A 66,819-nucleotide genomic window follows, 5' to 3' on the forward strand; every position below is an offset into this window, starting at 1 on the left:
CCCAGCAGTGCTTCAATGTGGCCCACTGCAGGACGAGAGCTCGGGTGGAGATGACCATAGGCCTGTTGAAAGCCCGTTTCCAGTGCCTACGTCACCTCAGGGTAACCCCTGAGAGGGCCTGCGACATCATTGTGGCATGTGTTGTTCTCCATAATATTGCCACAATTAGAGGAGAGCAACACCCTGCCCTACAAATAGAGGCTGATGAAGACCCCATCCCTGCAGCTGACATGCAGGATGGAAGTGCAGTCAGAGATGTCGTCTGCCACAATCATTTCTCTGTCTAAGACACGTTTTTTTCTTTTAGTTCTTTAACATGTCTTACCTTATTTAGATCATACATACTTTAAAGTCTAAGTTATACTTCTTAACTTCCAACCGCTTAGCCATTGTTCATATGTTTGACCTTTGACCCATTTACACAGTGCCCCTCAGATGAGGCCTGGGTAGTTTTCTACTTTCTGAAGCCCAAGGACACTGAGTACTCCTATCTCTATAAAATGCCTGTGTATTCACTCCTTTCTTCATCATTCTTATTCGGCTCTCTTTGGTTGCCTCTCTGTTATGCTCTGACTCTTTGCAAAAGTCTTTTATAGTTATAATAAAATAATCAAAAGATAAATCTGTGTCAAAGTCATGTTTTGTAGATTTTCCACCACCACTGCAGAGAGTGAGTCACATTTTATTTGGTCCTCTTTATTTCCTACAAATACAAAAGCAGACGTTAATTACTGGAACAATATTTAAAAAATAAAATAACACAATTCACCTGTGACTATGCACCCACCTCTTACTTGTGTTACATTATTTCACTGCGCTGTCTTTTTATTCTGGAGGTCCAGGAACACCAAAGATGTCTCCTGTACAGTTCCTTTACAGGTAACTGGGAATACATAAGGATGACATTAAATCCTGCAGTTCATGCAGAATTAACCTCATTTAGTGACTCACTGTGTTCACCTGTGCTGTTGACTCTGATGGCCCCTCCTCCTGCTGCCCAGCCATGCTCTGTTTAAAAGGATAAGAATGTCTGTTCATACTTCAGTGTAGGCTACATGCCACAATATTCCACACAAGAAGTTAAAGAGCAGTGAATGGGAAGATAACGCCAGATATCAGTAACATATCATTTTAAAATGTTACCTCTGTAGGCCTCTCTGTGTCAGCAGAGGGTCTCTTCATCTTCTTCCTGAGGTTCTTCCTGTTTAGATGAGCGTTAGGTTTTAGAACACTTTACACTATTATTTGGTATCATCTCTGGAGTATTGAGTAGCCTACTTACAGCTGCAAGGTGTTCTGTCATTGGATGGGGCTCGACAAGGCAGAGGGCCCCATCACAATCTGTTAGGACAAATGGCCATGGCTATTACATCAATCAATTCATTTTTATTTGCATAGTGACAAATCACAACGAAAATAATGTCATAACACTTAACATGCAGCGCAGGTTTAGACCGTGCTCTTTATTTCTTACATCTTATGAAGGCACTTGTGTCCTGGGGGGTGACAGGCTCAGATGAGCTCCCCCCAGGGATTCCCTCTGCCACTGGCCTCCCCGTGTTCTGGCTCAGGGCCAGCTCCTCTGCTGCAGTCAGAGGTGGTGGTGCTGGTCCTCCACCCGTTTTGCGGGCCTCTGCCTTCTTTCTGTTGGGTGAGCAGAATTTAAATGTATTGAGGCCTAATAAATGAAATGTATTGAAATCAGCATTATGTTAGGGATAAAGCGGCACAAAAATATTTACTTTAATATTTTAAATATGATTGAAGTGAGGTTCAGACATGAGCCCATTTTTCCTAAAGCTTACCTGTTTGAATGATGTTCTTGTACTTCATTTTAGCTGCTTCCATGTGCGTTTAGGTCCGGCTGGATTGCTCCTAAATTAATATAAATTTTAGTGATTAAATATTTAATTAATACACCAATTCAAACTTACGCGCTCACTCGAGCAGCGATTTCTTCCCACGCCGCTTCTCTCTCTCTTGCAGCTGCAGTCGTGTTACTTCTCTTGTGAAATACATGTTCGTGTTCGCCATTTGCCACATGAGTATTTCGAGCTCCGCTGGTGTGACGTAGGAGGACCTCTAATTGTGTACCGCTGCCATGGTGAATCGTGGTGTCGGGGCTCCATTAATGCTGGCTTTTTATAGTCAGTAGAGTAGATCAACTCAGAGTTCAGGGTTAGACTCAGTTTGTTGAACCTGCTTGTGAAACGGACCCCAGAACAGAGGACATGTTTGGCGTAAACCAAATACAGCATTCCAGGAAAAGAACCTCATACCAACTGTGAAGCATGGAGGTGGAAGTGTCATGGTTTGGGGATGCTTTGCTGCAGCAGGACCTGGCCAGCTCACCATCATAGAATCCACCATGAAATCTTCCGTATATCAGAGGGTGCTTGAGGAACATGTGAGACCATCTGTAAAAAAATTAAAGCTGAAGAGGAACTGGACCCTGCAACATGACAATGACCCAAAACATACCAGTAAATCCACCAGGGACTGGCTGAAAACTAAGAAATGGAGAGTCCTGGAATGGCCGAGTCAAAGCCCAGATCTTAATCCCATTGAGATGCTGAGGGGTGACTTGAAACGGGCTGTACATGCAAGAAACCCCTCAAACATCTCACAGCTGAAAGAATTCTGCGTTGAAGAGTGGGGCAAACTTTCCTCAGACCGATGTCAGAGACGGGTAGACGGCTACAAGAAGCGTCTCACTGAAGTTATTTCAGCCAAAGGGGGTAATACTAGCTATTAGGGGGTAGGGTGTCCTAACTTTTTCCTCAGTTAGAATATGCTTTTTTGTTGTTATCTTTTGTTTAATGAGTCAATCAAGGTTCATTTTTGTTGTTTAGCTGCAATTAAATAACTTTCTTTCCCAGAGATAAATAAAAACAAGATTAGACATCGGTATGTGAACATTTCTTAATAAAGAACTGAATATTTAATGGGGTGTCCTAATTTTTTCACATGACTGTATATACATCCAGGAATTCTAACAATATCTCACAACAGCATTTCACTTCTCACATAACTAAAGTGCTGTTTCCAAAAGTGTTTGACTTTTCTCAAATAACAGAAGTGCTGTTTCACAGAAGTATTTAAAGCCCCTGTAGACCCACAGAGGTGTTTTAATTACTCTGGCTGATAAGATCAGGACAGGTTGAAAGTTGGTGGCGCTATGGTACACAAGCATCACCGTTTGAATGAATTGGAGTCTATTTGACATGCATTTTGGCTCATGCAAAGCATATGTAAGCCCAAGTAACAGGCAAACTGCCCGAGGCAAGTCCGTCATATTGTCCATGACAATACCTCCCTCAAGAACGATGGCATTAGAGATGGTTTGGAGGTATGCTGAGCGTGACCCCTGCTGAGGACCATCTTCACTGAGAACCATCAGCACACCAACTGTGAGGGATGCCAGGGCCTGACCTTTTGTTGTATCCTGCAAAGAAACACACGTTATTTAAAAACAAGTCACAGTCAAGATGGTTGGTATTTGGACAGTGACACATTTTTTGTTCTCGCTGAACTTCAGCACATTCGATTTGACATACAATAAGGGATACTGTGTTAAAGGGCCAAGTCTCTGCTTTAATTTGAGTAGGTTTACATCAATATAGAAAACTGTGTGGGTGATACAGCCCTTTAAACATGCCCACATTTTAGGGGTTCAATAATAATTTGACACTTGGCAACTAAATGTTTCTTTGTGTGTCATTTAAATGTTGGTTCATGCACAAGAGTTCATACGGGGCTCAGAGTCGACTGAAAGTTGCGAGGCGAGGCGGAGGCGTCTGTCAAGTTAAGGGATGACCATGAAAGTGAAGAAGATAATAGTGTGGCTGAAAAAAAGCAAAGATCTATCAGAGACGCCAAAAGCAGTTTTGTTTGAAAAAAATCAGCAGGTGTGAAAAGGAAAACTAGGACATGGCAAACAAGCCGGCAGACCGAGGAGCACAAGTATTGCTGAAGAACAGAAAATCATTTGCAGAGGAGGAATATATTGCACCGGCCCAGTCGGTCTACTAATTTGTCTAAGCGTCATTCCAAATGCTAAAGAGCAGACTAAAGATTTAAAGACTCCAAAACAAGGAAGAGCTGAAGAAGGCTGCTGTGAAGGCCTGGAAGAGCAGCACAAGTGAACATACAAAGAGACCGCTGATATCTGTGCGTCCAAGACTTTCAGCAGACTGACGGCAAAGGATTTCCCAGGAAATAGAAAGTATGATTCATTTGGTTCACTGTGCATCTGTCCAGTTACTTTTGTATTCAAAAGGACTTTAAAACACAGTTTTGTCTGCATCGATGTACTCCTGCTCAAATCAGAGCAGAGATTAGGCACTTCGATTTGGTGTCTTTTATTTTGATAGGATGTGCTGAAACCTGAAGTACAACAAAATGTGTTTGCAAGCCACAGGACTGGCTCCTCTTACTGATACATTAACTTTGGGTGTTGGATTATTTGCTAGAGAATAGAGCTCTAAATATACATTCATGCTGAATGTTTAAACTGTAGCCAAAGAAATATGTGATATCATTAAACCAAAGCTATGGAAGACGGGCGCATACTTTTTGGAACAGTGGCACTGACTCTTCACCCCAGACTCCTGCTCCTGAGATAAGAAATGAATTGGTGACTTTAAACTGAAAATCTCAGTTTGGTTCTATTTGGCGACACCGTGCGGCGATAAAAGGCAAGGATGAAGTGGCACTGTTTGTATTTAATTACAAGTCGTTTACATACCTGTCATGAACAGTGGAGGAACTGGAGCACAGGTCACTATACAAAAACATCTTTGTTCTCTGTGTGAGCACTGGGTTAGATTTTTCAACAAATGCAGACCAAACTTCTTGCATAGAAGTACAGTACTTACATAGCACCCGTCGTAGAATTCACTGGAGTCGTCACCGACCACAATGGGAATGCCTCTGAGGACAACAGAGCAAAGTGCAGTCACGTCTTGTGTCTAATGATACAGAGACACGAAAGATCAATTTTGGGGTGGGGGATTCCACACAGGGCTTTGACGTGGTCTTAATTTGCAAAATGAAATTACTCAGAACCCAGTTTATGTCCTGCATTAACTGGGTCACTCTCTGTCCAGGTACACCTCACTTTCCTTCCTGCAAAGGTGTGGTTACCTGGTTCAGACTGCCCAACATGTGTTTGGAAATAGGTTAAGGTGAATTAGACATTTGCTCATTTCAGTGAGAAGATGTCTGAACTGAAATGTGCAAATCAATTTGCTAACAGTAAAAAGGCAGGGATCAATGAATTTGTTTGGTAATCCAATTGTAGTGATGTACATCGGAACAGCGAGGCCCATTCCTTTATTTTTGCTGTACACTGAAAACATTTAGGTTTGACATCAAAAGATGAATATGAGACAAGAGATCAACATTTCAGCTTTTATTTCCAGGTATTTGTTTTGTTTTGATATCTGTTGATGGGTATAATTAGTCACTAGGGGATATGTAGATGGTAGGGGTGTGAATCTATCCATATCTCACAATTCAAGTCGACTTGGATTCGACTCTGATTCTTAAGGTGATCATTTGATCCGGAATCGATTGTCGATTCACGATCAATTCCCTATTTGTTACAAAGGGGTGCTTACTTCAGGATTTACTCCAGTCTGTTGTGTGCTAAGAAAACTGCAGTGGGAAATTATTATATGACATTAAAGCACAGTAAAACGTTTTCAAGACTCAAGATGTTTAGTACGTGGTTTTTTTATGATTCAACTGTAACATTTTAAGAACTGTTCAAGTTATACAAAATGCAATTACTTTAACTTCAATAAAATTGAAATACCTCTGTATTCATCAGAAACTTGTCTTTTCAAACATAATTTGACACAAATAACACTGTAAAACTCATATTTTGTATGCATTTCAAAACAATCACACAATAATGCTCGACAGCTGTTTGAGACTCGCGTTTGTATACGAGACTCCAGCTGCCAGGCATCCGTGATGCTGTGAGCGGTTAATATCACGAAGGACTGGGTGGCTCGAGAGGTGGAAGCATGGCAGGCAAGAGCTATTCTGTGGGTGTTGGTCAAGGCTTCCACCATACATTGTACATTACTAACGCCACGAGCTAGCTAGCTAACGTTAGCAGCTCGAGTGACTAGCCAGGACCGACACACGAAGCATGCAACCTAAACGAAGGTGGAATAAGCACGACTTGCAATTTTGTGTTCTCTGACTGCTGCTCTCTGCCACACAACACAGCACGTCTGGTGTTGTCACTTTCGCCCATTTCCACCGTGCCATCTTATGAAAAACACTGCGCCAGCTAAATAACGACCCGAGCCCCAACCCCCAACCAACCTAGCTCAGATCCACACTAATGTCGTGTATAACTAACTATAATATACTAACTGTTATAACTATATAACAGTGACCAGTAGATATAATAGTATTAAGATAGAGCAGTAAAATATGGAGTCTAAGTATTAAGTACAGTAGTATATGAAGATATAACCACCGCGTTTATATTTCCTGACTTCATTGAATGCATCATTAAATAATGGATCCACCCTCCGTTCAACAAACTTGTCATGTTAAAGTAGTTTTCTTCTCGTCACAAAGCTTCATGTTGACTTGTTATTAATCTGCATCATGATGTTGTTATTTCAGCAAACTGAAGAGCCGTTAAAGTCAATCACAAGTAAATCTGTTTCTTTTCCAGGAGAATGCAGCACGCAGAACTGAAGTCTTGACCGGAAGTCGTTCATCGATAACCACTGGCTACACGCCCGGCATGTCCATCGTCGTCCTCAGAGGCTAAATCGTCGTCAGACTATAGAAGATTGCCATTTGATTAGCATTAAAACACACACAAAATAAAACACAATCAAATGATCATAGTAAGAATATTTCTGATGTTTCATATCATTATTCTTAAACATATAAACTAGAAAATCACAGTTCAAACGAAAACAAATTAAAGGTGAGTAATTTTAACTCTTAAAGCTTCTACTGGCAGTAAAGAGGCGAGCGGTGAAGCTGAGGGAGAGCAGGGCTGGCAGAACAGGCGTAGGTGACCCTGAGGCAGAAGACAAAAACAAGTTAGGAACTGATAAGGCAAAAATAAGGCAAGATCACTTCTTAGCAAATACTAAATGATTTGGCCAAGAGCGTGGCTGCCACTGCTGGTTGAACGACAATCTGGCGATGAATGACTGAAGAACCAGGGTTGAAATACTGCAGGCTTGATGAATTGATGAGAGGAAGGTGTGCTGACTGGGAGGAGGGAGGAGCCGATTGAGAGCAGGTGTGCAGGAGCAGCAGAGCCGGGAGTCAGGGAAGTGAGCCACGCCCATGACAGGTCCACACACAACCAGACACAGAGACAATGAGGGACGGACAGGGGAACACAAGGAGAGGTAAAACACAAAGACACTCTAGGAGATAAGCTGTGTCCCTGTCACAGCCATAACATATTACAGTGCTTGGCTCCTTTCCAACAGTCACAGTAAAAGAATAAGAACAAGGACAAAGTACAGATGTTTTTATTGGGCTGTAAAACTTTGATCATAAAAGGACTGAAAAAGAAACTAAAGTCACTCCTGCAGTAATCCTCCGCGTAACAAGGCGCTTATCCGTCTTTTTCTTAAACATTGTCTCTAAAGAAATATAGAGCCAACCATCCTACAGTACTTCCTGTATATTTAGAGTCTGATGTCAGGAGCGGATGTTCACAGCGGCTCAGCTCTGAGGACTCTGGATCTTCTGCAGAGGGTAAGAGCTGAAACTCTGGGTTAATCCTGAGGGCTGCTTTCCACCTGTCTGATGATAGAGAGGTATTTGAACTCCTCTAATGTTCTATGAGTCTGTTTCAGCTGAGCACACCTGTTCCATGTTCTACCTGACAGTCTCTCTGAGTGGCTCAATATTAAACTGAACCTCTGCTCAAACACTGTCAACATCCTGGTTACAGTTGATAAGAGACGTCAGTGTAACAGGCCTCAAGTCATTGTTTGCACTCGACCTGCAAACATGAACATGTGTTTTAGAGAAACAGAGCCGGCACTATGCTGTGGAGAGTTTAGCATGTCGCTCTGATATCTGTAGTGATGACCTGCCTGAGGAGATCGGGCTGCAGAATCAGATGAGACACATTTTATTGTGTTTTTGATTATTTATATTCCTATTATTGTATTTGTTTTAATTGTTTTAATTAATTGTATTAATATTTAGCTCTTTTTATCAAACAACAGGCCGTCATCCGTCCTCTCACTTTGTTCCCTCATCTGACTCCTTGTTGACTTCCTTCCCGTGTAGTGACGTCTGTGACCTGAGGTAAGAACTGTGAAGCGAGATTAGAGGGTTAACTGGGTCTGTTGAGTCTAAACTCAGAGTTTTCTGTGTCATGAAGCTGGCTCTCTTTTAACCTGATAGATCACCATGGTAACTTACTCTGCAAAGCTCACCTGGTCGGGAGCAGGTTATGTTCAGTTTGGGATTTAGGGCTACATTTGCTGTGAAGCTCCGTCCTGTCATTATTAATGATCTGACGATGTTCTCCGTGGGGAAAATAGATCCTCAGCTGAGGTTTTATTTAACTGTAAACTTCTGGAACAGAACGTTACGCATGTGAAGACACAGAACGAAGCCGTGCAGGTACAGTAGCTCATACTGAAGGACTCGCATCACAGAGCCGATGCACTCAGTCTTCCTCTTCTCTTATTACCTGCTTGCTTCAGGTGAAATAAACAGAGAGAAAACATTTTGACTAAAAGTCACTTAAATATGACTTTATCGACTAAAACTATAAAGGGTAAAAATGACTACAATGTGTCTAAAAATAAAACACATTAGTCTAAGGTCTAAATCTAAAATAGCTGCTGAAGTTCACACTGGTGACCAGTTAATAAACTGTTTCCTTGTTCAAACCTCTGAGAGCCTCTTTAAGTGATTCATCATCTCTTAAGGCGGATTGAGTTAATATTAAACTTTATTCAAACTGATAACAGAACTTAAATCTGTTTTTACGATGTAGCTTTGGATCAAAGGTCACCAGGTTTGTCATCATGATGCAGAGAGCTGATAATAATCTGTGTCCTGTGATCTCTGCATGAATATTTTCTCTCTCTGTTCCCAGGTGGTGTCCTGATCAACGTCTCCCTCCATCTCAGATCTCAGTGAGAAGACGTCTTCATGAAAACTGTGATCCTGACGTTACAACGATGTTCAGAGGGACTCTTTGGTCAGCTACATCACTGCTGGTAAAAGAGTTTATTATTACAGAGATTTTTTTATCTTTTTCTTTTCCATCTAAAGTTCAAAGAAAGTTAAACACAGAAATAAACTGAAGAACTGAAGGTGTTTTTCATCAACACACTGAGGGATGATGTTCGTGTTTCACTGACACCAAACTCTCTCTTCTCTCCTCTCCTCTCCTCTTCTCTCCTCTCCTCTCCTCTCCTCTCCTCTCCTCTTCTCTTCTCTTCCCTTCATAGATACTCGTGCTGAATGTCTTCAGAGGTCATGCTCTCACATGTGATCAATCTGAGTATAAAATAGGAAATAGATGCTGTCTCAAGTGTCCTCCTGGTAAGATCCACCTGAAAATTAAAGGGATATATGTATATATGTGTATATATATATATATATATATAGATATATCTATATCTATATATATATATGCTTTTGACTTAAAAAATAAATGTATATCTGTTTTCTTTAAACAGGAAGTCGAGTTCAAACTGATTGTAGCTCAGAGTCCAGTCACACCTCCTGTCTGCCCTGCATTGAGGGAACCTTCATGAACCAGCCTACTGACCGTATGCAGTGCTTCTTCTGTAGAGACTGTGATGCAGGTACATTTCTGATAATATAACATAATATAATATAATATAATATAGTATAATATGATAATAATATTTTCCAAACCTGAGTGGAACACTAAGCGACACCAAACAAAGCAGGTTAAACAGACAGAGAGCTAAAGAGCAGCTGCTGAGCTAAACGCTGTGACTGCCTGAATCAAAGATCCGTGTTCTCTGTCCAACGAGTGTTCAGATACGAGAGGAGCTGTTTTTTGGGTCAATATTCTGAAACATTTGAGCCTGTTTTGGTTCCACAACTAAATGTGAATGATCTGAGTTATAGCTCAGATGTTTGCTGCATTCACAGCAGCTCAGTTTGTCTCCGTCTGTTTGACTTTGTAGGAACTTTTTGTCCTGTGAGAAACTATTTGAGTTGAGCTAAAGCATCCCTGCTCTACATCCTTACCTTCCTTATAGATGTAGCCTTACCTTATATAGAAGAGAAGATATCTGCCAGGTGTGTTTGGCTGATGGGTCGAGTAGGTCCATATTAACCTCTGTGTGTGTGCTGACAGGTTCTGGTGTGAGGATAAAGACGTCATGTACCCAAACATCAGACACAGTTTGTGAACCACTGGAAGGATTTTACTGCACAGACTCTGCAGAGGACAGCTGTGCAGCAGCACGGAGTTACACACGCTGCAGACCAGGACAATACATCAGACAGAGAGGTGAGTTTTATTTCTAATGATAAAATTATGAGACAAAATCACGTCTAAAATCTCATTTGAAATGGTTTTAATAAATGTGCTGTGTGCAGGAACGTCACAGAGAGACGCTGAGTGCTCTGACTGCGGAGGTGGAACATTTTCAGATGGGACGTTTACATCTTGTCAGCCACACACACGGTGAGTGAAGCTTCACATCAGACAGGGACACACCTTCATGAGTTCATGAGCTCGTACAGGTGTTCCTCGAATAAATGTCCCTCTGTCATTACAGGTGTGGATCAAAGTTACTACAGATGCTGGAACCAGGAACTGTTTCAACTGATGCTCAATGTGGAGGACTGAATACAGCCGGGATATTAGTGACAGTCTGTGTTGTTGGGACTTTGTTGTTCATTGCAGTTGTCGTGGCTCTCATAAAAAGACTTCAAATCAAAAGTAAGATTTTCTTTGTGTCAATAAAAACTTGATCATGTTTTGATAGATAATACTGTCTGTGACATCATCAAGTTTTTATTCATTGTTTATGTTTTATTACAGGGAGAGAAAGAAAAGAAGAAATTCATGATCTGGTATGTTTTCTTCTCTCTTTACTCTCAATCCATTTAACAGTGAAATAATTAAATGATGTCACTCACTCATTAATATTTCTCTTAAAGGAACAGATGTTTCTCACACGTATCAGAAGAGACCAGGTGAGACAGCAGAGTGTTCCTCTGACATGTTCACTGACTGAATCCATTTGACAGTGAAATAATTAAATGATGTCACTCACTCATTAATATTTCTCTTAAATGAACAGAGGTATCTCGCACGTATCAGAAGATGAGCAGGTGAGACAGCAGAGTGTTCCTCTGACATGTTCACTGACTGACTCTTTCAGGTTTTATAAAATGTTCCTGTTATAATTAAATCTCTTCTCTCCTCAGGAGCTGACAGAACAAACCTGAACATGCAGACAGTTTACCGACACACAGTGATTGGTCCATCAGAGAGGTCAAGCAGAGGTCGTGCAGCAGACTCAGTGTTCAGCTCTCGTGTTTGTGAAGCAGAGAATTGTTTCATTTCTCTCCATGAAGCTGAGCTGACGTCAGCTGAGGTTGTCACTCATGCTACAAACACACACACTATAAACACAAACACAAAGTGGGTCCTTCAACAGTCTGTTATAAACACAAAGTCTTATTTTATATTCATCTGTTTATTTTCTTGTTCTTTTGCTTTCTTGTTTTTCACCTTCTGCAGCAGCTTTAATGTGTCAGCAGCACATGAACCACAGTCACGTCTCACACAGACGATGACGAGTCATTTCAGTTGTTTGCTGAAGATCTCGACTTCTTTATCTGGTTATCTCCAGAGAACAAAGCTGGTTCTCTCGTGATAACGGATCATTTAGTGTCGATGTAGAAAACAGACCAACAGGCTGCTCGCTGTGATATTAAATCAGATTCAAATCAAATGTTATTTGTATAGCGCCAAATCATAACCAGAGTTATCTCAAGACACTTTACAGCAGGTCAGCAGAAGAACCTACGAGACAAGGGAGCGCAAGAACTCCCGGGAAGATATATGGTTAGTAACGTTAATGGGACAAGAAGACACAGAGTTAATGAGCTGCATTAATATAAGAGAGAGAGAGAGAGAGAGAGAGAGAGAGAGAGAGAGGCAGACAGACAGAGAGAGAGAGAGAGAGAGAGAGAGAGAGAGAGAGAGAGAGACTTGGTGTGTCAGATCCCCCCGGCAGTCTAAACCTATAGCAGCATAACTCTGGGCTGGTCCCAGCCTGAGCCAGCCCTAACTATAAGCTTTGTCAAAGAGGAAAGTTTGAACTCTTAAAAGAAGAGAGGGTGTCTGCCTCCCGGACCCTGACTGGTAGATTGTTCCAGAGGAGGGGGGCCTGGTAATTGAAGGCTCTACCTCCAACACTACTCTTAGAGACTTTAGGTACCACAAGCAGGCCTGCATCCTGGGAGCGCAATGTTCTAGAGGGGTAATATGGCACTATGAGCTCTTTCAGATATGATGGTGCCTGACCATTAAGAGCTTTGTAAGTAAGAAGAAGGATTTTAAATTCTATTCTAGATTTCACAGGAAGCCAGTGCAGAGAGGCTAATACAGGAGAGATGTGATCTCTCTTCCTCGTTCTTGTCAGCACACGTGCTGCAGCATTTTGTACCAGCTGCAGAGTTTTTAGTGACTTATTAGGGCAGCCTGATAGTAACGAGTTACAATAATCCAACCTGGAAGTAACGAATGCATGGACGAGTTTTTCTGCATCGTGTTGAGACAGGATGTGTCTGATGTTTGTTGTGACGGTGAAAGAAGGCTGTCCTTGATATTTGTTTTCTGTGGGAGATGAAGGACATATCCTGATCAAACAGAACTCCCAGATTCCTAACAGTAGTGCTGGAGGCCAGGATGATGCCATCTAGGGCAGAGGTTTCATTACAGCTAGTTTAAAAGACTGGGGTACATCGCCTGTCGATAAAGACATATTGATCATATCTAGTAAAGAGGTGCTGATTGAGGGAAAGACTTCCTTCAGCAGCTTGGTTGGAATCGGGTCTAAAAGACAGGTCGATGGTTTAGACGGAGTGATTAGAGAATTTAGCTCAGGAAGGTCAATTGGAGACAAACAGTGTAAACATCAGGTTTTTGAGCAGTTTCCAAAGATACATCTGCACCAGTTAAGGGCAGCAGGTTACAGAGTCTCTAATCTTTAGGATTTTGTCATTAAAGAAGCTCATGAAATCATCACTGCTGAGGGCTATAGGAAAACATGGCTCAATGGAGCTGTGACTCTCTGTCAGCCTGGCTACAGCGCTGAAAAGGTACCTGGGATTGTTTTTATTTTCTTCTATAATTACAGAGCAGGACATGCCATGCTGCCATCGCCCACACTGATGAGGGAAGTTCAGCCTGTTTCTATGTTCGATTGGTGATACGAGTTATGATCATCTGACGTTACGGTGACCTCCAGGAAACAACTGAAATGAGTCGTTATCACGGGAAAACAGAGTAAATGAAATGTAGGAGGCATGTTCGCTCAGGGCTTCTGTAAATAGCAGCTTTAAAATCCAGCCTTAAGAGCCGTCCACACCAAGAACAGCATCTATAAATATATCCTCTCTGCTGCTGTGGTTTACAAGTTATTACAATCTTATATGATGTAATATTATGCTGCAAATATCATCAACCAGTCGAGTTGAAGTTTATATCATTTTTGAGAGGTCACAGCAATCTTTGACCTTTGACCCCAAATTCAAATCAGTTCAAACCTGAGTCCGAGTGCACATTTGTACAGAGGCCGACACGGGCAAACGTGCTCCAGCGGCCTGAAGCTCTTCCATCAGAGGAAAACAGCAGCAGAAACAGAAACCATGCAGAAACCAAAACACATAAAGTCTGAAGGGAAACGTGCTGCAAGAAAAGAGAAACAAAGGCATGAACAGCAAACACAGACGACATAAACACTGAAGCATGATCAGAAACACAGCGCGGAGGAAGAGAGGACGTTAAATTAAATGTCTTATTTGAAATGAAGGATTTTTACCTGTTGTGTAACAGAGCAGCGAGCCGTCACTGAGTTCTTGTGAGGAACAGACTTTAATATCACTTTGTTTTTGTTGTTCTGAATGTTTTTCTGATGCTTCTCTTCACTCTGTGTTTCTCTCTCTGAGTCCACTCTGTGTTTAAATATCACTGCATCAATAAAAGTCTCTTTCTTGAATCTTAAAAGTGTCTGATGTGGATCTATCGTGTGTTTGACTGCAGACTGAAAGGTAACAAGTCCTCGTGTTAAACAGTATGGTGCAGGGAAAAGGACAAAATTAAGACTATTGAGAGGCCGAAGGAGGCTATGTCCTTGCCCAAGCCAGCTATTGATCTGGCCAGTGATAAGTCAGCGCAGTGCAGGCCGTTAACTGGCCGCCTGTTCATTCGACCAGGGTGGCAAGTCATGCGTTTAACATAGCAACCCATTGGCTTGGCGACTGGCTAGGCTGGTCATGAGCTTCCGAATTACCAGCCTGTCCAGTAACAGATCCAGTGGGTTGTTAGCTTCGGCGTGCTAGTCGCCAGCCTCGGAAGCGTAGTGAGTTGCTAAAACTGGGCTATACTTAGTGAAAATACGTATTATTAAGCTATATTTGAGCCATCAACCTGCTGCAGTGTTCATCAGACACGTCAGGATACTGAGGAACAAAAAAATAATAATGTTTCCATAAAATTTGCCATATTTACCATATTTTTCACTTGTGCTGTAAAACACATAGGTCTATGTATTGATCCACACGGGCTGATAATTAAATAGCAAGACATAAAAAAATCATTTAATTCAATTCATTATTACGTTTTTTACATATCAGAGCACAATTTTATAATCATGTTATTATACTAATTTAATTATTATGTTTTGTTATAACGAAAGTCCACTTTAAAAAACAAATGAAGCCCATTTAATTATTAATTATTAATCCAGGCCTATTGGTCTGTGAGTGACTGTAATCGATTTGGTCCTAATATAATCGGGCTTTAATTTATTTTAGTTTTATATAACAAAGTTTTTATTGGTCGTAGCCTAGAAAATTGATTTTTGATTTCCCAGTTTGGGACCAATAAAGTACATCCATCTGTCTGTCTGTCTATTCATCCAACTATACATCCATCTATACATCCAACTATACATCCATCCATCTATACATCCAACTATACATCCATCCATCTATACATCCATCTATACATCTAACTATACATCCATCCATCTATACATCTAACTATACATCCATCCATCCATCCATCTATACATCCATCCATCTATACATCCAACTATACTTCCAACTATACATCCATCCATCTATACATACATCCAACTATACATCCATCCATCTATACATCCAACTATACATCCATCTATACATCCATCTATACATCCAACTATACATCCATCCATCTATACATCTAACTATACTTCCATCCATCCATCCATCTATACATCCATCCATCTATACATCCAACTATACATCCAACTATACATCTAACTATACATCCATCCAACTATACTTCCAACTATACATCTAACTATACATACATCCATCTATACATCCAACTATACATCTAACTATACATCCATCCATCTATACATCTAACTATACATCCATCCATCTATACATCTATACATCCATCCATCTATACATCCAACTATACATCCAACTATACATCTAACTATACATCCATCCAACTATACTTCCAACTATACATCTAACTATACATACATCCATCTATACATCCAACTATACATCTAACTATACATCCATCCATCTATACATCTAACTATACATCCATCCATCTATACATCTATACATCCATCCATCTATACATCCAACTATACATCCAACTATACATCTAACTATACATCCATCCAACTATACTTCCAACTATACATCTAACTATACATACATCCATCTATACATCCAACTATACATCTAACTATACATCCATCCATCTATACATCTAACTATACATCCATCCAACTATACATCTAACTATACATCTAACTATACATCCATCCATCCATCCATCTATACATCCATCCATCTATACATCCAACTATACATCCAACTATACATCTAACTATACATCCATCCAACTATACTTCCAACTATACATCTAACTATACATACATCCATCCATCCATCTATACATCCATCCATCTATACATCCAACTATACATCCAACTATACATCTAACTATACATCCATCCAACTATACTTCCAACTATACATCTAACTATACATACATCCATCTATACATCCAACTATACATCTAACTATACATCCATCCATCTATACATCTAACTATACATCCATCCATCCATCCATCTATACATCCATCCATCTATACATCCAACTATACATCCAACTATACATCTAACTATACATCCATCCAACTATACTTCCAACTATACATCTAACTATACATACATCCATCTATACATCTAACTATACATCCATCCATCCATCCATCTATACATCCATCCATCTATACATCCAACTATACATCCAACTATACATCTAACTATACATCCATCCAACTATACTTCCAACTATACATCTAACTATACATACATCCATCTATACATCCAACTATACATCTAACTATACATCCATCCATCTATACATCTAACTATACATCCATCCATCTATACATCTAACTATACATCCATCCAACTATACTTCCAACTATACATCTAACTATACATCCATCCATCTATACATCTAACTATACATCCATCCAACTATACATCTAACTATACATCTAACTATACATCCATCCATCTATACATCTAACTATACATCCATCCATCTATACATCTAACTATACATACATCCATCTATACATCCAACTATACATCTAACTATACATCCATCCATCTATACATCTAACTATACATCCATCCATCTATACATCTAACTATACATCCATCCAACTATACATCTAACTATACATCCATCCAACTATACTTCCAACTATACATCTAACTATACATACATCCATCTATACATCCAACTATACATCTAACTATACATCCATCCATCTATACATCTAACTATACATCCATCCATCTATACATCTAACTATACTTCCATCCATCCATCCATCTATACATCCATCCATCTATACATCCAACTATACATCCAACTATACTTCCAACTATACATCCATCCATCTATACATCTAACTATACATCCATCCAACTATACTTCCAACTATACATACATCCATCTATACATCCAACTATACATCCATCCATCCATCCATCTATACATCCATCCAACTATACATCCAACTATACATCCATCCAACTATACATCCATCCATCCATCTATACAGCCATCCAACTATAAATTCATCCAACTATACATCCATCTATACATCCATCCAACTATACATCCATCCATCCAACTATACATCCATCCATCGTCCCAGCCGCTTCCTTACTGCTACTCTCTGGCTCTCTGGCTCTCTGGCTCAGCGGTCTGACCTGCATGGTGGAGTGGCCTATCGTCCCAGCCGAATTAGCCGAAAACATTAGAAGGGCCGTTTTGGCTTCAATTCAGGGTTTGAGCAATGCAACTGTTTTAAAGCAAACATTTAAACATCGACTGCACCATTGCAACCACGCACCCACCTTCAGCTCATGAGATTCTTCCTTTGCTGAGGTAAGTACTGTTCACAGTACAACACGGAGCCCTACCCATGCAGTTGCGCTTTTGATCCACCAGGTGGCGACAGAGCAACATCAACAATACAGTCACATCAATGTTGCAGAAATTCCACAATAAAGGTTATTCCTAACTCTGTTACATTGAGGATGGATTTGTTTGGGGTTTTTTTTATTGTTTTATTGTTTTATTGTTTTATTGTCGCTTCACCAGCGAGTCCAGTGAGTGTGCGAAGAGGCCGAGAAAGAGGAGGAGGGACACGGAGGGCAGCAGTCTGCCTCCAGCAGGGAAACGCCTCCGCCTGTGAATGACTGTTTGGTCATCACAGCTGGCCCATGCGTATTGCAGGGCTGCTGAGGCCCCTGCTGGTTGCAGAAGTTGTTGATTAACTGTCTAATTTTATCTGTTATTTGTTTTTCAGAGAGAGGAGAGGAACAACTCCAGACCAGACCGGACGGGACCAGACCAGACCAGGAGGGACCAGATGAGACCAGAGAGGAGCAGAGGAGACCAGAGAGGAGCAGAGGAGACCAGAGAGGAGCAGAGGAGACCACAGAGGAGCAGAGGAGACCAGAGAGGAGCAGGGGAGACTAGAGAGGGGCAGGGGAGACCAGAGAGGAGCAGGGAAGACCACAGAGGAGCAGAGGAGACCAGGAGGGACCAGATGAGACCAGAGAGGAGCAGAGGAGACCACAGAGGAGCAGGGGAGACCACAGAGAAGCAGAGGAGACCACAGAGGAGCAGAGGAGACCAGAGAGGAGCAGAGGAGACCAGGAGGGACCAGAGGAGACCAGGAGGGACCAGATGAGACCAGAGAGGAGCAGGGAAGACCAGAGAGGAGCAGAGGAGACCACAGAGGAGCAGAGGAGAGAGTATCCACTGTCAACCATCTTACAAAAAAAGAGTAATATACTTTTTTATTTCTATCTGTAAATTTCTTACACAGTGAAGTTCTTCTTTTGTTTGCTGAAGTTCTTTGTTACCTAATGTCTCTTGTTATCCATCATTTGAATTTTAGAGAGAAGAAAGGAAACAAGACCAGGAGAGACCAGACGAGCCCAGACCAGGAGAACCAGACCAGACCAGAAGAGACGGGACCAGACCAGGAGGGACCAGAGAGGAGCTGAGGGGACAGCATACACTGTGAACCATCTTTAAAAAAAGATAAGTCTACGTTATTCTAATTCATGTCAGACATTCCCACAAAGTTAAAGTATTCTTCTGTTGTCTGAAGTTTTTTTTATTAACTGTTGTCTCTTCTATGAATAATTTGTCTTTTATAGAGAGGAGAGGAAACGAGTCCGGACCAGATGAGACCAGAAAGGTGACCAGAGAGGAGCAGAGGAGGCAGCCTGCACCGTCTGCGCTCTCATTTCAAAAGGTAAATACTCATTGATTTGTTATTATCAGAAACTTTAGTTTCTCAGTGCTGAAGTTATTCACTGTTGTTCCTCTTGTTTGTGTTTTAGAGAGCGAGAAGAGGAGCTGAGACGAGAGGAGGAGACATTACACACTGTCAGCCATCTTACAAAAAAAGGTAAATCTACTTTATTCTAACTCATCAGATTTCTTACACTGTGATTTTTGTCTCCTCATTACTGAAGTGGTTAATTAATTAATGTCTCGCCTTGTCCATCATTTGTCTTTTATAGAGAGGAAAGGAAACGAGGAGGAAACGAGTCCAGAGCCAAGGAGGCAGCGTGCGCTGTGAAGGAGACGACCTCCCTGCCTGTAGGATGAGTGAACTGTTCTTCTGATGGAGCTGAACAAACGGAGCCTGATGCTCCGGCCTCAGCCTCCTCCAGCCGCACTCACAAAGAGAATATTCTTACTCTCTTACAAAATGAATAAAATGTAATAATTGTACTTAAATACAAGGCCAACGACGTTCATTACTTGCTACAAAGTGAACTGAAAATCAGTTATATTATTAAGAGAGTGGGGTTTGATTCCGTGACAGAAAATGTTCCAACCTTCAGTTAATATCTGGACCAGACATGGGCTAAACATGAGCGCGTCATTAAGGAAAAGGCTCTGCTGGGCTTTAAAAGTGAATCACTCGCTGAAGATCAACTTGACTTTGAAGAAATATCAAAAGCAAAATATATATTAAATCTATTTACACAATGACAAATAGGTTAAAAGGTATTTTGACATATGTCTTAAGTTTTTTGATGTTTCATTATCTTAGATATATTTTTGAGAAATCTAAAATTGTAAAAATAATAATAATAATAATAACTTCAAAGAGGGACGTCTGTTAAAATCCCTTATATATCATGAACCTTTGATTTACTGTCAAATAATCCAGAAAACCAAAGAATTATCCCTTTTTTAAAATCAGTTTTTAGAGGTAAACAAACAAAACAGAAACAACACGACACATAAATAACATGGACATGTAACGTAAGGTGAAATAAAGAAATACAAAATACAAATACGGCCGAGAATAATTAAAATGTTGAAAAGTACAACAGATGTATCAAGAGCAGCAAATATAAAAGACAACAGAGTTCATGAGAGATGTAATTATTATATTTAAATACGTTTAATTATTTATCATTTAATATGATAACAATAAAGAATAAAACCAAACATTTCAAGGATTTTATAACTTATGAATCATTGGTTATTTCTTTTAAGATTAATACACAGTTTAATTATGATTAATGTGTTTGTCCACTAGATGGTGCTAAACATGAGCGAGTCATTAAAGACTCCAATCACTTGCTGAAGATCAACTTGACAGTTAAACAGACACAAAAAAATATCTGAAGTAAAATATATAATAAATCTTCTTACACAATGACAATTAAGTTACAAGGTATTTTCACATATTGGTATTCAGTTTTTGTAATATTATCTAAGATATATTTTTGATAATTGGAAAACTGTAAACAAAATATATAACATAACTTTAAAGAGAGACGTCTGTTAAATCCCTAATGTATGTAACATAGAAACAACAGAGTTTTTTCACTGTTTTCTTCGTGTCTGTGGGTAAAAAAACAGAAATAACATGAAACATAAACAACATGGACATTTAGTAACATACGGTGAAATAAAGAAAAAAAACAACAGATGTATCAAGAGCAGCAAATATAACAGAATCCTTCAAGTGAGACAAAAGAGTAAATAATAGATGTAATTCTAATACTAACATCAAATAATCAAATAATAATGATAAAGAATAAAACAAAATACATCAGCATATTACAGAATGTTGACCGCTAACCTCTCCTTCTTCTCTCTGCCTGTCATGGGTGCGTGTGAGTGTCCCTGCAGGCTGCCGTACCACAGCTTTATGAAAATAATCAGTTGCACAGTTAGTTTACTATTTGTATCTATTATTATAGAGCAAGGCATCACAATAAATTATTAATTTTGTGTTATAAAAAAAATGTGTCTGCATTTTTGTCTACGGCCACTGGGGTGTTAAGTGAACCCCACTGCATTCCTGTTGCCGTTTATATACTCTGTGCCTTCTTTCTAAACACAACATCAGCTCGGGCCAAAGAAGAGACTGACAGCACAGAGACTGAGTCAAGCTGGTACGGTGAGAATTTTACAATAACTGCTGTTGGCCTTGTCATTGCTAATGGCAACAGCGCTGAACCGCATTGCTTCCTTTCAGCCAGAAAGTGGGGAAGAAATACTAACGAAGAGAGGTGTGCGGTACTAGAGTAAATTGTCTGAGAGGCTCACAAACAATGGAGCCTCATAGGCTGGGTTATAAATGCCCAGCGATCCCGCAACACTACAGACCTCTCTGTGTGTTAACATATAATAAATGGGGTCGGTCCATGAACGAGCCTGCGAGGCTCATCTCTGCAGAAACGCAATCAGCTGAGGATCTGTATCTGCTTTACTATCACGTTTTCCGGTTTGTGTGAGTTCGGTTTCTGTGGTCGGCCTGTTGTTAGCATTTCATTTCCTCTATTTTCTGTGAACCCCTGACCTTTAAGTTCAAACTCCACCTATGCCCCCCGCATAAGACAGTGCCCTAGTTCTGCCACCCCAAAATGTTGGACACGCCCCTGAATGTGGGTCACACCTGTTTTCGGTTTGTTGTCTGTTATTGTGAGCTGTAAAAGCTTCTTCTTCTTTTTTTAAAGGCAAGGATAAGAAATATTCCTTCATCACTCTCCAACTTCTCTGATGTTTTGTTCACTCAGCTGACTCCCGCTCTCATCCTGACCTCTGTCCTCCTGCAGGATCTTTAAAGCACTCAAGTAATCAACATTTTCTGCAACATGTGCACATTCCAGTCTTTTGATAGCTGAGGACATTTACTTCAGCAGACCGCTGTGATCCGCTTCCCACTTCCTCTCCAGCAGGAGGAGGGGGAGCGGGTCACATGACGGCTAGTCCATAAACACACAACCCGCAGGCTGAACGCTGCTACCGGGGAGGCTGTCTGCTGGTGCACGGTCTGCGGTGAACCGGGAGCAGAAGGTAAACACTGTTTTATCTGCAGCATCTGTCTGCTCTGTTTTCTCACTGCTTTAAATCCTGCTGAAGGACATTTAGGAGTCCGTTACACACGAACAAAATGCTCCGACAGCAGGATTAATGCTTTTGTCGCTGTTTCAGAACATGAAGAAACAGACACCCTGTGCGGGTTACAGTTTAAAACAAGTTGATTGATAGCCTGACTGGGATTTTTGATGGTAAAAGATGCACCAAGTTAACGCAGCTACATGAAGACAATCCGGTTTGTGCTTTCAGCCTTCAACATTGAAGTTTTAACGGTTCTCATCAATAAACAACTAAATAAATCAGTAAATATGAGGCTACTTGGTGGAGGAGGTGTGCTTTGTGACATCTTTGACATAGTGAAAGTAGTATTCCTTGAAGTCTTGTATTAAATTATCGATCGAAAAATGCAGAAGTGATGTCAACAAAATTTGGGCTCCCTTTAAAGCACCAGATTGTGCGGGAGGGTCAGCATAGGCCTGGATTACGTGATCAATTAATGTACATACAGATGTAAGAACAATGTTATGGCTGCTTTTGTGCCGTGTTTATGTGTGTGGCATGTTATACAGTCATCATATGTTGTGTGTGAAAGATTCATCTGCTGATAAAGAAATGCAGTGAGGTCGAAGAGTACAATAAAGGTCAATGTTAATAAAGTAATAATAAATGTTACCGTTGGCATTGGTGCTTCTAAACATGCAGATAGTTTTGGTTTAAACGTCCAGACTTCCCGTCTGTTTTCCCTCCTCCCAAAGGAATGGTGGGTTTTTAATTCAGTGACAAAAATGTTGGCGGAACTTTAAAAAATATTTCCAACATGCTGTCTTTTCTACGGAAGCCCTAAGTGGACATGCATCCATACATTTTATCTACTCTGGAGATCTGGACTTATTTATCTCATTATCTCGAGATAACAACGCTGGTTTTCTCGTGATAACCGGGATAATCTTCTGTCGATCTAGAAAACAGAACAACAGGCTGCTCACTGTGATGTTACAGAGCAGGACATGCTGTGCTGCCATCGCCCACACTGATGAGGGAAGTTAAGCCTGTGCTCTTGGAGATACGAGTTATGATCATCTGATGTTATCGCGGGAAAAAGGAGTAAATAACATTTATGGATGAATGTGTGTCCCTGTGACACCTCATCCTTCTTCCACATCTGCATCTGCCTAAAATAACAGCTGATAACAGTGTTTGACCCTAAAGAAACTTAAGAGGTGGATTCATTTTTCAGCAGCATAGATTTTCTCTTTTTTGCCAGTGTTGTTGTCTGTCTCTGTCTGTCTCTCTGTCTGTCTCTCTGTCTGTCTCTCTGTCTCTGTCTGTCTCTCTGTCTGTCTCTCTGTCTGTCTGTCTGTCTGTCCGTCCTTCTCGATTAAAAAAGATAAATTATCTGTTGCAAACTATAAATTAAAAAACATTCAGGTTTTTTTTATCGATACAGTTTCACTAACATAATATCACTAAACCGATCTGTATCTGTATCAGTGTGTTCCTCCATCCCTTAAATTTACCAGCTGTTTTCCGGTGTAGCCAGCGGTCAGCGATAAAGGACTTCATGCCAAGACTTCCTTTTCTGTGCCCTGCATCTCCAGGCTGTTGTTCCTGCATGTAACCAAATCCTGCTGATTGGTCTACATACTCGGACTACAACATCAAATGAAAACCAGATCACTTCCTGTATTAAATCCGGCCCCGTGCCTGCAGATTCTACATTTAAAGTAGATTCTTTTTACGGCTAATGAAGGTTTATTTTCTTCTTGAAGGAAAATGTCTGTGCTGGAGCTGGAGGAGTGTCGGGAGAGGATTCGCACTGAGCTGGACAACGTGGTTGACTTCTGGCTGAAATACTCTCACGACACCGTACATGGGTAATGTAGTCACTCTTGAGTGCTGATACTCTCACAGTTAGTCTGTATACGCGCAGCCTGTGTCATTGTGACCAACCTCTGCTTCCTGTTTCAGAGGCTTCTTCACCTGCATCGGGAGGGACGGGACGGTGTATGATGAGCTGAAGTACGTGTGGCTGCAGGGGCGACAGGTTTGACTGTTTTGTATTTAAGACTAAAACCAAAGTTCGTCCAGCTCTCTCCTGTAACTTAAAAATACATCATGCAATGTTATGTGAATGTTTGTGCTTGTGTGACTCTCAGGTGTGGATGTATTGTCGCCTGTACCGAACCATGGATCGCTTCCGCAGGCCTGACATCCTGGAAGCTGCAAAAGCCGGTGAGTGTGAATCTAAAGCAGGACAGGACGTTTACTGAATGAGCTGCAGGCGGGTACACGGATACACTGCACAGCTGCTGTGAGGGGGAACAGAGAGCACAGTGTTTGGTTAAAGAAACACTGCCTGTGTTTAGTCACAGCGCTTTCTCGACTGAAGTCAAATAGACTTGCAGTGAAAAAAACATGCGGTTAATGGTGCCACAGATTTACCAGAGCATCTCTTCATGTGTGTTCAGAACAAGTTGAAGTTGATGGCAAGTTCAGATTTCCCGTCTTCCTTGAATGCATCATAAATGATGGCTCCGCCCTCCATCTCATGTTACAGTAGTGTTCTTCTCCTCCTGAGGACAGACCTGACAAAGCTTCATGTTGTTCCTAATCTGCATCATGATGTTGTTCTTTCAGCAAACTGAAGAGCCGTTAATTAAAGTCGATCACAAGAAATTCTGTTTCTGTTTGGGCTTCATCCCGCTGCAGTAAGCCAGAGTGCAGCCTCTGTGTAACTTCCTGTTTACAGTGAGACTGAGACTCAGCACAGACAGATGAACGGGCGCTCCTCCGGGGGATGGGACGAACCGAGAGATGACAGCGTTTATTTAGCAGACACATCTGGAGGGAGAATTTTGGCTTTGTGTTTAATCTGAACACACTTAAATGATCCAGCGCTCAAACATTTGCAGTTGTTTCATTGAAAGTTTATCTGTTCAGCGACACTAAGTGGTTAGAAAACACGCCGGTGCAGGTAAACTGTCCATGTGAGGAGCAAGTGGAGCGCATGGAAAGAAACAATATCCCAAAACTCAGATTAGAAAAGTAGCTCTTAGTTTGAGTAGTTATGTGTTTCTCTCTTCTCTCTCACGTCCATTAGAAGATGAACCCTACACTGGTAATATGTTTTTTAGCCTCAGTTTTGATGAGCCACGAGGAAAGCAGCGTTTGTTCAGCCTTGACGGCAGGCACATCGTTTTATATTTGGACAACCTACCCTCCTTTTAGTCATCAGAAATCCTCCACTTAAAACATCTGAAAATAAAAATAATCTAAATTCAACATTAAAAACAAAACTTTGAATAATTCTGACTTGTGGACCTCAGTATATTTTCACCTTTCTGCATGCTCAGATGTTGTGTAGCCCGAGTGTTACATTAGCTTAATGTGACGTCAGAGTTTCTCTCATCCACGTGTCAGCCTGTGCAACAGATGGTGCAGCGCAGGTTCTTTTTGTAGATCTACGTGATTAATGACAGAGAGGAGAGTGTTTGTCTGTACTTTCTGCTGATCATCATCGAGCCACAGTAAAGTGCATGTGGTCACTGATCTGCAAAATGAAAAAAGGAAATAAAAGCATTCTGTTAGCCTGACTGGTGTTTATTTTGTGGTGTTAGCCTGGGAGCTTTTAAAAGGGTTTTCAGTACGAGGCAGACAAAGGAAGAACAAACCCTCATTTATTCTTTTTTTCAAGGTTCAAAACATGAACTCAGATTTGGTGTTTCATCTTTAATTTAGTCACTAAAGTATAGAAAAGTAGAGTCCATATAGTAAATAGTATAGTATAGAAAATTTGCACTTTGTAGCATTTATAAACCCAAGCTGTTGATGAGGCTTGTGAACGAACATATCGTTACCTCAAATATCACCTCCTTTATTAGTCCATGAGGCTGTCATTGTTCTGTATCTAACAGAACCCGGCTTTTTACTCATTGCAAACATCAATCGTTTGAAGCTGACGTTGTTGTTTGTATCTCAGGAGGATCCTTCCTCAGAAAGTTTGCCCGCGTGTCCGGCAGCAGCAGCGGCGGCGGCGGCGGCAGCGGGTCAGCTCAGTGGAAATGTGCCTTCTGTTTAACCAGAGACGGTAAAGCCGTGAAAATTCAGAGGACGATATTCAGCGAGTGTTTTTACATCATGGCCATGGACGAGCTGAGCAGGGTCACCGGGGACAAGGACATGCAGGTACGGAGACATTATTCAAACTTTACTGTCGATTTCAAGAGGAGACAGTTTAATAACTGTTGGTCCTTTAAAAACGTGTCCGAACCTGAAAAGAAACTACACATATATGTGCATTAGATATGTGCTTTTGTTTTATTTCATACTTATTTATTTAAATTGTTTCTTTTATTACAGTTATCACTTTGTATTTTTATGTTTTCATTTATTATTATCATTATTTTTACCATTATGACTATTAATTGAGTTTTTTATAAGTCTAATTTGTTACAACTCATTATCTTTAACCATGGTTCTCAACTGTTGGGTCGGGACCCAAAAGTGGGTCTTGGATGTGTGCTTGAAAAAAAAAGTTCTGTCAAAAAGTCAATGCTGCGCTTTTATTTTGAAGGGCATGGGTTTCCTATGACTTGCAATGCAGTAGAAGTGTAGTTCATTCACACCTGATGTATCCACTGATCGCGTCATGAGCCCGACAGTAGCTGCATTTACGTTGAACTTTTCTAGTTTATTTCTGTGGACAAAAGGCGGCTCATTGAGTGAACAGTAAAGTGAATATATACCTGATGGTCATATTGGCTGACTAATATACTGTTGTGTTTTGTGAAGCTGACATGCTGTCATGTTTCGTTCCATCTCAGGTCCAAACTGCATCTTTTTTATTAAATTACTGGTCGAGTGGTTGAAACATTTGTGTTGCTATTTGTCACTAAGGAGGTGGTGGTGGGTCCTGAGGCAGACCAGTTGAGAACCACTGATCTATAACGTATCATTACCACATTTTTCTCCCAAATATGATTTTAAGAGGTGGATGTAACATTATCTAATCTTGATATACATATTTAATCTTTTCATTACAAGTGTATTTGCATATGTCTGTCATATGTTCCTTTTCTGACTGGTGTAAGTATCTGTTATAAATCCAACAAAAACTAACTTTGGAATTTCATCGTAAAAACAAGCGTCCTGCGATCAGAAATAAAAACAAATCTTCAAAAGGAAAAAGATTTCTTAAAAAGTAACTTAATGAAAAACACTGCAGTACAACAGAGTTCCTGCTGATGGTGCATGAAGAGTAAAAAATGTCGAAATTTATCGAGTAACGGGAAAAACTAGTTCCCTCTTTTGGTAAATTTAAATCACGCTTCCCCAAAATGATCTCAAGTCTCCTTCAGACATTGTTGTGACAGCGTGTCAGATCTCAGTCATCGTCAACCAGAGAAGCTTGCTGTTTTTTTCCTTCGAGCTGAATAGACCTTTAGTCTACATTCATAAATGCTTTCATGATCCTAAAAATATTTGAACTTTTCTTTTACAAAATGGAGCCTTTAAAATCCATAAATTAATTTCCTTTTATTTACTAACCGCACTGCAAAAAGTCGGTCATCTAAGAGCGTAACTAGCTCTACTTTAAATCAGTGCTCATACATCAGCCATGCTAGCAACTCGGGAGGCTAAAGCAGGGAAATGCTTTGAGCTAAATGCTAACATGCATCTTATGTCAGCATTTAGCTATTGGCCATCTTACAATCCTAAAATTCTCCTGGGAATGTCATGAATCTTGAAGTATTGTGCAGCAGAGAGAGTGACTTTCTGCCGCAGCTTGTTTATAATTTAAAATGTCATGGTAATCGATCCGATTGTTACTGTTGTTGTAATGTGTGGACCAGATGTTGATCTGCAGCATCAGCACTGATTTGTTTAAACAAAAGGCTTTAAGTGGCTGGAGTTAGGTGTTAGCTTGATGCATTGCTAGCTAACATGCTGTGTGTTTTGCGGACACACATAAAGTGCTTCAGCTTTCATCAGGCCGTGTTATTCTGAAGGTTTCAACAGACAGACAGACTCGATCCCTCTGCTCTGTGTTGCTAGCTGGAGGCCGAACAGATGATGGAGCAGCTGATCTACTGGGTTCGGGAGGACTCGTCAGGTCTGGGACGGCCGCAGCTTCCCGGAGACGTTCCCACCAACAGCATGGCGGTTCCCATGATGCTCCTGTGTCTGGTGCAGCAGCTGACTGAAGGCCGGGGGGAGGAGGTGGCTCAGAGGTACAGAGAGCTGGGCAGCTGGTGTGTGAAACAGATTCTACAACATGTACAGGTATGGACACAGAAAACATGCCTCCCTTTACTCTCACTCTGTATTAGACGTTTCTCTGGCAGGTGGTTGTTTAAGATGCTGAATATAACTCTTTCTATTTCTTCTTCTGTAACTCGACACAGAGAGACGGCACGGCTATTTTAGAGAACGTGTCATTGGAGGGAGCAGAGCTGCCGGGCTGCCAGGGCCGACTGCAGAACCCAGGTAAACACTGACCTCAGTGAGTGCACGAGGAAGCTCAGGTCGAGATGTACTTCCTGTTCATCCTTGCTTCCCTCAACATTTTCCATTTTTCCTCTGGCCTTGCCCACGTGCTGTCTCAGGCCACGCACTGGAAGCTGGCTGGTTCCTGCTGCAGTTCAGTGCAGAGCGGGGGGACGAGGAGCTCCAGAAGACCGCCATTAACAAGTTTGTGGAGCTGCCTTTTCAGTACGGCTGGGACAAAGAGCATGGTGGCCTCCTCTACTTCCTGGATGTAGACGGTCACTGCCCCACTCAGGTGAATCCATGATGGTTTCTTTTTAAGCTGTAGCTGCTGATGAAAAAAGCTTTGTCTGCATTTGGCTGCTCTGTGAGTTGTATAAAAAGCATCAAAGCAGGCCGTCTGATTCTGCTCGTGTGTTTGAGCAGCTGGAGTGGAGCATGAAGCTGTGGTGGCCTCACTGCGAGGCTCTCATCGCCTTCCTGATGGCCTACAGCCAAACCAAGAGGCCGGAGCTGCTGGAAAAATTCTCTCAAGTTTATGAATACACCTTTAAACATGTGAGTTTTTATTTTGGGAAATAGTAGTGAGATATTCAGGTGGGTTTCAGTCTCATTCTGAGTGCTCAGTGCAGTCAGGACGTGATTAGCCTCCCTAAAGCCTGCCAAGGGGCATGGAGCCGATAGCGGGAAGTCTAGTTAATGCTTCTGATTCCACCAGAGCTACCAGCGCCTTTAGTAGCTTCACAGATCTGCTCCACTAAAAATACTTACCTGGACTATTTTGATGGGACCTCTCTATGGCCACATTATGCTGCGTGGAGCAGATGAGCTGGCGGGAAGCCAGACACAGGAACAGCATAGCGAACACCCTGTGCAGATCCCCCGTGGTATATTCAAACACTATTAGCCAGTGGTAAAAGCATGGAAAATGACCGATAAAACAAGTCTGAGAAAGGGAATTGCATCGAACAGGCAAGGCAGTCGGCTTCTGAAACTGTTTGAGGGTACGTATACACAGAAAAAGAGGAAGCATGGGGAAACAGTTAGCCGTCAAAGGTTCGAAATGACTCCTACTTACACCTCCAAGGCTCCCTTATGAATGTGTTTTATCTTAATGGTTTAATCTGCACTCAAACAGAGAGGGAGTTACATGCTGCAGCTATTTACCGACTAATGACATTAGGCATCGTAGAGTTAGGGTTGGCAACATCGTATTCTCACTCTTTTTCAGTACTTGAACTTCACAAAACTTACATTTTTAAGAACCTCTAAGGTCGTGGTTTTTGTGGCTGGTGTGTTTTACACACTAGAAGTCTTTTGGATGATTACTTCAGAGAAAGGGTGAAGTTACTTTGCATATTTGCCATTCAAATAGATACAAAGCTCCTTGCAGTGCTGAATTAAGTTTCATCTTTACACCTACTCTCAACATTCAGCAAGCAAGTTTGAATATTGTCCAGATATGATCCGAGGATGCGGCAGCACAAGAGAAGATGAGACTGTATTTTAGCAGTAATTTCTCCCTCGGAAATTCAAATAGTTAAAATGATTTTTGTCTAACAAGCGACTCACCGCGCACGCAGAGCAGGTTACAACATCTTCACTGGTTTAAGACCTAAAATGTCTGGTTGGCATCACTTGCAGTCAGGAATCGGTGTAAAACAGGTGCAAAGCAGACGCCTTGTTAACAGCTACTGAAGTTATGGGTCGGTTCGATCCTGCAGCCTAAATTAGATTCTCATGTTGTTTTTTTTTCTTTTTATTGTGAGAAAATGTGACGGCAGGACAAGTGAAGCCCAGTACAACACATACAAAACACAAGACAATTAGTTACCAAAGCAGAAACAAAATAAAACAGAAAGAACAGAAAAGAAAGAACAAATAAAAAGAAGGAAGAAGAAAACGTGGCATCGAGAAAGGAGAGAGTGAAATGAGAGGCTTTCTGTGTGGAGGCACATTTTGTAATGTATGGGTGTTTGTGGTGAGGAAGGTGATTTGTAATGGGGTTGGGTGAGGTTGGGATGGGTTGCTGGCTGTAGCTACACTGCCGATGATATGAGGGAGATTTAGTCGTGTTTAGTATTGTTGTGCCTGTACTGCCCCTGAATGCACAAATTATTCTATTCAGAGAATAAACACACCAGTTTGGATGGAGCAAGGCTAGCTGTTTCCCTCTGCTTCCAGTCTTTGTGCTAAGCTAGGCTAACCACGTCCTGACTCTAGTATCATACTTAACATCATCACACTGTCATAAAGAAAATGTTGAATTATTACTTTAATTGTCATCTACTAGACAACTGCTTTATGCACATGGTGAAGATTACTTTCAATTATACAGAATACATGTGTATATTTCACCGTACATGTTCCTGTCTCTGAGCAGTTTCCTGATGCTGATGGGGGCGAGTGGTTTGGCTACTTAACACGAGAAGGGAAAGTAGCTCTGGATATTAAAGGAGGCCCCTTTAAAGGTAAGAACTTAGCTCAGAAGAGACTGGCTGAATGCTAGAGAAACTTGAGGCCTTAATGGACATGCTAATGGAACACAGATGAGCTTAAAAATGATGAGCAATGTAGTTTTCAGCTGTTTTTTTCTCTCGGCTGTAATTTGCCAAACAAACCACCAGAAACTAATGACGACAGTGAACTCAGAGCCCTCTGGTGAACAGGACAACTGTGTGTTTTTTCTTCAGGTCTCTTCCATGTGCCTCGCTGCCTGTACATGTGTGAGCGTCTGCTGGATGATTTGCTGGCATAAAGGGACAGAGCACTCTGATACAGATGTTATGAAGTTTGGATTAAATCTGATCTGTGGGTCTGTTTCCTGCATCAAAGTGGAGTTCCATGATAACAAAAATGTGCAGTCACATAGAGGCTCCTTAAAGCAATACAACATCGATCGGTATTCTTCTTCATGTTTCTTCTGGCTGAATCACATGTTTGATATCAATCTGTGCCTTCTACATGCAGACTGAACCTTTTAAAGAGCCTGTATCTTTACGTCCATTTCATTCCAGTTTATACTGCTAATTCATTCGTTTAAATGTCTGTTTTCTTTAACAAGTATACCAAGTGTTATACTAACATACTGATGAACTATATTGATATCAGGGAAAAATCAAAGCTACAGTATCTTTGTGCTTGTGACATGCGTGGCATCTATAGATGCACAGGCCAGTGTAATGTGTAATTATATATTTTCATATTACAGCTGATGATTAAATGTGTATTTTGTTGTGTGCAAATCTTTTCATTACATTTATTTGTTGTTTAACAGAAAATGACACTGAAGTATTAATGTCAGGTGATTGAACCTGTTTTGACTTTATGTGACGCCTGTTTGTGTGTTTTTTTCTTGGTTCATGTAAGGAAGCTTTAATTTTCTTTTTGTTGTTTAAATCAAGTTAAGATGTTTCGTTCTGTTTCTTTTTATTGTATATGATTCGAAATATTTTAAGACATACTGCCTCAAACGTGTCTGATTTTCAGTAGGTTTTCAACTAAGCACATATCAAATGTGTGCATTGAAAATGACTAAACAATTATTGGATGATAAGTTGATTTATTTATCAAAGGAGATTTTAGAGCCAGATTGCTCCAAAATTACAGCACAGAATAAGAGTAAAATGAAAACATCAAATATAAGTTAATAGAAAAGAACCTCAACAGAAGTTATTCGTAGTATTGGCAGCAGTATTAGTAACATTTCCTCCTGATGCAAAAAAAATGTCCTAAAAGTAAACAGCCAAATGAATGAAACAACCACTCTTTATTAACATCACCATGCAACAATGAAATATTAAGAAGGAAGTTTAAAATCTTGAGCCAACATAGTTAACTATTTATGTTTCATGTTAGCCATTTCAGAGCTGCTTTTTTGACAGTAAAAAAAATCCCTTAATGATACTATCATGCACAGTTCCATCTACATTTAATGGAATTACTAGCAAAAAAATGTAACACAATGGTTTCTTGGGCGTATATTATATTTCCAACGTTTAGTGGTGCTTCAGAACCATCATTATGCAGGGCTGCGATATGATTTACACGCCACCAGATGTCGCTGTTAATGTTGATTTTGAAGGTCCTCAGCCTTGGAGCTTTAAAGACAAAAATGGAGATTAAGCCCTTAAACTTTACACTGCTTCAACTGCTCATTGTTACAATGGCAAAAAAACCCGATATTGAATTTGTTATTCAGTCAGATGGCCTCTGGTGGGACAAAGGAAAAAACAGACAGAAATGGACTTTAGAACCGGAACCGGAAGTTGAAGTGTTTGGGCGGAAGTTAGCAGAAAAGGAGAGTTCAATCACTACCACGGTTTGTTAACACTTCTGTTCGCATTTCGTATTGCGTCAATAAAAAGAGACAGCCGTTTAAAAAAACGCACAAGATCTATAAACAACATTTACCAAGAGTGGGTGCTTTAAAGAAGCACGTCTTTGTCAAAGTTTATATTAATACGAAACTGGAAGTAATAGCTATATTGAACACAACCTGTGTAACAGACCGGAAGTTCACTGTAACAGACGCGGTAAAGAGCGGAAGCATAGAGTACAAGCGCCAGGAGAAAAATACAGAGCAGGTTTTTTATGATAGTGCGAATAAAACAGTTTATTTAACCGACGAAGGACCTTGGCAATGCATCCAACCGTTATATTTTAAAGACGTAATGAAGACGACAAAACTAGCGTATTTTGACGTTACCAGTAACTCTTCATGGCCATTTTTCATGCATAGAGTTGGCATATTCAAGAATTATTCTATTTCACGTTTCATTAAAGCTGCTTTCGTCTGAATGGGAGCGTGACATAAAAGTTTCACATGTTTCTACAACAGATGAATCCAGCAACGAAACACGTGGACGCAGTTCCCAGGTACAGTTAAAGAAAACGTGACAAATGTCAATGTGCTGCATAACGTTATCGAAGTTAAATTAAGCATATGAACTTTTTAGCCCTAGACTGTAGTATGTTTTTTGTAGTTACAGTTTGTTAAACAGTTACTCCCACACACACTTAGATTTTTTATTGTTTATCATTTATAGTGTTCCTAAATTGTATTAAACACAGATTAATTTAGGAATATTTATGAGAATTTAATAAAATATTTAACAAAACTGAAGACAGTTTCTTATATTATATCTAAACAATACGATTTATCAAGCAAAAGTTATTATATAATCAAACCAGAATGTAGTCACTGGATACACTCACTCACTGAGTGTAGGCTAAAGGTATAATGTGGGTACTTTTGTTATTATTATGGATATTAGTATTTAAATCCATTTAAATATATTTTTTGTTTGTTTTTTGCATTTCTCCTGTTGTTTGGTTTTATTTTAAATAAATGTATTATCATTTTTAAAAGATCTATTTTTAATAGTATAATTATTGTTCATCTTTATGTTTTCATGTGTGAACACAAGAATAGTACTTGCTACCTTACTTGTTGGGATCCTAATAAATAGGATGTTTATTTTCTTATGTTTGATATTGCTTGAAAAATGGCTGTGGCTATTTGCCATGTTATTACGGCATTGTTATAGATTGTAATTTGTTACTTTGGACAAAAGCTTCTGCCAGATGAATACATAGTGATGTAAAAATGTAAATACTGGTTTTAACTGACATGTCTAATCTTTTCCGCAGTCGGTCTGGTATCTTCTACCAGGCAATGCCTGCTGTCGGAGCCGATGGACAGAACATCATGACGCTGATTCCTGGAGAGATGATTGAAGAAAAGTTTGTCCCAACTCAAGTGAGGAAACCTAAAACGATGACGGCACAGAAAGCTGTAACCGTGAATATCACCCAAGCTCCTGCTCAGATGGTAAGAAGAGCAACGCCGAGTCCTTCTGTCACGCAATTTGTCCGGAAGCAGGTTTCCCTTGGGAATGTAAAAAGTTTGGATATTAGTAACTCCCAAGAAAAACATCCACGACAGAAACAGTCTGTAAACTTAAAGGCAAAAGTACATATGATTTCAACAAACGGTGAGAAGTCAGTGACGTCTCCACCCCGCAGAGGACAGCACATTCAGATTCCTGCTAATAAACAAGTCCTCACACTCCCAGCGTCTGAGCTCCCCACACCCATCAAGAAGCAGATTTTCACTTCATCAGCCAACTCCTCTACAGGTTCCGGTTTAAGAAATTTGGTGTATGTGTCACCTATCAAGCCTGTGAATCAAGCCGGCACTCCAACGTGTGATTCTGCTCCGGCCTCGCTCAAACTGCTCTCCAACACATCCAGTAAAACACAACGTGAAGCCCCGTCTGCAGGACCGAAAGCACACTTAAAGCTGATTCCAAAGGTTCCACAGAGGCCCAACAGCCCCATCAGGTGGATGATTGAAGAAGAAGAACACTCGACTGCTCCGGCTCTTCCTTCTCCTTATGTTGCATCAGAGATTCTCCGTGCTGTGGCAGAGAGAGAAAAGGCCTGCAAGCACCCGGACGTCATAAAACAGACCGTTTCTCCATCGAGTCAGGACAAAACCGGACAAGAAGATGAAAATGCCCTGGTCATGTACAACGGGAAGGTGTTCAGTGTGTTCAAAAAGGAGAGTCCAACACTTAATGTAAGAAACAGTCACTCACCCACAGCAGCAGAGAAAACGTACTTTTTCAACAAAACAAAAGCCCCTTCCTCCAGAAAGTCCCCGGAGTCAGCTGCGCCTCCAAGACAGCAGGACTTCAAATTGATCATTCCACGTAGTTCACACAAAGTGATCGACCTTTGTGATGATGATGATGCTCGGGACGACAAGTCTCAACAAGCAGCTTCTCTGGATGAAGACAGCGTAATATTTATGTCGTATATTCCACCCAAATCTGAGTCTGGAACAACAGAGGATGTGACTCTTCAAACCCAAACAGCACAGAAGGAAACAGACGGGACGAGGACAAGCAGCTCGAACAGTCAGACGGAACAAAGGATGGATGGTTTGTCTGATATTGGTGGGAGGGATGAGATAAAACCTGGCAAGAACGTGTTGGACAGTCCAGGTGTTTGTGTGTCATCAGTGATGGACATGCTCGATAATAAAGGCTCAAACATCAGAAGTCGCCAAAGCACCACCACCCAACAGGTGGAGTTCATGGAGGTTGATGTAAAAGCAGAAGGTCCAGAAGAATGCAGCACCTCTGACAGCAGCAGCACGTGGTCTGTAGCAGAGATGCACATCTGGGACATGGAGGTGAGGACACTTCTCTGACTTTATTACTTCTGAACAGTTTTCTTGATATAAGAAATATTCTATACAGGATATTTTCCATCATTCAGCTGTACAGTCACTATAGAAAGGGAAAGGCATATGCCAAAGCCGCTGAGCAGGAAACGTGTATCAAAAGAAGGGCTGAGTTATTTCTCTGATTTATGATTTTCATTCACTCGATGCTGCTAATGTTGGCTGTTTTAAAGCGGGCGTATCTCGGGCTGCTCGGCTGTGGGCCTTTGTTTGAGATGCTGGAACATAAAAAGTTGTGCTGCTGCTTTTTATGCCAAACATATTCTAAACTTCAAATAGCTGCTTGAGGTTTGATTCTGCAAAACCAAAGTATTTGCAAACAAGTGTGGCCGCCATGCTGACATTTAATCTGTCACTGAGGAAAACTCTCATACTGCTATGAACTGTGGGAGTTTAGAGAAGCGGAGGCAGCTTCCTGTGGGGTATACTATGAAGCAGATTCAACATAGCCAGGCTTCCTTCACGTAAACTGGCTTAACAAGCCTCAAGCACCAGAAAAGTTGTTTTCCCACTGGTCAAAAAACCTGCTAACACCCGGCTTTTTTGCTTAGTGGGAAAGGTTACAATCAGCATTCAGACCCGGGTCACATGACTCTGCAGTAGACCCCGGTAATTATCGCCTCGGCTCCGATCGGCATTGATAAGAACACAAAACCCATGTCGACACGCTAATCTCCGCCCTCTTTTCGGCGCGATGCTATGCTCCGTCGGTAACTTCTGCTTCTGTTTAAATGAGAAGCGATGATAAATGTATAAAGGCAGAAAGGCAAGAGAGGAATGCTGTAAATAATGATTGTTTAATCAGAAATGCTCATGTGTTAAGTGTGTTCTAGAAGTTTCCATTTACAAATAACCTCAGCTGAGGATCTATAGCACATCGTCAGGACAGGGCAGTGCTTTACAGCTGTCAGAACTCGGAACATAAGCTGGTCCTGACTGAAAACAGTGTAGGCTCAACAGACCCGGCTTACCCTGTAATCTCGCTTCATAGTACATGCTGAAAAAAACACACGTAGTTAGGGTTTTAGGTAGACCCATGGCTCAGACAGGCTGTGATATTGGCTGATATTAACTCTGCTGCTGGCCTGGCTGTAGACTGCTAATCTTCTTCATCTATGTTGTTTGTATTTTAAAGAGTGTTTCTTGTATTTGCAGAGGTCCTTGAATCCTGCAAGATCTTCTCTGGAACTGAAATCCCGTCAAATGTCCGACCATCTGCTGAGACGGATGTTTGGGATTACAGACGATGTGAAAATTTGCCTGCAGAAGATCGATGAAGCTGCAGCTGGGTCTTTTTCTGCAGAGTCTGAGGAGCGTCTTCATGAACCGAAAAGGGAGGCGAAAGAGGAGGAACTTTTTTCACCAGTCGCTTACAGTCCACAAGAAACTGACACTAGCAACACGTCCATGTGTGACAGAAGTGAAGACGAACTGTCCGCAGACTCTTCCTCTACGTCCTCTCACACACTTATTGGATCTCTCAGTTGTTCACATGTTAAACCGAAAACAAAACCTCTTTCTGCTTTGAAGAATACGCTCCTTTCAGGGCAGAGTGACACCGACAATGTGATCGGCTACATGGAACCCATAGAAGAAGATTTCCTCAGAGCGGATGAAGAGCACATCCCCTTAAAAGAGGACAAGGCTACAGGGACACACACACAGACTTTTGTGGATCCGAATGCAGACAAAAGGAGGATTGGACGAACAAGGAAGCGCACAATTTGTCCCTGTTGCGTCTCTGGAACTCAAAACCAGGCTGTGAAAATGTGTAAAAAGTCAGAAGTGCCAGAGAGGTTCGCACAGACGACAGGACAGACGGGGAAAAAAGGTGGAAGAAAGACAGCAAGAAAAGGTGTCAGAACATCTGGAAAGAAGAGAAGCTCTGACTTTCCAGGCAGAGACGGATTCTGTTCAACATCTGTGAACTCCGATGAGCTGAGATGTCATGAGGAGATCAGAAGACTCAAAGAGCTTCTTAGAGAGAAAGAGGCCGCGTTAGAGCTGCTGAGAAAAGGCTCCAGCTGAGATGAAAAGTAACCAACATTAACATTGAAATACTAATATAAAAATATGTCTGTATATATATATATATATATATATCTGTTGCTTCTATTTATTTTTTAAACGAGTAACAAGGACTGAAATAATCACCATATTGAGGTACGCGTCATGTGAATACCTGGAATATAAAGGCCTTTATTTTCAATGAGTTAAACGCTCTGTAAAATATGAACAAATCCTCACAGAGAATTTCTGCCATAAAACTTTCTTTTATTATCTAGTTTGAATGTCATTCATACCTGAAAAAGAACATAAACACTTAAAAATAAAATAATATCTTGCTGCAGCGAAGAAGAAGTGAATTTTTGGGGGGCAGATCGGTGCAGAGACCGGTGTATTCACTGATACAGATTCCTGCTTTTTTAGGCAGCGTTGAAAGCATTTCTGATACTGGTACGGGCATCAGAAAACTAGTTTTAACCTCTGGGGAAAAAAAACGTTTAGTGGACGTTGAGTTAAGATGAATAGGTCAAGAGATAACCCCATGCTTTGTTCTGTCTATGAATGAACAGATCGCTACAGGGGAAATCATAAAAGCCAATATTTCCCCATCATGGAAAAGCTTTATATGTTGTTAATGCTACTGGTGCTCTTAAACAGTGTCCTAACTATTTTACCAGAGATTTTATTTATTTTTCAGTTTACTTGTTTTTTTTTCATAATGAAAACATATAATTTGCAAATAATTACAAATTATGATTGCTGGTAGATTACTTTTATTGTGAAGAAAATGAAGCATTCCAAACCGGAAATAAAGATGAGATAAGAGAAGTGTTCCGTCAGACTTCTGAAAGGTGTTTCAGGCCTTCACAATAAATGTGGGCAATAATTTACAAATGTTGACGTGATCAAATTACAGAGTAAGGGTTTGATTGTGTGTTCATTTGTCATATTAACTTGATTGCAAAGAAGATTACTAAAAGGTTTCAGAAATGTATTAAAGTGCCATATTTCCCTCGTCAGTGGCAGCAAACAGCCAGACAGGCAGAGCTGTGTCTAATTTAACAACTGTGGTATTCCTCTGACTGTTCATGAACTGTTAATATACACATCATGGTCTTTGCCTATCATAACAATTGTACATATGCTGCTGAGTCAAAGATGAAAAGTCAGCTGTCCAGTATCAAACGGTTACAGTTCAGACAAAAGGCGAACAGGTGAGTATTTTCACATAATTTGTGCTTAAAGCCATACACAAGTAGTCACCCATGCACAGGATGATTATGACATCAATGCATTAACAACAAACAAGGAAATATGATCGGCATAGTGCTGAGTATGTAACTTATGCAGTCTATGCACACTTTTCAACAAGATTAATTTTTTTTTAGTTGATGCTTTTATTCTGAAGAATACCGCCCGGAAGTACGGTACATTTAACGATAAGTGAAACTGCAACCAAAGAGAAGCCAGCGTGTTTAAAGCAGGAGAGGGATATTTCATCAAGGTATGAGCAACAATATCCGTTAACAACGTCTTTAATTTCGTAGAGGGTATTCGGTATTTTCTTCAAAACGTCTATTGTGACACACGAATCAAATTTTCACGAGCTTTGAGGTCGAAAATCTGAGCTAACAGGAAGACGAAGACGCCTAATGTTAGCCACCAAGGCGACCGTATTCTCTTGTAAACGATCTCTATGCAAAAGGGTATCTGATACAAGTTAAATAATGTTACCTGAAATGAGAAAAGTTAATGTAGGGTTTGATTAAACTAGAAAGTCAGAGCCATTTAAACTCGGAGGCGAACTGTAACGTAGCAGCTCAGCCTGTTAAATGAGATTTCCGCTTTAGGAGTTTATTTCATTATATAACCAGCGGACATCTTTACGACTAATTACATAAACCACTTCAATCTGCTCAGGTGAGTGGTACAAGCAGGTAGCCAGGCCGGTACGTTGAACAAATTTGAACTGTACCGGACTTCTCCAGGATGTCACTTGAACAGGACTTTTATCCTTTTATTATGGGACACTGCTCAGCATGGTTATAGCATCATTTTAGAAACGCAGACCCACATGTAGTTCATGAGTGTTTCCTTCTGGTTAACTCACAAATGACTGCACAGTGTGGTAAATAATATCAGAATCGGGGTTTATTGCCAAATAGGTTTACACATACAAGGAATTTGTTTTGGTGGTTTTGGTGCAGAACAATTAACACAGAACTAGAATAAAAATAAGTAAAATACTTAAATAGAATAAGATTTAAAAAAAATAGGCAATAAGAATAAAAATATAAAAAGCAATAGGTATAATACAAAATATATATAACAGGCTTGAATTAAAAACTGTACAGATGTGCAGGATATTAGTGAGTGCAAGTTAAAAAATAAAAATAGTGCAGTGTGCGTTAATGTAACGCATAGAGTCTGAATTAGAGGTGGGGGTCGGGGCCTTGTTGCCGAGGCTGGCAGCAGAGGGGAAGAAACTATTCCTGTGTCGGGAGGTTCTGGTCCTGATGGAGCGCAGCCTCTTGCGAGGAGGGTCTCAAAGAGACTGTGTCCGGGGTGAGAGGGGTCGATCTTACCTGCACGCCTCAGGGTCCTGGAGGTGTACAGATCCTCAAGAGATGGCAGATTGCAGCCGATCACCCTCTCTGCCGAGCGGATGATACACTGCAGCCTGTCCTTGTCCCTGGCAGTGGCAGCAGCGTACCAGACGGTGATGGAGCAGGTGAGGATGGACTCAACAATGGCGGTGTAGTAGTGCACCATCATTATCTGTGGCAGGTTGAAATTCTTCAGCTGCCACAGGAGGTACATCCTCTGCTGTCCCTTTTTGATGAGGGAGCCGATGTTCAGCTCCCACTTGAGGTTCTGGCTGATGATGGTCCCCAAGAAGCAGAAAGACTCCACAGTGTAAACAGTGGAGTCGATGGTGATGGGGGCGGGTGCGGCTGCTTTCTTTCTAAAATCCACAACCATCTCCGCTGTCTTCAGAGCATTACGCTCCAGGTTGTTCTCACCACACCAGGTCACCAGATGGTCAATCTCCCACCTGAAGGCAGACTCGTCCCCACCAGAGATGAGTCCAATGAGGGTGGTGTTGTCCGCGAACTTCAGGAGCTTGACGGACTGATGACTGGAGGTGCAGCTGTTGGTGTACACAAGGGGTGGGCAACCCTGCTCCTGGAGGGCCAGCTTCCTGCATGTCTTAGGTTTCTCCGCACTCTAACACACCTGATTTGAATGATCTACTCATTATCAACCAACTGAAGCGTCTCTGGGGATGGGTAACGAGCGAAACATTCGAATCAGGTGTGTTAGAGTGCGGAGAAACCTAAAACATGTTGTACAGGGAGAAGAGCAGAGGGGGAAGAACGCAGCCTTGAGGGGAGCCGGTGCTGACGGTCCTGGAGTCAGAGACGTGTTTCCCCAGCTTCACGTGCTGTCTCCTGTCAGACAGGAAGCTTCATCATTTCACATTTCTTTCAAACTTTGATACTAAAATATGAATATTATGAACACGCGTGCAGAGCAGTAAAAAACAGGACACCTTTGACAAGCTCGATGGTTAAACACAATACGTATTTTTTTTATCTATTGAGTTATAACACAAGGCCATAAACACAACAGGATGTGGGATATCGGGACTGGGGGATACGTTTCAAAATAAAAGTTGTCGTACTCATTGATCAATATCCAGACAAATGATTTCAAAATGTAATCCTCATCAAAGTTGATTATAACTCATACTAACAGCTTTCCCACAGTAACAGTTCTCGGTTGAAGGTTGTGGTGTTGCTGATTAGCTTGAATGTCAGCTTCTGTAAATGGCTGAAACTTCAACAAAAAAGTAAATATTAAAAATGTAGTGTGATCAATAATCAGTAGTTGTCTTCAGTTCAGAAGGAACCACACAGTCAGTGCCAGTTATCACCATGAGGTGACAGCACAGGACGGCTAACAGGAACTCTGATCCAACCAATGTTTCATTGAAATATCCGTCTTTTTTAGATTCATTGATTATAATTCTAATATAAGTATCATATTCTTCATTCTGTCAAAAAGTTATTCAGATATGATGAAGTTTGAGAGTATAAGATAATTAGGTTTAGGTCCATCCCCTAATTTCATTCCAGAACATAAATATTGAGTTTGGACGAGTGATGAGCCTGAGCTCTACGACAACCAGTAAAGATGAGTGTTTGAAATGTTCCTGTAATGAAGCTGCATCCTCACTGATGAACTGTTACTCTGTTCACAGGGAAATCAACAGAACATGGAGTTCCTTGGCAGACAGGAAATTTACATCCCAGCCGATGCTGAGGTGAAAAACATCCCTCTTCGCAGTTTACCAAGGTCAGTGCTCAGACGAATGGGACTCTCTCTACCTGACTCTGACAGCTCGAGGAGGCTCACAGACTCTCCAGAGGGTATATGGATTTGTCCAGCAGTCCTACGACCATTAGGCCAAAGGATCGCCTCCAACAGAGGGAACAGTGTGTTAGAAAACATGTCCTCAAGTCTGGCCAGAGAGTTTCGGGCTTCACCAGGTCCTTTCCAGATGTCTTTTGTCTCCTCCAACCGAGCAGCTCACAGGGTACTGAAGGACACCTTGCATGGGGCAAATGTCTCTGTAGATACATCTTCCACGCCCCTGTTACCTCGGGGCTCAGCACCGCACACTTATCAAGTAGCTGTTGTCATCTACCAAGGACGCGTTTTCCTGTCCATCAGGAGGCCCAGTCGAAGTCAGCGTCAAGGAGAGACTCATGAACCACAGCCAGCTGCCCAGGCCCCCATTCCTTCAACATCGAACGGATCATCTGAGGCCATGTCTGCACGTACACGGGTATTTTTCCCTCCTTCTTTTCCAAAAAAAACCCTGTCCACGCGAGCATGGTTATAAAAAAACAAAAAACATTCCAAATGTAAACACAAGAACAGAAACGCTGTCATGAGAATGCCACACCAACAGGCGGCGATATAACCCAGTCATGCACAGAAGGTCAGGCTACTGTTGGAGGAACAGGTGAACGACAGAGCTGAGAAACATGGGGCAACTGTCGCAAATAATACAGGTTCATGCCACACTTATTAAGGCCAGCGTGCCGTGTATCGTGCACACAGCTGATGGCCTCATTAAATTAAAGGCTACTTTGCAATCAGAGGAAACTTGAAACAGGCATGCACAGTGACCTGAGGAGCGCAGAGAAAAGAAATCAGATCAGTGATTCATGTGTGTGCGTCCTCGAGATCTGCACGTCGTGTAATTTATATTAACATTTCATATAATCCTGTGTTGTGTTGCAAGACATGTCCTAGTAATCGCATAAACATGTCGTGTGACAGCGACTTCCCCCTCTGACCAGCCTCTCAAATACCTTCATACACTGTATACCCCGGTATTATGGCAAGAAGGTATAATGGTATTAAAAAAAATGGATACCGCCCAAGCCTAATGTTTACCATCCCGAACATGTGACATGTAGTAAGGGGGGGGGGGGACATTTGACCTGATCACGTGTCACTCCCCAAAGCATGTCATTAAAAGCCAAAAATATCAAGCTCGTGTGGCGGCTAGATCAAGGTGGGCTGGAATCACCACTTGGGAACCATGAATGTCTGGGAAATTTGAATTGTGGTGCTAATGGCGCAAAAACAAAAGTCAGATGATCCATGAAGTTATTAGTGTTCATCTTCTGAGGACCATGAATGTCTGAACACACTTTAACTGTGTTTTATTGTCTAGCTGTTGAGATATTTCAGTCTGCAGTGACGTAGTTCACGTTGCTCCTCAGAGGGTGAATCACAATGAGTTTGGTGACTTCCTGGCTTTAATTAATCATCAGACCAAGTTTGTTACTTGTACACAGCAAAACACTGTGAAATGTACCGAGCACGTTCGTACTCCTCAAAGGTCAAACCCTTTGAATTTTAATGAATCTGTGACCTTTCCTCTTGTGAGGCCCTGAAGCAAATTATTAACTCCATCACAAATCTGTGTGTATTGTTGTTCTGTTAGTGGGATTCACCTGACTTTTACTTTGCTTACTGAAATTGGCAAGCACATATAGAGCACAGTTTTTATGTTACTAAACTTAAAGCAGAAGTTTGGCTGTTCCTTTGTGTGCTGTAACATTTATCTGTGATCTGTTAATCCTCCTGCAGCACCCGGCGCCCAAAAAACCACAGAAGAAGAGACTGCGCATCATGGTCCCCTCAAAATCCCTGAAACTGCAGAAGGATCGTGTCAGACAAACAAACAGTCACTCCAGCACAGATCAGGTGAGTACAATGACTATGACTACAACTTTATTTCTACTGCACTTAAATTAATATAGTACAAACTGTGGTGGAGCTGGAGAGAAGCGAGGGGTTAGCAAACACTAGGCTATCAGAGTTATACAATTATACAGTCTGCGCCTTCGCCTAATTAATCTACTGGCTAATTAGATGGTGTCAGGCTAAGTTATCAAGCTGGATATAATGAGAGTAGATACCGATACCTGCTAATTAGTGCGAATATATAAATAAAATAATACAATATTATCAATATGTGTAAGAAACTGGAGCATTCGTGTACATCCAGTTAGTACAATTAGCCGCAAAGCTAGCCTTATTATCTGTCTGATGTTTACATGAACAAATCTCCAAAAGGCTCCAGCAGCACAAACACGGCCCAGAGGTTACGTTCAGTGACTGAGTTAGCTGAGGGGACACCTAGCAGACAGCTAGCAGCTCCCACCTGTCACTCAAAGAGGCCACGCCCCTAATGCTGCATCACCTTAAGCCTTAATATAATGTAAACAGGTGAGATGTGTAAAGATTCTCCCCGTACAGTTGTCATGAAGAGAGAAATGAGCTATAGAGACCCAAACTGTTTTTTGTACCAGGCTGTAAACATGTTTATTTCTGCTGTAAAGTTTAACATGGGGCTCTATGGGGACTGACCAATGACTGTATATATAGATGGACAACGCGTCTCCATCTGCTCCCATTGTACATAATTGATGCCAAAATAGCCTGTGTGATAGGCGCTGCCATCTTGCGATGGTGACGTCATTTGGAGCCAGAGTCTGCGCAGTAGAGATCGGCGGGTGGCGCCGCTGTAGCCACTTCCGCTAACCCAAACACACACTTAACTTACCAAAAAACAGCAAGGATCCCGCACGCCGGCGTGTTTAACAGCTTCTTCTTGTGTTGGTCTGAGGTTAACGTTCACAGGTGTGGAAACTTCAATGACTGTAGTGATTGTTTTAGGTACGTTTCCACTCGCGGATCGTCCTCCACTCTGCTAATCCAGATCTGATTGGCTGCAGGAGCCGGATTTGTCAACAGAGCTGTCAATCATCATTTTGACAGAATCAAATAACTAATTAAAAATAAACTTGTCAGGAAAAGGAACACTGTGACATAAATCAGCAGGATAAGAACTAACTATAATGACAGAAACCATGTTTGAGAAAAATGTATCTGACGTGTATTTTGATTTTATAGTTTGACTCATGTCCCATCTGTTAACATGGAGGAGGCGGGCTTTATGAGCTATACTGCAGCCAGTCAGCAGGGGGCGATAGAGAGGGTTTGGCTTCCCTTTTAGGGAGCTGTCAAGTTGTCCATCTATATAGCATCAGCTTCATTTTTCAGGCCCAGAGGTTTGCTGCTAACGTGTGTGTCAAAGGTAGAGGTGTAAAGAGTACTGAAACATTCTGCTCAAGTAGAAGTACTGTTACATGACTGAAGTTGTACTCAAGTGAAAGCAAAAAGTAGCTCACTTAAAAAGTGCTCAAAGTAAAAGTTACTTAGATCTGATATTAAACTTGTATTGTATTGTACTTGTATTTCACTTCTTATGTAGCCTGGGCTGGATTACTGCCCACAGCAGTAGCTGCGGAGCTCACAGGACTACCTGTGATTGAGTATAGCAGCCTGTCAACCAGCATATAGAAGCAACAATGCCTAACCACCCTCTTGTCCAAATATGGTCCCTCTTTGTTCTAATAAAACAAGATGGTGACGGCCGAGATGCCAAACTTGAGGCTTCAAAAGGAGTGGGGTCACGGTGGCTATGTCTGATTCCTATATAAAGTCTATGGCCATAAATCCCATCTAGTAAACCTTACACACACATAATGCTTTTACTTTGTGTGTCCAAGGGTGTTACTCATAACAGAGGGGAAGTATCTTCGTCCCAGACTGCAGCTCCTGTCCCTCAGTCCACCGTCAGAGCGCACAGAGTGAACAACCATCGCCATCACGATGCTGGAGGGGAGCAGGCTGCAGAGAATGGAGCAGCTTGGCTTCAGGAGGAGGTTTCCAACAGTGTCAGGGAGACACAGGAGCTGGGCGGTGAAGTTCAGAGCACCAGCCACAACAACAACATGGTCAGTAACATCCAGACTGACAGTGGTTATGGTGACAACACTAGCATACAGAGCTGGATCGGGTCAGAGCCTCAGAGTGCCTCCGCATCGCTGCAGCAGGAGATTGACTACCAGGAGCTGGACCGGGAGGAGAAGCTCGCTCAGATGATGGCCAAACTCGAGCAGCGTGAAGCGGTTGTAAAAAACCTGAATTCCTCGTAATGACAGCTCAGTCAGTGTGAAAAACGATGACTGTTTGTTCTCGCAGGGTTAAACTTACTTTTAGTCAAAATTTGGGTTCACATCCTCAAACTGCTGAGGAGACCCAGTCAGAACAGAAACAACAGAGCTGCTGCTTGTGGAGGACAAAGGCTACGTCCAGAATAATACCTCCTTATTTCTAAAACACGTTGCTTAATTTCTGCCTTGCCTTCACACAAACTGACGATTTCAAGCCCCTTAAACACTTTTTAAGACTTTTACACTCACTGGTTACGCATTTCCGTTTGAAAGATCCTTGGTTGTGTTTTAGTGTGTTGGACAGAAACAGAGACTTTTGGAAACATTGATGCAGACCTCCACATTCGCTTGTCCTTCCCTGATTCGTCCTGCTCCTGTCGTGTTACCCTCTTTCGGAAGCCTCGACTTGCAACAGTTAAATCAACATGAATCACTAATTCTGGAACTTTTAGTCCCAGGTGCTTCTTTTCAAGGGATTATTAAAAGGTTCCTCTGGCACAGTGACCCATGAAGACTTGGCAAGGCCTGCCCCAAAGTCCCTGAACGTTTAATGAGTACTACCCCCCCTATCAATGATCTTAAGGGCAGTAAAATTAAGCCTCTAGGACTTTATTTGGACCCTGTTCCTGTACAGGAGTACCTCCTAAAGTCCCTCACACACAGCTCATGCTAGCTTCTGTTGTGCGGTTACATTATGCATTTTATAACGCTGCTGCTGCTGCTGCATACAATAAACTGCTTTTAACGCAGGAGGGAAGTTATGTAAGGGATATATAAAGTCCAGTGAACATGGATTGTCATGTCGTATGCATTTATATGCATGATTATGGGACAGATTAGTTCTGCTTGCTAAGAACTCGTCATCACTTTCATTTTAAAACGCAGATTTAAAGTGAAAACAGACTCGTGTGAGTTTAACCAAAGACTTGTCTGCACTGACACAGACCAGCAGAGACCTGGAGTGACGGGGCCTGTTTGCTTTACGTTTAGTGCTTGTCCGATGATCTGCAGGTGTTTCGAGCGAACGCGTCTCCAACAGATTTGTTTAACTTATAATCTTTTATTCTCCAAAGTGACGCGTGACATCCCTCATGAACATTTATCACACAGCTCCCTCTGGAGACTCTTCAGGCTTCGGTTGTGTTATTGTGACGATCTTAAGTTTTTAGAAATAAAAGAGCTAACTTATAATTTTTATTTACTATTATCAGACTCTCTAGAAAGATTGTCATTACTGGAACATTATTTGGAACACAATCGTTTATCAGCTCCTTATTTTTGCTTGACCTGTGAAACAACGGTTTGACCTGTGAACGCCCTGGAGGGTGCAGCTGCTGCCTTTACTCCTTCTTAAACAACCTGCTTTCATTGATTCCTCACTTCAGCTCGTAGTTGCTCATTTGCTTACGCCTCTGATCAATATACACCTTCGTGTTTAATATTGCTGCTTTGGGTCGCGTGTTTGTAACTTCATCTTTTAAATGAAAAATAATTTAACTTGATACATTTCCATTACTGCAAATTTGTTTGCAATAAAGCAATGAGTGTGTGTGAAGTCTTTTAAGGAGCATTCAGCAGATACATTACACTGTAAAGAATATAAAGTCACACGTCTCATTACTTTGATTGAATGGTTTGTTTAACATGTGTTTCTGACTGTCAGTAAAGCAAAGGCATTTGAAATATTACTTGTATGTGTTGGAATAATAATCAAAATTGGATGTTTGTTCAAAGTAAACCCTCACTGTCACCACATCGTCCTTTTCGCAGCTGATTTGCATGAAGTCATGTGACTGCCTTAAAGGGATCTTTAGTAAAAGAAAGAAAACGTGGAAATATTAAGAGTTATAAATAAAAAAGATAAGTCAATATAATATGTACAAATAGAAATACAGAAAATAATACAAATTGTGGAAATATAAACTCAGCCTGGACAGGAAGACTCGCCCAAAACCACTCGATGTTACAATGTTAAAATTTACATGTAGCAGACGCTTTTGTCCAAAGAGACGCACATCTGAGAGTTAATACGACACAAGCAACGATCGAGACAGGAGGGGGCGGAGTCAGGGAGAGCCGACAGACAGCTTCAAGTGCGACCGGACACTGGTGCTGACAGGAAGTGTATAGGGTGTTTTTTTTAAAAATAATAATCATCAACAACATCAACAAGATCAGTATAGTCATCATCATCATCATGAAAATCCTAGTCAACATAAACTACATCCTCAATGTCTTCAAGGTCAGAGGTGTTCATAAAGAGCTGGGTCTTTAGCTTCTTCTTAAAGGTCAAAGGGACTCTGCGGACCGACTGGAGTTTGGTAGCTCGTTCCACAGCCGGGGGCGACTGAGGAGAAGACTGTCATGATGGGAGCACCAGGCGCCTTTCATTGGCAGAGCGTAGTGGGCGGGACAGAGTGTAGACCTGGATGAGGTTCAGGTAGGCAGGAGCCGTTTTTGTTGATGTTTTGTAAGCCAGCGACAGGGTTTGAATTTGATGCGAGCGGCGACTGGGAGCCAGTGGAGGGATATGAACAGTGGAGTGATGTGAACAGTGGAGGGATATGAGATCAGTGGAGTGATGTGAACAGTGGAGGGATATGTGCCGTTTTGGGTTGATTGAAGACCAGTGGCGCTGCTGCGTTCTGGATCATCTGCAGAGGCTTGAATGTGCATGCAGGAAGGCCTGCCAGGAGGGAGTTCAGTAATCACACTTGACACACTTGATTGACAGCTTGGCCCTTCAAGAATTATAGAAATATGGAAAAGAATAAATAAATGACTTTGTAAAAAAAAAAAGACGGATTAACTTCTAATAATAAAGCTTATATAGAGAAACTATGTAAATAAACAAATACATGTAAAAATAAAGAAAAAGCTTGAAAGTATTCTTGTCTTATTTTATTGTTTGTTTTTAGATTTCCACGTTTATTTTACTTTGTCATTTGATGAAAGTTCTTCATTTGATTTGATTTGCTTATTTGCATTTGTCTTTTGCACCCTTAGGGCCACCGTACACAACTCACATGTGTGCCATATAAATAAACAGGACTTGCACTTGGATTCAGTGAGTTCTCGTTCTCCTTACAGGTGTTGCTCATTGTTATGATCATTTTTTAGAGATCGTGGCGCTGGTGTTATGATAATGTTATGATGGGGGTGATGTATGTATATCAGAAAATGCCTCTCAATATAATTACAAGTTGAGTCTCTGAAACAAAAACTAAACATTAGAACCTGGATGAAGGAGTTTTAATTGTAGCTGTTGTGTTAGTTTCAGGTGTGTTATAAAGGTGGAGGATTAAAAGTCTGTCTCACTGGGCTGCTGGTTTAGCTCAGGTGGTGGAGCGGGCGCCCCATGTACAGAGGCTGCAGTCCTCGATGCAGTGTTCACAGGTTCGACTCCCGGTCTGCCCATCTATTTGGTGCATGTCACCCCCCTCTCTCTCCTCCCCACATGTCCTGTCTCTCTTCAGCTGTTCAAAGTAATAAATGCAAAAGACCCAAAAAATAATCTTAAAAAAAAAAGTCAGTCCCCTCCTTCAGTAGTGGATGTCGTGTTTGTGACTGTGATTAATCTCCTGTAAGAACACAAAGAACAAGTTCATCTGCAGTGACAGCGTGTGAAATCATCTGATATGAGTCCTGGATGAAACAGTTTGAGGAGCGGGGGGAGGAAACCTTCGAGCTGCGGTCCTCCTCCTCTCCTGCTGACCGATTATAAGGCTGCAGGTCTGCTGGAGTCCGTCCACAAAGACAGGATGAGCTCCTCATCTGCCAGACCACAGACGCTGAAGGTAAGACTGCTGCAGCGCTGTAGTTCAGGCAACCACTTCTCACGGGAGGGTTTGAAAGCTTTGCTGATAGTAACTGCACCACTTGGTTTCTGCTGAAGATGTTGTGTTTCCTCTGGATCCAGAAGTTTGTTATGGATCTCCTCTTTCTTAACTCTGATTGCACAGAAAGGTTCTTGTCTTTTGGTTCAAAGGGAGAGCAGAGAAAAATTGAATTTCTCTACATTTAATGGTGAATTCTCGTGCAGTGGGTCAGCTAAACGTGCAAAATGTGATTTTCTTTCTGCAGAGAAACAGTTGAATGTATCCAGAGAATAAAGTAGAATAAATATTTACGATGGAGCGGTTCTTTGAAGGAAATCTAAAGATGTTTTGAGATTTCGTCAGAACTGATAGAGCTATGAAAGTAAAGAAGAACTTTATCTCTAGTTTGGATTTTGAACTGAACATCAGTCAAAACAAGCAGTTTAAGGACACGACTGCAGCTTTGGAAACGGCCGCTCTGATGAACTTTTTGACAGTTTAATTTGCTCAATGTTAAACAAGAGACATTCAGCAGTCACAGAATCGTCATTTAACTTCCCAAACTCGGCACAACTGTCTTATTAAATGGCGCTGTTTTTCATAATGTGGTTAAATGTTTCTGCAGACATGATCTTCCTCCAAAACTGTCTAAACACTGTTTCAAAGACCACAATGCACCTGACAAAAATATCCCTTTTTCAGACATTAGTTTGGCTTAAAGCACGTTTGCAAACAGAGACGGTGCAAACTACTACAACACTTCATGACAGGCTTTGTGTTAAAGTTGTGTATTCAGAGTTGTTCCTCATGTCTTCAGGTGTGGTGCGTTCGAGTGTGCATGTTCTACTCCACCATGTGTCTGTCCGGCTGGCCGCTCTCCTCAGAGGCAGCACGACTCCGCTGTGGATCTGACCTCCTCAGTGACCTCATATTTGTGTGTGGGGATCGTGGGATCTATTTAGGTGAGTCGACATTTATGTTTACCTGTGAGAAAGTAGAGAACTATTTCCTTATTGAGGCAGTAATTGAAAGGTCAGCAGGTCACCACATTAAGTGGAGTTCATCTTCTGGGAGTTAAATTATTCAGTTGTTTACAGAACAATTGCTCTTAAAACATTTGGATCCAATACTGAAGCTGACACAAGCTGAAGTTAGGGACCGTCTTAAAATTGCATGTAATATGGCAAAGAAAGCTGTTTACTGCTGCACAACCTCCATTTCCTTTATTTTACAGACTTCAGCTGTTGCAAAATAAAAGCAAATCTTTTAGATTTAATCTTGTTATGACAGAAATGCAGATTGTTAATATTCCCTCTAATGTAGATGTTATTAAATATTACATAAAGCAGATAGGAACAAATGCTATCAAGGTTATTCTACCCTGAGATTTAAACTTACACCAGCAGAGGTGCACGATACAGATACTGTCATGGTCATCGAGTTGGGGAGCGAGTTATCTGCCCCACAGCAACAAACACATCCTGAACAGACACAACAATACTCCTCTGTACTGAAGCTCTGCTGCGACTTTTAAAGCAATACAACATCTCATTATTGATCCTTTTTCTTTTGCTTGAGCTGCTTTTATGAAATATGGATTTATAATTAGATGCAAATGTGTGACATAAATAAAAAGATTAGTAAGGAATCAAAAATATCCTCTCCTCTCTTAGAAGAAATTACCCACAAGCCCTTTCACTTTGTAACCTTTCCCCCGCTCTGACCAAGGCCACTTCCTCCGTCTGCTATCAGAGCGGTGGCAATCCACCGAAATGGCAGCGTCCTCAGCAGGACACTGTGCCTCAGCGTGTGATAGCTTTATTGTTAAAACACTTGTTATCTGAGAGCAGCACAGCTCTCAGAAGAACAAAGAAAGGAGCAGAGAGGGAGGAACACAGAGACTGACACAAAGGAATCATTCAGAAGACAGCATGAGTTTAATCTCACTAAGCTACATTAACAGAAATGTTGCATATATCTGCCACCCTAGAGTTTTGGACGTTGGTCCCTTTTCCTTTTCTTTGAAAGATTACAGTCTCATGTGTGTCTCGTCTACTTCTGCAGGTAAAGGTACGTGGTCTGGTTACGGTGCTCGGCCAAGGGGGAAGGGGATAGTAGACAAGTGCTGTCGGCCTGCCGGATGCGAACTACAGCACCTGGAGTTGTACTGTGCTAAACCAAAAAGCCAACCGAGCACCACAGCGTACCCAACGACAACCACAGCAAATCCTCAAACCACCACACAGCCGGACACGGTGAGACCTCGACTGTCTTATCATCACAGTTTATTCTTCTGTTCCTTCAAGGACTGCCAAATGCATCCTTTTGGCCACATGGTAACAGATGGTTGTGTATGGATTCAGTGGATGGCTGCAGAACAACCAAGGAAATAGAGCTTCTCATGGGGGCAGAATTTGGACCAGATTTAAAACAGACCAATAAATAAATAAATACATAAATACATCTTAAAACAAAGAGAGTACAAATTGGAAAGGGGCTGTTTGGTTCCATTAAACCAAAGGATAATTAGACCTGATCAAAGAGATACCAACAGCAAAATGACAGAACACAACCCAACACCTCAAAGTATAGTTTGGGCCCTACCCAACTTGGGAATCAGAATGGAGTCATCAGACATTTTTATTCATAAAATTCCCCAATAACGCCTTAAAGAAGGCTTATTATTGAGCTGCCTCAACAGCGACTGACCAGCCTTTCTGAAGCATTACAGGCTTGATGTGTAACACCACAGCGTGAGCATCGTTGCTTACTAAACTATAGTATTTGTCCTTTATGACCCCTGTTATACTGATGTTTTTCTTCCTCTGTCACCCAAACTGCCGGACATATTTGTTTGCTGTAGCTTAGCTGCTTACTTCTTCTTCGTCTTCTTCTTTGAGCTAGCTGCTAACTGCTAATGTCCCTTCCTGCCGGATGCCCTATTTACACAGACATCAACTCATCTTTGATACTACCTCCACTGCCAGATTAAAGACAATCAATTTTGCCCCCTCCATTCTTTGTTCATACCTTTCATATTGAACAGCAAGGCTGAATAAAAGCACATTCTTGAACAGGCTGTGTAAAAAGGGCCTCAAATCCAAAGCAAAAGAGCATCCTTGAAGTGAGTCCGGAGTTACAATCTGCTAAATTAAGACCATTTGTTATCTGACTGGAGCTTGATGTCACGATAACTTAAGCAAACTCCACAGTATAGAATCTTCTGTTTTAACTTTTCATAAAGGTACGTAGGGTAATCACAACAGGAACCACAACTCTGTTAAGAAAGCTGGTATTTTGTTGGTGGACAGATTTCAATCCATTCTCTCAAAGGAATTTTTCCTGCACACAAAAGAACGGTGACTTTAAACCTGAAGCGAAACCATAATAAAGTTGTTATCCGTGATAAATCCTAGCTGATCATTGCAGGCCTCATACAGCCAAGGTTACCTGCTACAGCCGAGCTTCACGTCCTTGAATCAAATCCTCATTCTTTCTCTGTCTTGCAGGCACAGCGGCAGTTCCAAACTGTTTTTCAGAGGAGACTTTTGGAGCACCTGGGGGCTCCCAACAGTCCAAAGAGGGAAGCTTACAGAAGGAAAACAAGGCCTTCATTTCGAGGGAAAAGCAAAGGCTCATCACGCAGGAAGATGAATGCACAGAACACAACCAGCAGGCCTCCTCCAGCCTCCAGCAGTCCATTTCAAAGAGCGACGAGATCAGGATCGTGACTTCAGTCTTCATATAAAACTGAATATTAATAGAAGCCGGACTGGGCCCAGAAACGCTAACAGTCTGATGCTGTTCAAAAATGAACCGAAAGAAATTGCCTGCGAAGTAGACATCAAGAAGAGATTTGGAGGGAAACTGAGAGTTGCCAGGTTACATAACAAGCCCACCGGCAGCCATATTGGAGGTCCTCTGCTCCACGACTCATCACTGCCTCTGGATTAGCTGCTGCTACGCTAACCTTTGGTACTCAGTGGAATCTCCCACTCAGCCATTCTGTGATCAGGCTTTCTAGAAAAAAATGTGACTGTTTAAACACAAATGGTGTTCGTTACAGGCCATTCAATGCTAAACAAGCTTGTTAAATATTGCATTGTTTTGCATCACTCATGAGACAAGACGTAGCATACCGAAGGACAATTTATAGTAATTTGCCTTTTTCAAATGTCAGTAAGATTGTGCACCGGGTTTTGTTACTGTTGGTAGTGCTGGTTTAACTCTTGGTCTCTGTTAGCAACTTATCTGTAAAGAAATATATCGACCAAATCACTGTGACATTGCGCTAACAAACAACTGATGCTAACAGATAGACAACTGGTGGAGCTTAGCAGTCTTAGTAGATAAGGCTATGTGAAATCTGCAAACTTATTTGTCTTTGTCATTTTCAGCTGTAACTTTTAAAGAGTTAAACACGGTGGTCCAAGCTATCTGACTTTTCCGCTGTGCTTATCTTATGTGTAGTGTTGCTTTGTTAGCATCTGAGATAAACTGAATCTCCAAAACGGCGACATCTCACCCCCAGCCAGACTAACTTAAACACATTTCTTCTACCATCAACTACCAACATCAACTAAATGCACTTACATGCCTGCTGTAATACTTCAACTAATGCTCATGTGAGCTTTCACTTATTAGCCTTAGTTAATGCCCGTAATTGACGTTAGCTTAAAATTAGCCAGCTGATTGCCTTCTCCTGAATCCTGAGCTGTCTTTGAGCATGTTTGTTAATTACCCAGCTCCTCCTAACACAACACAACGTAACCATGTCTTTGTTCATTGCCCCTGTTTGTACATAGTTTGTTTTCTACCCGTAATTTATTGTAAGCAAACTTTGTGGTTTGTTCTATTAACAACAAGCTTCCAATAATTTCAACTCATGCTTGAGAGGTTTTGGTACTAGTTTCTTCTTTGTGTTTGTCTGCATTTGGCAGTACATATTTAATATCACCTTTAAAGGTTATTATGAAGAACAGGTTAGCAAGTTGTTGTACATATTTAGCACTAGTTTAAAGTGGTGTTTGTGTCCACTTGACAAATATAGCTCCTTCATAAATGTCTGGCTCTTTAGCTGCTAAAGTCTTTCCTGTGTTCAGTAGCTAATTGCTAACGCTGCTGCTCCGTGCCAGGCGGGTAGTGTGTAGTTTACAGGTAATGTTACTGCTCTGAAAAAGAGCGATATGGTATTTTGGTTGATGAGTGTTATTTGTGATAGAAAGGTAACCATGACAACACTGAGATGTTAGCTTGTTTGGCACTTTAGCTGAAGATGTTTCCTTTTTAACAAACTGTAAGTTTTAGATATTTATGATTGATGGGTTTGTGATTCTTTATTCTGCGTCTGTTCACTTGCATTTTGAGCACTTTTTAACTGACCTACAGTGTGTAGCTGTACAGTGTGTCTTTGGGGAGAATGTAGTTTGTGCACTTTTTGCACTTATTGAAAGAGTCTGAAAGAAAATGTATCTACTTTAGTCTTATTCATTTTTATCTGAACTTTGGTGTTTGACATGTTTTCTGTAAAATCCTCTGAATGCATTTATTATTTATTTCACTCTGAAAGCTGTCCATAATAAATATTATGACTTTATCATTTTGATGTGGTTATGATTTGATCTCTTCCTCAGCACTTTACCCACAGAAGTAGTTTTGAATTTCATAAGCTGATATAATATGACACAACTTTATCTTCTGTTTTGGCGTGCAGCTTCAGTGTCGTCATAAACCGCTGACTCGTTTTATTTTGACATAACTGAAGTTATCATCAGAGAGTCTGAAGGACAGGTAGCCTAATATTCCTCTATTATTCTGCGATGAGTTAGTGAAGGTAACCTGAGTTCAGAGCATCTCTGTGTTGTTGTCTGACGTGAGTTTGAGCAGCTAACTGATCTCAGCTGGAATGTAACAGACCTGCCAACCAGCCTGCCCACAGCTGTGCTGGTGCAGAGCAGATTTAGGACAGGATATTGGTTGGATTTTAGGAGACACAGTTTGGACTGCAGGGCAGCGGTGGCACAACTGATTCAGGCTGCACCGTGTAAGTCTGCAGATGATGAGCGCGTTCATAAACCTGACTGCATGTAACCTCACTGTGATTGTAGTTTAGGTTTAGTGTGTGTTACGGTCGACTCTATGTATGATTGCACAGTGAAAACATAAATATTGAATACATTTTGAGGAAATATAAACTTTTTCCAGCCCGCCCTGACCCATGCATTTAAGGGTTAAAGCGTAAATGCTCCAAAGACATGCAGTCAGATACAAAGCAGACGGAGCTGCTAACATTTATCTTCCTGATCCCTGATCAGCTCAGCCACTGATTGATCTGAACGGGTGAGAGGACAGCGTGACAGCTGTGAAGATGATATAATTAAGTCTCTCTGGTAGTTCCTAATACTGTTCATTGATGCGTTTGTGTTAGCTTCTGAATAGCTGTTAGCTAATGCTAGCGAGACATTAACTGCCAAAGTACATGGTAAATGGAGTGTACTTATACACTTGCTTTTACACTACATGTCACATTCACTCATTCACACACTGATGGCAAAGGAGAGCCAATCTCCAACCAGGATCCATGGACATTCACACACTGAAAGCTCCGCCTTCAGGAGCAATTTGGGGTTCAGTGTCTTGCCCAAGGACACTTTGACATGTGACTGTAGCAGTCAGGGATCGAACCACCAAACTTCCAATTCAGAGACCACCGACTCTGCCACTGAGCCACAGCCGCCCACAGTGCAAAAGTTGTTCTTCTGGCATTTTTGTAAGTGACCGAATACCGTCAGGTGCATCACCACAGTCTTCTGCACTGGAGGAGGGCTTCATCAGGATAAAACAGAAGTAGGCTTTCTCTGGGCCGCATGATGCTGAAGCTATCTGGAAGATCCAGGTGATTGAGTTTAACTTTTTTGGCTTCCTGCGCCACTGAGCAGCTTTTATAGGAATGAACAGGACCCTGAATCTAACGCTGTAACCTGCTCTCCTTATACATCCACTTTTAATTGAGGCCACTGGTAGAGCCTTCTGGACAGGAGTCTCTGCAGGCCTTCTCTTGTAGCCCCTCTCTCCTTATAGCTCTGATATTTGTTTGTCTCCATGAGGCTGTTTAGAGCGCTGAGACTGAACCAAAACAAGGTAGGGTCAATTGGGGCTAAGTTTTGCAAAATAAGCAAGAAGACAATGCATGTGTATTTGACAATAAGGCCTTTGTACTTGTATTCGGTAGAAGCTAGCACCCTGTCCCCTCACCTCCCGCCCTGGCACCAAGCTACATCCTGAGCTAGCCTCTCCACTAAAGGACGGGTGACCACACATGTCCCCATCTAACTCCCAGAGAGACACAAGAAGCCCAAACTTTAAATTGTAATCTTTTAAACATTTCTTTTAAAGGAACAACATTACTGTGACATGTAACCAAATGGTCTAATACTTTAATGGCTAGTGAAATGACAGAAAAGAAAAACATTCCTACCATCAAATCTGTTAATTCTGATACGTTTTTCTGATTTATTTTACATCCCGTCAAACCCCCCGACAGTTCGAACCTCTGGGTTCAAAGTGACTATCTCTTTGAAAGGTCTCTTCTCAGGCAGGAAGGTGTTTCTGGCCTTTTGACTCCACAACATAGTTACAGCTGTTCACAGACGGCTTGATAAGACAGAAGAGGGAGAGAGTTCTCCTTGTGGACGCCCGCGTCACAGTCTGATAGTGATGTTCACTCCCAGCGAGTGAAGCCCCCCCTCACGTCTCATTCTCATGGCCGTGAGCGAGCTGTTGTTGTCTGTCCGAAAGGTTAAACGTAAGACTGGAAACATTTTGAACACGATACACTTTTGACAACGTTAACAAAAGTGTGATGAAGGAATTCAGTAACCTTCCTCTGGAGCGTCACAAACAGATCACTTACATGATGTGCAGAAACAATAACATTTTCTGCAAACTACTTGTTTCAATTCTTGTCAGTGAGTTTCATATAAAATGTACAAACATATATTTTATGCAGACGTCAAGGTTTTTAAGTTTTATCTGTGCTCCCATGATGCATCAGTTTTCACCGTTATCAAAGAATAAACAGTTATTATTATAACGCATGTACGCTCAAATAAATGCTACAATCTACAGTGCCTCACCTCGGACTTTGATCACTGGACATAATTTCAAATATAACTTATCCATTTACATTATATTAAGGCTTAAAGTGATGCATCATTAGGGGGCGGGGCCTCTTTGAGTGACAGGTGGGAGCTGCTAGCTGTCTGCTAGGTGTCCCCTCAGCTAACTCAGTCACTGAACGTTACCTCTGGGCCGTGTTTGTGCTGTCGGAGAACCTGGTTCATTTAGGTACATTTGCTACGTTCAACAAGCTTTTTCAGCTTCTTTAGTCCAATAAATAAACAACTACGATGAGCCACAGAGAGATTCTAATTCTGTAGCAAACACTTTTGTTAACTAGCTAATGTGTCGGCTAATGAATTGGTCACTTCCGGCTCTCGAGAACCAACATGGCGGCCACCATAATGCGTACCTCAAGGCATTAAACCTGTAGTCCACAAAGCAGTGGGCGGCGTCATGTTGTCTACATCCAAAGCTTATATGGATCACTTGTATTCTGATGTCACTTAAGCCCCGGACACACCAAACAGACCCTAAAAACTAGTGAAGAAGGCTGAGTGTTGCGTTACCCTATGTTGCACTTGAACACACCACAAGGACTACAGCTTGTACCTTCTGCACCTGCACGAGAGGAAGTAACTCGCCATATAGCAGTTAGTCTACATACGTTATTGAAAAAGGGAAACACGAGGCTGCAGGAATACAAACTGTTATCGTGATAAAGCAGGTTTTGCATTTTCACACATCTCAATCACCAGTTAGTGGAAATCGTAACATAGGCCCTGGAATAAGAAGGACTGGTCATTTCTCAGCTCGAGCACTGATTCGCTTCGCTGAACAGCCCATAACATTTCCCCCAAAATTCATCATGCTCGATCAGCAAGAAAGAAGCAGACAAGAGACGACTTGTGCCAACGTCACAAAACAAGCACAACAGGCACCAACGCGCTGCTCCCCTTTTGCTGACGTAGGTAACATTTACAGATCCAAAGTGTTCATTTTTCTATCGGCCTTTTTGGCAACCAAAGCATCTGTGATGCATCTCTGAAACAGATGTGTAACAGTTAAAGTATCTATTTTATTATAAACCCTTAGAAGCACTGACATTGGTTCTCTCACATCTTTTGCTGTGCTTGCACAAAATATCTGAAAACAGTGTAAACAGGGGGACCATCCTCTGACTCAGGATTCACTGAGGCTGACTCGTATCTCTCCGTCAAGGCTGCTGGAGGATCTGGATGCTCCCTTTTTCCTGCTGCACTATCAGCAGGTGTACCTGCAGCAGGACAGCTGCAAGCGCAATAACAAGCCGCTCACAGCTAACAGACAGAACTCAACCTGCAGCAGGAACACACCGTCTGACAGAGTGACATCTTAAACTGTCCGGGAAACATGTGTGGTTTGTAATGCACAGTTTAGACTATGGTTTGTTGTTTGATGTCTGAGCTGCAGAATAAACTATGTCACCGTGCAAAAACAGCTGAACCTGAGGCAACAACAATTTCATAACTCGACTTTTCCATCATGTTTCCACCGGTCCTGTTCAGCTTGTAGGTCTTTGTTATGCTGTCTTTCATTGCTCGCATGTCTTTAAATAATGTTCAACTACTAAAAACATAAACTAGTTATGAAATAATATAGAGTATAAAAGAAAATGAAAAGTGAAACTGCTGCACAGAGCAAAGTTTAAACAAAGCCAGCCTGATGTCACTGTTTGTTCCTCTCAGTGAGACTACACTGTACTCAGTCGTGTCTGTAGTGTTAGAGTCCTTATCTGTTGTGTTCATGTTTGATTCAGTCAGTGGGAAAAACCAACATGTAACCACCAACCACCTGCTCAGCTCTGTTTCCTTCTCACTAAACCTGCAGCAGTGTGAGCACAGGCTGGTGACACACACTGTGTAAGGATCGTTCAGGAGGCCTTACTGTACAAAGCCTTTTTTTAAGGGTGTCCCAAAGGCCAGTTTTGTTGTGCAGCAGAAGTTCAGCTCTGAGCAGCACTAACACTTTAGAAACAGAACTGTACGGCGCGGTTACATAGAAAGTCGATGCAAAGATGCAAATGTGCACCTGGCAACAAGAGAGACCCTGACACAGCAGTGTTTGTTTTTATGACTGTTCTGGAGAGGCAAATATTCCTGGGTTGTGTTAGACCGATGCAAATGAACAAAAATAATGCTGCATTCAAAGTCAGGTGAGAAAATGTCACTTTGCTTTTGGTCTGTTGCATCTCTACAGACTCTTTTTCACTGCCTTGACTGTGTCAGGGTGAAAACACAACATTGGCAAGCGGAACGAAAACCAAAGAAGAACAGAGATTTCTTTCATCTCTAACGGTGGCTTGGATCCGATATGCGTGTGTTGATGGGGTTTTCAGACTTTCTGACATCAATCTGGATATGCCAAAATAAGGATCGTGCTTGCACTGTGAACAAGGCCTAAATGTTCGGCAGTAGCTGCAGCAGACAGATGTCTACATGTATGAGTTCAGTCTTCAGTGTAAGTGTGAATGTGACAACGAAACAGGCGGACAGATTGTGATAAGAGTCTGAGTGCACTGTTAAGATTAGTAAACATGTAAACACACGGGAGATTACCGAGTGTATCATCTTCTCTAAAATGTTTGTCAAGTCTTCTGACCTCTCTGTTATCCGTCACTGTCACAGATATCTCCGTACAGTAAAAAGAAAAGACATCTTAAAGCTCCTGCAAGAACATTTTCATATTCTTTTTCCTAAATCGCTTTTTTTTTCTCTCTGACGTTTGTCCAAGAAGAACGTAAGACTAGTTCAGCTTCGATTTATAGTCTCCACTTTTGCTGGTATTGCACACTAGCTACTTAACTGCGCTAAAATTAAAGAAGGTAACCAAAATGTTTTTGTTTAACTTTAGATTTCAGCTTTACAATCCAAAGACGTGTATATTGAGATATCATAGTTCAGATGTCACACTTATAACTTTTCCCCTGTGGAGAAAAGTCGACCATCTGTACGTGAACAAACTGCTCATAAAGTGCTAAAAACGGTCTTCAGTGATGTAAAGTGTTGGCTCAGTGCAGTCAGCTGTGGTTGAAGCTCTGCTGTGTGATGGATCTGATCTCCGGAGCATGATGTGTTTATCTTTGATGTTAGCTCAGTCATCCTTTTGCACTCGATGGAACATGAGCATGTGGGACAAGGACTCTCTGATTATTCTCTCTGTAACACCTCCAGACTGTGTGTCTCTGAGAGACGTCATAATACAGGCTGACAGCTCAGGATGATTGACAGGCAAGAACACATCAGTCTGAGGAGATATGACACTGACATCATCATAGTTTTGGGATTTTTTTCACTCTCTACCTCAATGTGGGTCACTTTCTAAAGGTGATCGTAAACTGGTTTAAAAATCTAAATCTATTTTACGATACGACACGACACGACACGATACAAGATGATACGATACGCTTTTTTCGCCGCAAAGGGAAATTTGTTCTGGACTTGAATTCTGCACGATACAATACAATACGATGCGCCGCAATATGATACCATGTGATACCACATGATATGACACGACATGACACAATACGATACAATACAACATAACACGATACGACACGACATGACATAACACGACATGATACGACACAATATGATACGGTACAATACGATATGACATGACACGATACGATATGATATGATGCACTTTATTGTCCCTGCAGGAAAATTTGTCTTGGACTTGAATTCTGCCCGATATGATACAATACGTCACGCCGCGCTACGATACGACACGACACGATACAATACGTCACGCCGCGCTACGATACGACACGACACGATACAATATGTCACGCCGCGCTACGATACGACACGACACGATACAATACGTCACGCCGCGCTACGATACGACACGACACGATACAATACGTCACGCCGCGCTACGATACGACACGACACGATACAATACGTCACGCCGCGCTACGATATGACACGACAAAACACAACACGACACGACACGACATGACATGACATGACATGATACGATACAATACATCACGCCACGCTACGATATGACACGACACAACACGAAACGACACAACACAACACGACACGACACGATACGATACAATACGTCGCGCCACGATACGGTACGATACGATATGACATGACACAACGCGACACGACACAACACAACATGACACGATACGATACGACACAACACGAGACAATACGATACAATACGTCATGCCACGCTACGATATGATACGATAAGACACGACACGACATGACACGATACAATACGTCACACCACGATACGATACGACACGACACGACACGACACGATACGATACGATACAACACGACATGACATGACACGACACGATACGATACAACACAACACGACATGACATGACACGATACGATACAATACGTCACGCCACGCTACGATATGATACGATAAGACACGACACGACACGATACGATACAATACGATATGGTACACTGTATTGTCCCTGCAGGTAAACTTGTCTTGGACTGGAATTGTCCACATGTTCAGCTGCCTCCACAGGAGTAACTCTCTACCACTCGATATTCAAACCTTCTTTACACATTTGATTGGTTTTGCTGGAACCATCAGGACACCAACAGCCGAATAATCTTATTAAACTTTTATCATATTAAAAGTGGGTCTGCATCCTTGAACTGGAAAAACAAACAGTATCAAACAGGAAGTTGATAACAGGCCGGCCAATACGTAGCACACTGTAGGTTAAAGATTAAAGGGCTGATGTGACCTACTCCAGTTTGTTATCTGAAGTTACATGATGAGTCTGTATCTGTGAACTAAAGGAGGAAAGCGACAGATTCACTGTTCAGATTCAGACATGATAGAGGCCAAAGTCTCCTGATGACAGAGAAAATATAAACATGTTCACTTTGAATACGATTTACTGATGAAAAGTGCATCAGTGAAACTTTTCAGTGTGTGTATGAAATGCTCCATGTTACAGCTATAATAATTACTACATACCTTTAACATCATGTCAACTACATGTGTGTAAAATTTTAGATCTGCAGGACAAACTTTATTGGAGCTAGTGGAGTTTTGGTCTGTGATATAAGTGTTGTCAACAAACAAACAAACAATTGTTTATATAATAATTTTATGCTCTGCGGTCAAATGAGGGTGAAAGTGTCTCATGTATGTTTTATTCTAATAGTTCTGTCTCGTGTGTTATTCAGGTGAAACCTTGCTGTAGCCTCTCTCTTAAGAGTTTAATCTGTTGCTCTTTATATGAGTTAAATGACCGTAAACCAAAAAAGGAGTAAGTAACAAGTAACGTCGCAGATTCTCTTTAGTGTCTCTTCCTCTCATTCTCACGTCGTATATTTATCTTTTAAAAACTGAACACAAACAACTACATTAATATTCAAAATAACGAAGCTTTCTCTGGATAAAACATGAGGCCTAATAAAGTCTCACGTGCAATATTTGTGCTCTGGTAACAAGAAAGTGATTAAATTACCTGTTTTCTCTTCTATAAAAAAAATCATCTCTAAATCTCATATATCAAAATGACGGTGACAATACCGGATCAATCCACCAGGGGGCCCCGGTGTTCACAATTTTACTGATCAGAACTTCCGTGAGTCATCCAGTGATCGTTGTTGTTTTGAATTAACTTTATTTATAGGCAGACAGAACAATGGAGTTTAATATGAAATAATTTAAAGCGTTTTCATTAAAAGTTTCCAATATGTTTTTAGAAAATGTAAAAAATCAAATACTTTGATTGTTGATTGTTTGGTTAATCTGAATAATCTGCTTCTACATGTGTGAACGTCAGACTGACACAAAGACATGACGAGGACATCAGCGGCTCCACCTCAGTTAAGTATTTCACTTAGTTAAGTATTTCACTTGTCTCTTTGGTTAGATCATTTCCTGTTTTGCTTTGTCACCTTGTCTCTCGTGTTGGTCCACTTCCTGCCTTTGTGTTTCCTGCTTGTTGGATGATGTGCCCTGCCCTGATTGTTTTCACCTGCCCCTTGATTGTCTCATCTATGTCTGATTAGCCTCACCTCCTAAGTTTATTTAGTCTCTGTGCTCCCCTGTCTCTGTGCTGGTTCATTGTCTTTGTCGTGTTACCTGTGGACTTTTGTCATCCTTGTGGATTTTCCCTGTTCCCTCGTGGCTTCCCGTTGTTGTGTGTGTTTCCAGTTTTTCCTTTGGATTATTCTTTTACCTTGACTATGAGACTTTTTGTTCGACCATTTGGTTTTCCGTTTTGTCTTTTGTTGGATTCTAGATTTTGTATTTGCATTTTTTGCCTTTTGTTAATTAAATCATATATCTTAGTCTGCTCCTGGGTCCTTTACCATTTTATTTTTTACCCGAACCGTGACACTGGCGTCCTCTTGCATATAGATTATTTTAAATATTTGAACAAACCTTTATGTATGAAGTAATGGAATGTCACGCACTGGAGGGATTATCCCTCCTGGTCAGGGAACGCCTCGGGACCCCCCAGGAGGAGCTGGAAAATGTTGTTGGGAGAGGGACGTCTGGGCTAACTGAGCCTGCTGCCACCGTGACCCGACCCCGGATAAGCGGAAGAAAATGAATGAATGGATGGATCAGATGAAAAGTTTGTTGTTTAAGTCCTCGTCGCAGGTATAAAACACTGAATATAATGATTTAATATAAACACAAAGAACAAACTTAGAATAAATATCAAACAGACATCAACATTCAAAACATCTACAGCCAGATTTTTTGGTCCAAGACATTTAAAAATAAACCCAAAGCTATGAGAGTATCCTCCATCACTATGTGCTCCTCTGACGGTGGATGAAACGCAGACCTTTTCTCCACCTTTGGAAACATTTTCCTCTTCTCTGCAGTAAATCTGTCAGAACGTTTCCCCTGATTCCTGCAGACTTTTTATCTTTCTTCCAGATCAAAGAAAAACTCAAGTCCGAGCTTCTTTTGAAGCCCAAATCTGTGAAGCTCTTCTTTGTCAATATAAAACATACTCTAACTCTCTCTCTGTGTTTCCTCTCGGGCTCTCAGCTTTGGCTCTAGTTTCCTGATCTGTGATGCCACCCAGCGACACAGCAGCTGAACATGCAGAGGAAAAACACCACTGCCTTCTGCTACCTCACACACTGCAGCTCTGCTCTATGGCAAGTTTCAGCGCTTGAGCATGGACGGTATTTCATTTTGTCAAGAATTTGTGGTGATAGAGCGTATAACCCTGTGGCACATGCCCAACACACACAAACTCTGCACAGTTACAAAACAGCTGTTGATTTGCAGAATTTCCTGTTTTCTGCAAACCGATAAGACAGAGAAATTAAATCTTGCACAAGACCTTATGTGCCAAAACACTTCTGCTTACCATCATCTTATCATACACCTAAACCTCGGCTAAAGTGGGTTAAGATGCAAAAACATGCAGGCTCTAAGAAGCAGCAGAAAAGAAGAGGAAGAAGGGAGGTGTAAATCCATACTGCCAGTGATACAACAGCAAAGTGCACACAACTGTGTCCATCTATGGTGGCACATTTGAAGTGCTTCCTCACATTACTTGTTAGATGGTTTGATGTTTGGTCGTCCGTTCAGTGTGACTCACTATCCTTCTCGATTACGTGTTGGAAAGACACCAAAAATAGCAACGTGGAGACGGACGATACACTTCACTCCCCTCGCTTAGCTTTGACGCGCCTACCACTCACTGCGGATAAGGAGAGGACGTAGCCTCGAGGTCTAAAAAGTGAGGTTAATAAGGAAGGGCCTTAAACCTGCATTCTTTCTAATGGCCAGCAGGGGGCGACTCCACTGGTGGCAAACAGAAGTCAAAAATGCTCCTCCTCCTCCTCTCCTGATTTATTCCCTCAGTAAACATGTTCCTGATGAGTTTATGGTCTCAGTCTCTAGTTTCAAGTCTTCTTCAACACAGCATGATGTTCATTTAGCCACTGATGCTCCATTTAGAGTCACACAGACCCGAAAGCAGGGGAAGTTTTAGGGCGGGGCTACCTGTGATTGACAGGTCGCTACCGCAGCAAACACAAAAATATCTTGTTGTTCAGTTACACTAAAAGACTCCCTGAGGAGTCGGCTGTTCATTTTATTGGTAAGTTCATTTTTATTACAGCTTGTTTTATGCTAGCCAAAATTATCATCAATTAGCACCTTGCTAACAAAGCTAGCTCATCTGTCAGGTAATAATGTAGTCTGTGTTCAAGGTTGTTTCATGAATGAAATTAAAGCTTCATTTATATTTCAGTACTTATTAGCAGATATTGATTTCTGTGCTCACCATACCTGGCACGTT

The 66,819-nt window shown here is 41.4% G+C and overlaps 4 protein-coding genes across 4 annotated transcripts; all 4 read left to right on the plus strand.

The window, feature by feature from the left end:
• Positions 1–22,107: 22,107 nt before the first annotated feature.
• Positions 22,108–31,943, plus strand: renbp (renin binding protein). The gene is made up of 11 exons (XM_069660508.1): positions 22,108–22,188; positions 23,982–24,086; positions 24,181–24,256; positions 24,369–24,444; positions 26,192–26,397; positions 28,267–28,494; positions 28,617–28,698; positions 28,818–28,993; positions 29,125–29,256; positions 31,082–31,169; positions 31,392–31,943. Exons 2-11 carry the CDS (start codon positions 23,986–23,988, stop codon positions 31,454–31,456), a joined length of 1,230 nt encoding a protein of 409 aa, XP_069516609.1. The 5' UTR covers positions 22,108–22,188; positions 23,982–23,985; the 3' UTR covers positions 31,457–31,943.
• A 1,551-nt stretch (positions 31,944–33,494) lies between these two features.
• Positions 33,495–38,252, plus strand: lrif1 (ligand dependent nuclear receptor interacting factor 1). The gene is made up of 3 exons (XM_069660758.1): positions 33,495–33,576; positions 34,351–35,899; positions 37,106–38,252. The coding sequence occupies exons 1-3, from the start codon at positions 33,524–33,526 to the stop codon at positions 37,976–37,978; spliced, it is 2,475 nt and encodes an 824-aa protein (XP_069516859.1). The 5' UTR covers positions 33,495–33,523; the 3' UTR covers positions 37,979–38,252.
• Positions 38,253–39,406: 1,154 nt separating this feature from the next.
• LOC138590374 (uncharacterized) lies at positions 39,407–47,976 on the plus strand. Its single transcript, XM_069660999.1, has 4 exons — positions 39,407–39,461; positions 42,222–42,809; positions 44,129–44,245; positions 46,117–47,976. Exons 2-4 carry the CDS (start codon positions 42,237–42,239, stop codon positions 46,543–46,545), a joined length of 1,119 nt encoding a protein of 372 aa, XP_069517100.1. The 5' UTR covers positions 39,407–39,461; positions 42,222–42,236; the 3' UTR covers positions 46,546–47,976.
• A 2,348-nt stretch (positions 47,977–50,324) lies between these two features.
• On the plus strand, positions 50,325–54,112 carry igf3 (insulin-like growth factor 3). Its single transcript, XM_069661015.1, has 4 exons — positions 50,325–50,360; positions 51,199–51,343; positions 52,446–52,636; positions 53,891–54,112. Exons 1-4 carry the CDS (start codon positions 50,325–50,327, stop codon positions 54,110–54,112), a joined length of 594 nt encoding a protein of 197 aa, XP_069517116.1.
• Positions 54,113–66,819: the final 12,707 nt, after the last annotated feature.

Source organism: Semicossyphus pulcher, unplaced genomic scaffold (assembly GCF_022749685.1).
Source record: "Semicossyphus pulcher isolate SPU_LCO1_2020_fin unplaced genomic scaffold, fSemPul1.0.p SCAF_13, whole genome shotgun sequence".
NCBI lineage: Eukaryota > Metazoa > Chordata > Actinopteri > Labriformes > Labridae > Semicossyphus > Semicossyphus pulcher.

Coding starts and splice junctions, on each gene's coding strand:
- renbp (XM_069660508.1), top strand. CDS start 23,986: ATGTCTGTGCTGGAGCTGGAGGAGTGTCGGGAGAGGATTCGCACTGAG. Junction 28,699..28,817: donor GGGCCGACTGCAGAACCCAG/GTAAACACTGAC, acceptor GTGCTGTCTCAG/GCCACGCACTGGAAGCTGGC. Junction 29,257..31,081: donor ATGAATACACCTTTAAACAT/GTGAGTTTTTAT, acceptor GTCTCTGAGCAG/TTTCCTGATGCTGATGGGGG.
- igf3 (XM_069661015.1), top strand. CDS start 50,325: ATGAGCTCCTCATCTGCCAGACCACAGACGCTGAAG. Junction 50,361..51,198: donor CCAGACCACAGACGCTGAAG/GTAAGACTGCTG, acceptor TCATGTCTTCAG/GTGTGGTGCGTTCGAGTGTG. Junction 51,344..52,445: donor GGATCGTGGGATCTATTTAG/GTGAGTCGACAT, acceptor CTACTTCTGCAG/GTAAAGGTACGTGGTCTGGT.
- lrif1 (XM_069660758.1), top strand. CDS start 33,524: ATGTTTCTACAACAGATGAATCCAGCAACGAAACACGTGGACGCAGTT. Junction 33,577..34,350: donor CACGTGGACGCAGTTCCCAG/GTACAGTTAAAG, acceptor TCTTTTCCGCAG/TCGGTCTGGTATCTTCTACC. Junction 35,900..37,105: donor TGCACATCTGGGACATGGAG/GTGAGGACACTT, acceptor TTGTATTTGCAG/AGGTCCTTGAATCCTGCAAG.
- LOC138590374 (XM_069660999.1), top strand. CDS start 42,237: ATGGAGTTCCTTGGCAGACAGGAAATTTACATCCCAGCCGATGCTGAG. Junction 42,810..44,128: donor CCATGTCTGCACGTACACGG/GTATTTTTCCCT, acceptor ATCCTCCTGCAG/CACCCGGCGCCCAAAAAACC. Junction 44,246..46,116: donor GTCACTCCAGCACAGATCAG/GTGAGTACAATG, acceptor TGTGTGTCCAAG/GGTGTTACTCATAACAGAGG.